The following is a 54,701-nucleotide window of genomic DNA, read 5'->3' on the forward strand; positions in this document are numbered from 1 at the left end:
AAGAGATTGTTCGATGTCTCAAGGTGGAGAAATTAAGCGAGGTACATTGTCTCAAGCATTTCGTCACTCAGTCTGAACTTGGTACGTACCTTAAAAGATAATAACATTATAACAGTATCATATTATCACTAAATAGATTCAGCTGGTTTCTTTTGAACAAAAAACATATATTTTACTCACTCTTGACGGTTTCGCCTATAATGGTCGATAGGCATCAGAATGATGTTGGTTGATCCTTACTTCCGGTAGGACGTATCCCAATTATAGAGGGTGTATTTATAGTCAGGAGAGGATAATAATAATAATAAATATTTCGGATTTATGGGGAGCGAGTCGCCTTGCACCACCGAGGTCCCGGGTTCAAGCCCCGGCGCGGCCGTGCTCAGGGACTGTGCATTTGGTTTATTCCGATTCCATGCTCGCTCTCGCAGGTTTTCCCCGGGATCTCCGGTTTCCACCTGCTTTCAAAAAATCTGTGATTAGTTGTTTGGTTATCAAAAACTTTCTTCGCCCAATGAAATTTGGGGAGCTGTACGATAACTGGACATTGGTAGATGTTACAATCTAAGTGTGGATAGGTTTGCGCTAGGTTCGGCTGCAACTGGCCTAGTTGATGCGATCTGATTGTGATGATTCACCATGGCAGCGAAATTACAGCGCTTTGAATTCTTCAAGGTCTGGAAATAGGTGCTATATAAATCCGAAATTTATTACAGTCAAGAGATGATCATACACGTGATTTAGGTAGTGGGCCCCCTCGTCTCTGTTCATGACACTGGGTCTTCGTTTCTTTATCCATGTGGATTCTTTGACATATCTGGCATTTGCATCACATGGATTTTGAGGTGTATCCTCTCCTGATCAGTCCCAGAACAACGCCAAATATGGATTAAAAGACCTTTGACCTTGGATGTACAACAGCATGTTATGATCTAATGGGAAACTGTGCACATCCACAAACACCATTTCTATCAAAAAGGCAACGTCTGATATAATTTGAAACCACATAAATTACTAGAGTTGGTTCTTCTCTTGGATTTGGACCAAGCTTTAGAATATCGAATGTTGCGTTTTGAAATAAAACAAACCAGAAATTTATCACCCATTGTAAAAGATATGGTACATGTACCGAATACATGTACATACATTGGCTGACCTTGTGGATTTCCTGGACCAGCCATGCTAACCACATAAGGAGATTATACGATTAACCTAGTGTAGCTATTGTCATAGCAGGGTATTATTATGTAATACTCCTGATCCATATTTGGCGTTCTCTTGGACTGCTGATTGTAAATACACCCTCTACAATCGGTATACGTCCTACCGGAAGTAAAGATCAACCAACATCATTCTCATGAAGCTTCATGATGCCTATCGACCATGATAGTTGATACCGTCAATAGTGAGTAAAATATTTGGTTTTTGTTCAAAAGAAATTTATCTTACAGTATCATATTATATTTAATATGTTTTCAATTATTTGACTTCTATTTCATTCAGCTGAAGCAATCCCCGATGTGAAACCTCCATCCGATGGTGATATTAGTGAATTTGGTGTTCAGGAGCTAGCTGGCCTGTTGAAACACTTGAAGGTCACTGAACAAACACTCTCAGCTTGTCTCGTCAAACAGATAAATGGGATGATATTATGTAACATGGATGCTGATACGATGAGTAAGGAGCTTGGGTTGGGCAAATCAGGCGCAACTTTCCTGGCGCTTCAGTATTTCAAGTCACAATCACAGCCACAATAAGGAACCATTGTGTATATTTACACGTGATTTAAAGATGTATTCGGAGCTGAGCCATAGACGTTATCAAGATAACGTTAATCCGGATCAATGGTGGCACCACGGGGGACCATTGTCAAAATATCAGATGTTGCAAATGGCGTGTCCCAAGGATCAATCTTTGGCCCTCATCTATTCACATTGTATATAAACATATAATTGGGATGTCTTGAATTGTCCCTCACTTCAAGATCAACCTTCATTTCTATGCTGGAAATACAGTCGATGAAATTAGTTCTTCGAAACTGAATGCAGTATTGGGTAAACTTGCAACGCGTGGATGGAAGAGATTAAATTATTCCTGAATGCTTCAAAAACAAAAGCAATGATTTTTGGATAACATTTGAAATTAAGTAGAGCTGGTCTGAATAATGTATCAATATTAATAAGGGCATGGTTAGTTTTTTAGTTAAATGTTTAAAAATTGAAAAAATATGACTAACGCCATCACACGCGCCTTAAATGAATAGATTTAATCTCATCTTTCAGCAAGCACGATAACCATGCATGACCGCTACCCCTCCTATATGAGATATGCATCCCGACCCTCCCTACCATCCTGACCATCCCTAGCACGATAACCAATCGCACGCGCCGCATTTCATAAAAGTGCCCCAAACCAACAGAACTGCTCCACGAAGTAATTTGCAATATCTGGAGAGCGGATGACATTCCTTTGAGCTGGTAAGTGGGAGAAACCATTCTTATTTCCAAAGATGAAATCACGATAAAGAATACAAGTGGTAACCTTAGAATAGGACTCTTAGCTCAAAAGTTTCCTGACTGAGAACGAATATATTGAAAAATCCATCCAGAAAGGGTTCATGGAGAAAATATCGGGATGTGTAGAACACCAAAAAGAATGGAAAACCGATTGTGACAACGTGGCTTGACCTACAAAATGCATAATGGTACCGTGCTACACAACCTCATCCAGTTTGAATTAGAATGGTACCATGTTCCCGACCACATTAGGAAGATGATCTTTAAACTACTATGACGAAAGCTACATTCATGTAAAGACAAAGGAATGGACAACAGATTGGATAGACTGCAGCATAGGAGTATTCCAGGAATGCACACTATCTTGCATTCTATTCTGGGCAGTATTCGATCTTTGCCTTGATCTTCTTGGCCAACACAGCCATATGGGTACTGCATGAAGAATTCATCCGTCAAATCATGAGTCAAAGCTCATGTCGATGACCTTACTTTAATTGCAAGAAACCATGAAGACTGTTAGTATCAGAAACTGGTCCTGAAGTGGACTCGATCAATGAAGGCAAGGCTAAGCAAATGTCGATCCCATGACATGAAGATATTTGTCCCAAATAAGAAACAAAAGCAAGAGGGACATAAATCCAATATGTGGCATATACGACCCAAAGTTGACAATAGATGGATAAGAGAGATTGTGTATATCCACAACTAGCCTGTGCGATTCCTCGGCAAGCTTATCTTCAAAGATATGAAGGATAATGAAATCAGAGAGTCTGTAAAGCAGAAACTAACTGTCATGCTGAAAAAGACAGACAGACAAAAGCCTACTCAATGGAATCATGAAGATGTGGATATATAATAACGCAATCCTACCCAAAATGACATGGGAGTTTACCATCTACAACTTCCCAATTGCGTACATCGAGAGCAACCTGCTGCACCAAATACTTGAAAATATGGGCAGGAATAAGCAGATGTACCACCAACAGTGCTCTATACAGAAGTAGGAAGAAGTACGGGCTTCACTTTAAAGGGGTCTCCGGCAATCACAACATTATGCCTTATGTAAGAAAAATAATTATTAAGCATGAATCACGTGATTTTATTTAAAACAAACTCATAGTGACCATAAAAAAACGAATAAAAACATCCGTCTCTCAACACGCGATGTTCAAAATTCCCGGGCGCCGAAATTGTCGAGTGCAATGACGTCCCAGTAATACAATGAAGGCTGACGTCAATTGAGCACAAACAACTATTACGTCATTGCACTTAGACAATTTCGGCGCGGGAATTTTGAATATCGCGTGTTGAGAGGCGAATGTTTTTATTCGTTTTGTCTGGTCAATATTCGTTTTCGGGACATCATGCCCCTCAATGCCCCCCCGAAAACAATTCCTGGCGCCGCCACTGCGAAAGAAGCATCTTAGCTGGAGAAAGTGTCAACTGTGCAAGGATTTGAGCATTTTGAGAAAGCAGCATCATTTCTGTGCGATGATTTTACGCAAAGGATATATAAATGCAAGTATACAATGGACTTCGCTGAACAGTTATTTTCGTAGGATAGGCGAACAAGGACATATACATCAGCCAGCAAGAACATTGTACCAGAACACTATAATCAAGAAGACTGCTGCTAATTCAGTAACATGAAAATTGTGATTGTGTGATTATATTGTATGTGCATTTATTGTTCATGTGCAATCATATTTTACTTTTAATTAAAGACCAGTGTTACGAGTCGTACTTGACTCAAGGCCAAAATCACCTTTACCCGAACTCACACGAATGCACAACACAAATACACTGTTTGGTTAAGCTAACAAAATCTTTAATTGAAAACAAAGTATGATTGGTACATATAACAACAATTGCATATAATAAAATCACACAATCAGTTTTATTCTATCAGTACTTAACCAGCGGTCTTCTTGTTGGTGATCCTACAGTTCTTGCAATGTTCTGGACGACTGATGTAATATATCCTTATTTACTTGTCCTGCGAAAATCAGCAAAGTCCAGTGTATAAATATCCTTGCGTATGAAATCCTCACACGAAAATGATGCTGCTTTCTCCAATCACTTTTGCGTTGCTTTCTCCAAAAATATATCTCCTTGCGCTGCTTTCTCCAAAAATGGTGTTTCTTTCACCAATCATTCTTTCTCCAGGGAACAGGTTTCTTTAACACAGCTCCGCTGTATTTGACAGAAGTGTGGTTTTCATAAACCCAGCAAACTCCAGTAATTCAACAGAAGAACTTTAATCCTTTGATGAGGAAGAGCACATTTGAGTGGCCCAGTATAAAAACGGCCCATGGCACATTTTTGAAAAATAGAGGGCGCTGTTGACAAATGTCAAAGGTCACCAAAGGTCATCCATACAAACATATCACATCATGAATGTAACTCGGGAATGTCGTCAATTTAATCTTTTAAGCATCAAATTTCTTATGTATTTTATTGAACATTCGTACATTTACAGTGCCGATATCTCCCAATGACGAAAAATGTGCCATGGGCCGTTTTTATACTGGGCCACTCATTTGTATGCTCGCAATCTCCTAGGTTGCTGTATTAAAATAGCTCAATTATTGGCTACATAAACTGGTTAAAATGCACTTCTTTTTTGAAGCACGAAGAGCATCACACACATGTGGAGTTTACAATCTCCCATGACATTCTGTCTTAATAAACATTTTCCATTAAGTCCTTCACAATCCGCAGTGGACCCTATGTCTTACTTTGGTCCATTTTCGTAGCTTTGAAATAACCATACTTCCAGCTTGTCGGTGAAAATATCCATCCATCTCCACCGCTCAGAGGCTGTTTTAAATAGCACTGTAGGAAACTCATGATCTCCATGGCGACACTCAGTAATACTCTTTGAGTATCCTGATTTTAACTGGTTAACATTATTTACTCTCTTTTTGAGAGCTATAGCTACATCCATTCACATTACAATCATATCGATACAGGTCTGCCAAGAATTATTACAAACATGATGTTTTATAGCAAACCATCTGGGATTTTCCCCAATGTTCTAATAATAGACATTCACCTTTAACATTACATCACTTCCTGTGGATATTCCCGATGATTTCATCCTCTCTTTACACTCTCAGGGATTTTCCCCTGGACATAAATAGTCTTGATTAATGATGTTGTTATTTCATTCATAGGGGTTTCCAGAAAAGTCATAATAAACAAACTAGTATTGCATGATTATAAAGGTAACTTCCCCTATTTCATGACATAGGATTATACAGGGTACATCACACCAGATATTGTTAACTTAATCAAACAGTGTATTATTGTTGTGCATTCGTGTGAACTTGGGAAAATGTGATTTTGGCCTTGAGTCATTATGGCTCGTAACCCTATTTTGGCCATGTGTACGTTATTTTACTTGAATTGACTAGTCTAGTAGTTAAGTTATACAGTTATATCCTCTGTATGTGTTTGTGCTTGTGGTATACGTGTGAGAATAGGTGTAGTTAGTGGGGGTGAACCTGCATGCGTTAGCGCCCCAGATTCACGGCATGTAGGGTCTATACGCATAATGCTTATGTATTATTTTTAAGAAGGCATATATAATAACATTCTTATAAAAATTAGGTATTTATTGCAACCATTGGTTTCACGCACGTTTGCACGGCGATCATCAGGCATAAATGACCTGTTTATATTGCACGGAAAAGTGGAATTACTTTGCGCGGTCGCGACGCTCAATATTGCGAGCGTAACTGCGAGAGTCGCGACAACAGCGGAAAAATACGCGCGTAGTTCAGTTCAGCCGGTGTAGGACCGTGCGGAACTGGTGCTGCACGGAAAAAAACTATTTATTTTTCTTATTGTGGTCCGTCGATTTTGTTTTGCCTTTGTTATGCCGGCACTTTGAGATAAGTTCGGACCTACGATTGATTATATTGTCCTTGTTCATGTTTATGGCAAATTTATTAATAACATTTATTAATAACATTTATTAATAACATTCTTACACATGTTTTAGGCTGATGAAAGTTATCAAAATAATATCAAATAAAGTTATGAATAATTATGGTGGTTTATTTTTATCACCTTGGTTTTTTTTTGTGGTTTTTTTTAAACAATATGGGCTATTCCAGTTCAAATCCATTTACACGCTATGGATTCAGTTAACCCATTTTACACTCACATGCTCTGTGTGAAAGATTAAGGTAATGTCACATGCATGGGTTTTAAATGGAGCAGCCCAACATATGATAGCTATCCATGTGCCAAGAAGTGTGTAAGACAACTAATTTCTTGCACAGACCAAACTTCACTCAAAATGAATTCACTGACTCATCACATAATAATCTTTCTTAAACATTTATTAATCAACAGAATAAAAATCTACTTGATTATATCTCATCACTGATATAAACACAGAGTAACAGTATTCTATTATTATACTTTTAGATATTTGTAATACACATATGAAACTGAAAGTATTACTATTATCAGAGAAGTATACATCTCTGGCATTATGTAATATCAAGATACCCACTCTACGGGAGGGAAAATATTTTATTAATACAGGTATTCCAGTTGAAACATACATGGTCTTAATCTCCCACACAGGGGGTTTTCAAATGAGGTCGATATATACCTGAATGGGTGACTCCCATTTGAACATCTACATCCCTTGTGTGGGAGATCAAGACCATGTCTTTCATAGGGGGCATATGGACTTTAAATGAGGATTTCGTGATCCTAGTATCCTCATTTTATGACATTTTTCAGTAGATATACATGAAAGAAGCTTATTCCCAAAATTTCAGTTAATTCCAATTTTGCATTTGCGAGTTATGCATGATTTAGTGTATTACTTTGCTCCATAGGCCACTGTTGTAATTTCGTTCTGGTATACCTGAACGAAATTCAAATTTGGCAATATTTTTGCTAAACGAATTAATCTGCAAGAAATTTTTGGTACATAAACATTATGTAGCCAGAGATATCCAGTGGTATATTAAAATCTCAACTTTTTTTGAGAAAAGTGGGAGGATGAGGCTGTGGATCACGAAATGCCCTTTTAATAGCCGGAATGGACTTGGAATAGATGGTAGCCCAATACCTCAAAGCATAAGAACATATTGGCTTCTGGACAGACAAACACACACACACACACACCCCCTACACACAGAGTCTAGAAATAGTATGGAAGATAGAAGCATTGTGATTCAGTCTGAGGGATTTTGTGAGTTTTTGGGCAAAATCGTAACATGTACATACAAGGTGTCCCAGAATGATTTATACCGTGTTTGAACAAAATATCAAAAATATATAGTCAACAGTGTATATAATCTTAATAAGTGCAATACAATGCCACACATGTCTCCTACTTATTCTGCGACTTTCATGGAAACAGCTTGATTCGTTTTGGCGTGACATTGCTATTACTGAAAATGGACGAAAACTACATGTGTGTATTAATTTACAGTGCAAAGGCATCATAACACATGGATCCTTTATCACCATCGTCCAGCAGCACTGTACAATATATTGGAGAAATCCTACATTCTTTTATAGGAAATACAACAAATTTGTCAGAGATGTAGAGCTTACAATGCTAAATAATTCTTGATATGGGATTAAGTGAAACATTTCAGTATGACATCAGATATTTTGGTTGAAAAACTTACTTTTTATGTGATTTTTACCTCAATTTTTACCCAAAAATGCCATTATTACAGAGGATATAACTTCCTGAAGGATCCTCCGCAGTAAATTTTAATCTTCTTCATTACGCAGCTGTGGCTTGGCCCATATACTGTGGACATAAATGCATGCTGTGACAATAAGGACAAACCTTTTCAATACTTTGATGAAAAATCCATCTCTGCTGGCATTTCAAATGATGAAACTCACACACCGCAATAATTGTCTTCAAAACTGCCGCCAAAGAAAGAATAGTTTATGGTCACTCGCATTAAATCATTTATTCCATACAAGGATTGCTTCGTAACATCATAAATAAACGATAGATATCGACTATTTAGTAGAGGTAACAACGGGACACAGCAAATATACTGCACAACATTTTCCAAATAACTTTGTGCTGAACAGTTAGCAATTTCAAAACTTGGAATCTATTTGTACGCAAACCTCTCTAACTTCTACTAGAAACGTCCAATTTCTAAAATCGAAAAAATCTGAGAAAGCTAAATATAATGTAAAACTTAAAATGTAAAACAATATGACCAATAAAAATGTCCTTCATACCTAAAAAATCCCATCTTTTCCGGTATAAATCATTCTGGGACACCCTGTACATGTACTTGAGTTTTCTGTGTCACACATGTAACTGGTAAGACATACTGTAATTAAACGCATGATTCTCATCATCCCATTGCATCATACTGTGCATATGTATTTCGCCTTAGAATCACTGTTTTGGAACAATTTTTTTTAAATGCCATAAATGCAAAAAATCTTAAGTTCTCATCTTCTCAATAATCATGACAAATAAACCCCCAATAATTAAGTCATATTATTAAGAAATGTTCAGATTTTGTAGTTGCATACCATTGTGGTCTCAGAGGATAAGTCATGATATAATTTTTCAGACATCCTTTTTCATCATTTTTATGTGTTAAAATCTCATACAACCAGACACCTCTAAAACTATCATGTGTCCCAATAAATTCATTCTGGGAGTCCCCCTTGGAAAGTTTGCTGGTATACCACTGCAAGCTCACAATCTTGAGCTCATAGATAGTATACTACTGAATGCTTAATTCTTGAAAATTTGAGAATGATTATAGATAGACAAAACACAATATTGTATGCATGCAATTTAAAAAAATCTAGTTTTATACAAAAGTGGAGGTATAAATTTACACATGCAATAAGCATACAGCATAATGAATCTCAGTTCTATTGCATTATCACGTCCACATTGCATTTTGCAGCACACAATTCACACACACTATGTTGCACGATAACTTGTAGTCTACTATATTGATGCTAGAATTATTTTCTAGGTCTACACAATGATTTTTAATCAAATTCAGCGAAATCATCAGTGCTTTCTGAACCAAATCACCCAAAAATTCCTCACAAGTCAGATTTTGCATTTTTGGAATTACCATGAAGTGGACAAAAATTTACAAAAGTGAATCTCCGAGATTCAAAATCATTGTGAAGAAAGAGGCCTACATATACATACATCTGTCTGTAACACTATTTTATATAAAGTTTTATAAAACTTATCACATAATAACATCAGATTGCTAGTATATTTTAATACTTTATATATATATATATAATATATTACAAATTCGCACATGAGAAGAAGACACTGAATTCAAGACGAATAGATAGTGAATAATTTTGTTGAATTTTGGCAACTAAGTTAATATGAAAGAAGGTAAAATTGTAATTCATTGAGGCATTTCATTGATGGTACTGTTCTAGAATCAATCATGTGATCTTCAATTCTGTAAACAGATGCTGTATATGATCTATATTTCTCAACCAATTAAAATTCTATCATCCCCATTGCATAATTGAGACAGAAAAGTGGTATAATCATTGCATTCTCCCATACAGCAATAAATTAGTACAATTAAATTATGCAAACATGATTGTTACTGAAAACAAATTTGATAGCATATTATACAGCAATTAAAGCCATATTATAACATAAAATAGATTAGCATTTCTTGCCATAAAATTTTAGTTTTTACTGTCAGATATATCCCCTTTTATTTTTGAGCCGAACAACTACGGCAAAGCAAAGAAAATTGGAATTTACTACCAGCGCGTATGTCTCCAATACGTACCACTCCTTCGGTCATGTTATGGTACGACCCGTTTGTTGTGTAGATCACCGTCCCGCACGCCGTGTACGTACTGTGTGTTATGAACATCGTGTATGTGTTCGACTATAATAATTCCATCGTAATAATAAGACGCCGGTTCCGGCGCTTTATTCAAAATCTCGGATTTTGACAAAACTACAGCACCTAGAGTCTTGATTTTTGCAGGGCATATTGGTTTAATAAAGTACAACTTAATCGTGTAAAAAAAGGAATTTTAAAAAATCAGTGAGGGCGTCCTCAACAGCAAATGTTATAATATGGCTTTAAATACATTGCGACTTGTGCTATGAGTACATGCAGTCCGTAAGATTCTTAATAGTAATGGCAATAATACTTAACATACGCTCTGAAAGATTTTAAATATTGGGGGTGCCCATCCATATACATATGTTCGGAATTATTGGGGCAGACCTATATAGCTATTGTACTTGGTGCACACACCAAAGTTATTGGAGTGGAGGGCACCACCAGGTTAACAGCAGTATCATTACCTGTCATCTCTGCATAAGCAAATACTATTGGCATTATTTTGTCAAAAAGGTAGAACATTATTTTTCATATGTTACTATTATATTAGATACATAATAGCTGTTCCAATTGAAATCCATACAACCCCTATGGAAGATATGTAGGAGCTGGGGCTATTTAGCCCCATAAAATATAAAAAGTCCCTGGTTCCCATGTAAATTTAGCCACCAAGGGCTATATTTTCAAATGAGGTTACTTGAATGGATGATTCCATTTGTAATATACACCCCCTGTGTGGGAGATTAAGGTCATGTCTTCCATATGGGGTGTATAGATTTCACCTGGAATAGCCCTATGACACACTACCTGACATCAAGTACATTTTATGTGAATTGATACTTCTGTATTAACATGATTGAAGAACCCAGTGTCTTGAAATATTATAATCAATTAATCAATCAACTAAATCAATTGGCTACTCAGTACCCATCATTGTTATTGTAAATTTGTTGGTTATTACTTTAACGGTCTTTTGTTGCTATATAGAGGTTGTGCATATGACGTATCATACCGTAAATATGGCGGACTACTCAAATGCATTCAACAAAAGCATGATTACAATCTACTGTGACAGTGATCATCTCACACACATAACAAAATTAATGCACTACCATCAAATAGGTTGATGACAACATTTGATTGAATGGACTGCACTGCGCCATGATTGCGGTAGTCTACTGTAGTAGACCAGTTTAATTTATCATTCCCTAAATTAATCTCTCTGACCTGACCATGGAAAACTCATCATTCCTGTTCTGATTCAACAGCTCAGATATCCATGAGAAAACTGGTCTACTGTATTTCGAATACATAATGAACTATGCACTCTATAGTGGGTATGATGTTACCTCATTAAAAATGCAGTCTTGGCTGTTTATGCACATATCCTGTGGTTTTTACAAATTAAGCCGTTTGAATAGCCGTCCAGCGAGTATTATTTGCACAAGGTCCAATGTATACGCTTGACGCCGCGCACGTATACGCGATATGGTTAAGCTGTCAAATGAAATCTGAATAAAACTTTACCCGACCCAGATAGAGCTACCCCACGTGGGCTGGGTTCAGTGAACACAGTGGGTTGGGCTAATGCATAAACATGTATGCTTGCCTATATCTGTTATTGGTTAAGATTTACCACCCACATTGATTTTTACTTCATTAACATTCATCTCAGATTCGAGATGAAAGAGGTTGAGTCTATGTGTTAAGATATGGTGGGTCACACAGGTCATATCCAACTACCGCAGTCCTTTTTTCTCTGGGCAGGGCAGTCACTGGAGATGTGATGTGTTTCAGTCATAGATTTTAAATGGTTTCATGCATGGAAACGTATGAATTGTTTATCAAAAAAAAAGGAATGCAGCGCAGTCTATGATTACGGTGAAGGACACCGGTTCAAATCTTTTGTTTGGAGCCAATCAATAATTTCATGCACAACCTCTATTAGTGATGATATTGAGATACCTCTGATGACGTCACAGGTGTTGATGACGTCCTACAAGAAGATAGTGTGCTATACTTGGTTCAAGGGTTTTAAGAGTTTCTGAAAGCCATTCACATCTGAACCAAAGATCAAGACTGAACTGGATAGAAATAGATCAAGTCTCAAAAAACATCACCAGCAACAAAAGACCTTCAGAGCACTAACATCCTCTAAAGACCCCAGCTGAGCCGGTGAAAGCGTTGCATGAGTAGACAAAAATATGAATCAAATACTGGACTCACCAACGATTTTTTCAGTAACGCTATGCGACCCGCTCACCGGTCTTCATCAGACGTACTCATGCAGAGACTTGACTGATGGTTTGAAACCATCGTTGCATGAGTGTTACCAATTTTGTAGCATATAAGTTTTAAAATAACTTTCTATTTAGTTATTCCTCGTTATGTATGAATATACATCATTATAACATGCATCTCTTCTGTATTCTGAACCCTTCAAAATAACTGCATATAAATGTTATCACTTTCAACATGAGCTTACTGAATATTTTCTTCCTAAATATATACATTCTTCTTTCTTTATATACAAGCACCATTCAAATAAAAATAGAAAAAATGGAAATGTTAAGAATAAGGTGACAAATAAAATTTTTTTTAAAAATTGGTTCTACTGGCCTAACCGACCCAGATTTTGCATATTTTGGGATTTTTGTTAATTTTGGCCAAAGTGGATTAATTTTGACTAAATTTTTTTGAAAAAAATTCAGAAAATTTTCAAAATGTTTGCAAAAAAAATTTACTTGAGATTTTTTTTAACTTTCTGAGATTTTTTATGGTCATTTAGTCTCTTCCTGAAAAAAACCCATCCTGACTGATCAACCCTACTTGGCAAATCCATCAGCCCATAAAACAAGTTTTTTGTCACCTAATGGTACACTGAACACAATACAAATTCCACTAGAGCTACATGTATTATTAACATACTTTTTTCTTTCAAGTTTATCTCTATTCTTAAATGTGTGTCAGTTTCTTAAAAGCCACCCTTGCTTTGGCTATATATTTTGTATAAATGCCATGATTAGGGACCGTTCACAAACACTTGTAAGGGGGGCCTGATGCAAAAAGGGGGGCCCTGAAAATTTTTGACCCTCCTAAGGGGGGCCCTGAAAAAAAATTTGAGTTTATATGCTTTTCTATGGGGTTGACCCATAATTTTCATGTCAAAAAAGGGGGCCCTGAAAATTTTTTTGAGTTTATATGCTTTTCTATGGGGTTGACCCATAATTTTCATGTCAAAAAAGGGGGCCCCTGAAATTTTTGAGGTCTGTTAAGGGGGGCCCGAAAAATTTTCGCAATAAAAATTTTTTGCATCAGGCCCCCCTTACAAGTGTTTGTGAACGGTCCCTTATGCTAGGAAAGTTGATTATTATAGTTTCCTCTTTCCAGTCTGCACATGGTATTCAATTTTGCTAAAAATTTATTTCAAAATAAGATCCATTTTTCTGACCACAATTGAAGAGTAGTTTCCCAAACCTCACTTTGATGAATCCAAGTGTGTGAAAATATTGGATCCAAAACATAATAATGATAAAATTGGATGCTTTACGCCCAATATTTATTGGTCTCGCTATGAGTTTTAAAATATTGAACTCGAGTTCACTCGACTGCGTCTCGTCCAATATTTTAAAACTCATAGCTCGACCAATAAATATGGGCTCAATCGATCCAATTTTATATCATAATCAAAATCAAAATGTTTCCAAAACTCATATTGCCAGCGAAGTGAATCTTTAATTTCCCAAAAATTCACTCAGTCCTAATGTCCTGGATCGAGTTGGACTGGTATTGCAAAACTCACTCAGTCTAAAAGGTGATTTTTAATGGGTCAAAAATGGACTGAGTAAGTTTTGGAAAACCACTCTTCGATTGAAGCAGAAATAAATGCAGGAAAACCAAAATGAATAACATCTTGCTAATGATGTTGCACAAGTTCTTAGCACTAGGGGTATTATACATGGAAAACCAAATTGAGTTTTGAGAAACAGATCACCCATTGATTCTTAAAAAAATATTTACACAAATCAATTCTTGTTATAAAGTCTCTTGACACTTTGCAAAAGTCACATGATTCCAACAAAATTCCTTTGCAAGAATCAAGATGGATTAATTCCCATTACAATATCACAAGGATTTCAAACATGATCATCTTCTGAGGCACAGTTCATTAACCCCAAAACGCCAGTACAGTCATAGAATGACCTTTGAATGTGTTGCGTACAAAAACTCATAACCTACAACTTGAGGTCAAATGTTTAGCTATGATTGTTGAATAGAGGTTATTGAACTATGCCATAGGAAGTCAGACTATTTTGGCTCATTCTAACGTTAGCAATGTCAACAATTAATATCAATTACTTTGCAAGTCATATTTTTAAATTTTAACTTGTCCTAATCATGTTAATTGCATTTACGGCAACTTGGTCCATTTTCACACGCCACAATTTCTTTTCCCCACAATCCATTAGTTTGTGTCACAACTTGGGACTCACTAACATTTATAGGAGTATAGTATGGTAAGAATTAAACTTGTGATAAGGTTACGTCATCGCTGTCAATTTTGCCCTCTCCTTGTGCCTTCAATGGGATCTTCCATCTGTGGCACTCTACTCTTCTCCCACCCTCTTCAAGAGCATCTTTGACAAAGATTACTTGAATCCCTCAAGTCATATTGCTTTTTCAGGTGTTTCTAGAATATTGACACTTTCATATGTGTTTCTACACATATAGGCAGCATTTTCACTGTTGAGGTGTAAATTGTCTGAGCTGAACGATTTCTTGGATCTCTCTGGTCATAATCCTCTTTCAGAAAAAGGTGTTTCTAGAAATATTCACATGGTGTAAGGTATTTCTAGACACCGTTTGCTAGAATGGTGTAGGGGGCACACCACCATTACGCTCCCCATTGAAATACGTGCAAAAGAGCCTTTCGGAAATCTCTTCTAATTATTTCCCTGCAATAGATAGAGCAATGAAACTGGGCATGGTTATGGGACGATCCTTAAGCTTTAATATATTTTCTTTTGCACATAGATTTCCAATGTCAGTTTTTGCAAATTGGACATTTTACCCCATCCCGTGATTTCAAAGCTGTTGAAAGCTCAATTCTTGGGATTTGACATCGATACATGATATGCACGATTAGTCCGCCAGAACACATTTAAAATCATTTTTTCTGCATGTGATTTCATCAAAACCGTTTCAGCTTTAGAATGTCATCAAACAAACGTATCTCAGACACATATTTGCTGAAAAAATGTAACAAAAAGCTCAATTTCTACGTTTTATGAGGACTATTTTGCGGGTTACACTTTTGACCGCGGAATCTTATGGTGGTGTGCTCCCTGTAGGGAACATTTCCATGAACTGTTGAGGTGTAATTGGTATGCTTGGAATTACCATGTCTGGGTCATACATACGCTTGGATCCTTCCGGAGCGGTCTCCAAGGAGCAAGGATGTCCACCATTCTGGAAAGGCAATTAAAGACCAACAGAAATACAAATTAGTCATGTACAAATAAAAAGATAAAGAATCTTTTGTATTTGGTCAAACAGATTGGGCATGCACTTAAACACACACAAGGCAAGATCTGTGCACTCCTGTGATCTGCATCAAAAATAGCAATGTCTACATGGCACACTGGGAAATGATTGAATAGTGAGAAGTGCATTACAGTGCATTACATGGGAGGGCGCTTGTGATGCAATGTCATCTGCGCACACAAGAGAAGTCCACATTGATCCACATCTCAGAAGTGTGCATTGATTCGGATATAGCTTCCCCTGTGTAGTGTCATCCACTGGATCTTGGATTTTCCTCATCTATAATCATTTTTGATAGTATTGGAAATAAGTTGAAATGTTCAAGGGCCAGTTGGACCTGCAGCTCTAAAATTCTATGGGACCCTCCTCAACTAAAATTGAACTAGAACTAAATTTTACACATAATACATGTTTGTTTAAACAGTACACTTTATAAGTCATCAGACTCAGAGATCAACAAATAGTAAGGGAAGATCAATGCTTTAGTTTTGGAAAAAGATTACTCTCCAGGTGGAGTCTTCTGACTTTGGTTAACAAATTTTTTGGGCCATTACAGTTGGTGTATCGGGGCTCACAGTGATTTCCACAGGCAGTTGGCCTTATTTCCAACCCTGTCAATATCACTTACCTTCCAGAATAGGCAATTGCAATGGCAACAAATGTGTAGCATCTCAGCATAGAGTTCCCTTCTACCATTCCTCTTATACAGCTTCTGGTAGCACGCTTTCCACCTGACCGCATTCTCATCGGCACCAACTCCAATTTCTCTCAAAATCTGTGGAAATAAGACCATAAAATTGTTTCAAATTGTCTGCAAGTTTATCTTCTTATGTTGTGTTCATCCCCATCATGCATGTTCTAGTAAAATAAAGGATATTATGATATGTGAGAACCTGTTTCTTTCAGCAATTTTTTCCCTATAACAAAAGGGGCGTATCCAGGATACAATCATATGGGCCATCTGCTTCAGGTGGCCGCCTTTAGGCCCTTTATACAGTCTCATATTGATCGAAACATAATGCATAGATCTCAGATTTAAACATACTAGTTCAATCAAACTCCCCATGACCTGTTATTGGTTTAGTAGCAGATGAAAGGAGGCCAATTTATCTGGTGCCTTTATCAGAGAAAAGGAATCACAGAATGTTGGTCCTTACAAGGCAAAAACCAACCTTTTTAGGTATTGTTTACATGGTGCCTTCGGAAAAAACTTTCCCATTACATGTACAAAAGCCTCATTTTTGAGACAGTTTGTATGTTTAAAGGTGAAAAAGTAACCATAGGGCATGCTGTGTTCCCACTATCCATCACAAAAAAATGTGTAAACCATTTGATTGACAGATGATGTCAGACGTCACATGTAAACTAGTATCTTTAATTCTGACCTCCTATTATATTGGAGTGCAGACTCTTATGCATGGTACAATTTTTTTGGTAGCTTACTATGGCTGAAACTCTTTGAAAGACATACCTGTTCTTTTGTAAAATGAAAGAAGCAGAAATGTTTCCACAGCAGAGGCTCATTACTGAACTTGTACAGCTTCTTATCTGTTGCACCCGTATTGATAATATCTTCATGGTCGGCAAAACGACGAAATATGAGCCGAATGCAATCGTCCGGTAACTCTATCATGGCCAAGGTATTGTCATCTTCATGTGGCTGTGTGGGGAAAGAGATATACAACTTTAAGTCATTTGGTGCCAAGAAAGTTTCAAAGTTTGAAATAACACCTTTAATTTTTTTCAGAGAGAACCATCTCAAAATTCCAGCATTGATGCTAGGGCTAGATAATAATTATACAACACATTCCAAGAATGTTAGCTCAGTTTAATAATCTTGTGTCCCCTACCCTCTTTTTGGTATATGTTGTTGGCCCGGGTTGTTGGTATGAATTGTCAGAAAAATTTTTTTTTCAAATTATGACAATGTATGGTGCATTTGTACTTTTGTCCAACATACTACCACATGCATTTAAAGGGTTCAAAAAGTGTTGCAATTTGTAGTGTACAATGCATTTTTAGTGCACAATAAGATGTTGAGATATACACCTGTCAAAGGGAAATTATAATTGGACAAGATTTGAAGCATGTCTTTTTCAGTAATTTTAACCAAATAATAAGCTATAGTCTATATATCTACCTTGAGTCACCGGCACTAGCTTTGAAGTTCAGCGTGTGCTGCGTTGGCTTAGTGTTGTTTTTTGCGTGTACAAATGCGGCATGTTGATCACGCACGTAAAAGTATGTACACCCACCAAGTAAGCTAAGCTAACACAGACAAGCTGAACTTCAAAGCTAGTGCCGATGGCTCACCTTAGTTATAGTAATTTTGTTCAGGTTGGAAAAACAGTGGCATGATCAACAGGAATTATATAAATAAACAGGAATCGAATACAGGTTACAAGACCTGTGCCTCAACCACTTCAGTACAGTCCAATATCGTATTGCATAGGCCCCTTTACTGCCCCTTCTCCCTCAAATGTTTCCTACTTACCTCAATAATCTCTATCTTGTTGAGTTTGTTATTCATATCTTCCAGCATGGCCAACCTTGCTCTCCACGTAGCTGCAGATCCTACATGGGTGTATTGTTGTTTGGTTAACTCCTGGATGGCTGTTCTGATGATACGGCGCACATGACGCAGATTTTTCTGTGATTCAATGGCTGGAAATGCAAAAGACAGTAATGTTTAATTGTATCATGATGAAGCTGTACCAGAGGTTGATGCAATCCCACAATGCATTGCAACATGACTGCGATGTGATAAAACAAAATTAAAGGAGCAACGATTTCAACAACCTATTACATTCAACTTGCACAGGATGAAAATGGTCATCCTGGTATTTTCATCATGACTTTCCTCATCTGAAATAATAAATGGATCTGCTGGATATATGTTTCTGAATATATGTGATACCAAAAAACTTTAAAAATCATACCATTTTACTAATTTTTGAATATTTTCAGACATGAAATGTTGAGAAAAATGAGAGATGATACCAAGTTTCTAGCGTGTGTATGCATGCATGCAGAATATCTTGGTTATTCCTTCATGTAATTTTACACAAAATTAGGGTTAGGGTTAGTTTAGGGTTAGGATTAGGGTTAGGATTAGGATTAGGGTTAAGGTTAGGATTAGGGTTAGGATTAGCTTACACGAAATAATTACATGAAGGATCGACCAATATCTTCCTGTGTAACTTTTTTGATTTGTTCGGGTTTTGACAACCCTGAATAACCCAAGAAAGCCTCTATTGAAGCTTATTTCCATTGGGGTCCATTTGAACACCGGGACGGCTTGGGAACAGTCAGGGGTTAACACCCTACTCTTTTCGAAACTGGCTGCGAGATACATGTACAGGTATGGCTCTCTGTACACGGGACCGACAGCTTAACGTCCCATCCGAAGGACGGAGTACTTTCATGATTCATTTACCCAATTCTAAATGAACCATGGAGAGAGCGGAAGTCTGAATTTAATCTACAGAAGTTGCCAATTAATTTCAGACTTTTTTTTTTCCAAGTCAATATCCCAGCAAATCGCCACCACCGGAAGCGAGCCGGGACCTCATGCACTAAAGGCAAGTACCCTAACCATTGCGCCACGCTCTCCCCTTAACCATCTTTTTTACTCATAACTCATGGTATCGCCTCATGAAGTATCAGTGTCAAACCCATTATATTTTATTATATTACTATTTTATTACATCTTATGTTTCTTACCAACATCCACTGTTTCCTCTAGAGCATATAGGAGATTCTTCTGTGCTGTGCCGCTGAAACATACGAAGTGAGAACACACCATCAACTCAAGCATCTGTGTACATAAAGAAAGAATATTTCATTAAAATGGAATATCTGCACACAGATGTGTGTATGGGGCAGGGACAGACTTAGGTTTCAGTTTTCTACTGGCCCTCCGGGCCAGTAAAATGGGAGATCTAGTGGCCCTGCAATAAATTTACTGGCCCAGCTTTTTCAATATGTTCTACTGCAAAAAAAACACCCTAATTTTTTTTATTGGTGTTTTAGGGGAAAAATCAATTTTAATCATTTGCCATAAAAATGTGTATTATATCACGAATTTCAAAAAATCAAAAAATATTTGTTTCTGGTGTGCATCATCATATCAGTGGCGTAGCTTAGGGGCTAAGGATACATAATGCTCCCCCATTCTTGAAACAATTGCGCGAAAATTTGGACAAATAAGGCCTTTACACTAATTAATTTTGGTTACTAGATGTTGAATATCGGTCTTAAAATGTTCTTTCAATTGATTTTATGCTGAAAAGCGTATGACGCTGCATGAAATTTGGACTTTTATCGCTTGGAGGCGCGAGAATCAATGCTGAATTGGTCAATTTGGCGCCCTCCTAAGGTTGGCGGCCCGCGGGCATGTTTTCCCCCTCTGTCCCCCCACCCCCGTAGTTACGCCACTTGTCCTGCCTTTTTTAGTTCCAAAAGTTCACAAAGGTTCAAATAATTATGCGGTATTTGCGGTATCGCTATCATCATCATAGATAGAGCACGAAAGAGCTTGGAAGTAGTAGGCTACGTACATGACGTAGGCCTACTATCGCCGTAAAAAGCGGCCGTATATTTGAACTTGCTATAATGTAGCAATGCAAGAATAAGAATATAAATATAATACGAAAAATCATTGAATAAAGATATAAATTACAGGTGCAGGTGACAGGCGGAGCAGAAACTGTGTAAATAATGTCCATGACTGATTATAATCTTGTCTCATATGTGTTGGCTCAAAAATCTAGTGGCCCGCCGCCGGGCCAGCGTTGTTGGAAGTTTACTGGCCCGATGCAAAATCCACTGGCCCCGGGCCACTGCTTAAATCTGTCCCTGGTATGGGGGGGGTGCATTTGTACACACTGGCAAACGAGGATGTGTACAGGAGAAATCTCTGTGTAACTGTAGATGCAGAAGAACTGTGGATGTCCATGGTTCCTGGATGGTACCTGTTCCTAGTATAGATCCAAATCAGCATAAAACATATTAGCTTTTGATGCATTAGCGAACTCTAACCTAATCATGCAGAGCATTCTACACACACATATAAATGGACGGTTTGTTGGCATGGCTAAATCATTTGTCTTCGACTGCATAAAGACTGCCTATTATGCAGTTTTGTATTTATAAATAGGGATGACATCACTATCAAACTTGAGATGAAGAGATGAAACAAAGTTTAGGGTTAGATCTGCCATGGTGACCATGGTAAAACCCAAAAATGTGTGTTCCCATTGGATAGTCAAACTCATTATCTGTGGTTGTTACGAGGGGGGTTTATCCGTGGATTACTCACCCGGCACACATAGATAAACCTCCTTGGATCACAAGCACAGCCAGCAATGTCTAACCTTAACAGCACTTCACCAAGAGTAAAATACACACCCTTCTGCAAATTAAAGTCATTTGAAAGACAAAAATTGTATTATAAATACAAATGAAACTTGCAATTTAACCCAGTTTGTCTAAAACATCTTCATTGATTGCATGGACATGTCAAAGGCCTATACATAGGACTTTGACAAAAATTAGGGTACCAATATGCTCAGTCCCTGTCCTTCTTCCCCACACATACACCATAATGTTAGCCATTCAATTTGAAACTGTAAATCTACCCAGAAAATCAAAAACCCCGGGGGGGGGGGGTACTCAAGATTGGTTTTGGTAGGGACGTGCCGCTGAGATTTTGGAAGTGGACCCATAAATATACCAATTTTTTAAGAAATTTGGACCCATTAATACACCAAAAGTCAAAATTTTCGGCCGAATTGAACCAAAATTGTCTTAGTTTTTACAAATTTTCCCAAAATTTTGGGAAAATGTTGAAAATTTTGGCTAGATTAAGGAAAAATTGGGCTGTTTTCCGAAAAAATTGAGAAAATTTTGAAAAAAGGACCCATTCATATACCACTGGCTTTGAAAAAGGGGTCATTGATATACCAGAAGGCCGAAAATGCTAACCATGTTTGCGGCACGTCCCGTATGGTCATTTGTACTGAGTACCCCGGATCAAAACACTGTCAACTCAAAAGATTGATTTCACAACTTGAATTTGTACATATCATTCATCAGTTCAAGAATACTGTTCCAGGTCAGTAAAATTTCTTGGAATTCTTATAAGAGGAAGTGCTATTTATAGACACTAAGTTCTATAAATCTATGGATTTTGATATAAGTGTAACTTTTTCCAATAAAAAAATGTCCAACTTTTACCAACTTGGCAGCAGTTTAAATCTTGCCACCTTGACTGAAACCTTGCCCGGCCCTCCCTGGCTCTACCACATGTTGTATTTCCCTGCATAGCTTACCCCTCTTGGCAGTAATAAGTAGCGAGCCAATGCACCACCTGCAAAAGACAAATATCTTCAGTTAACTTAAAAACACATATTCAGGGGCATGGCTTGGGGGTGTGGTGTATACATCCTTATAAATACCATAAATTTCATTTTTATGCTTTAGTCTATTTTGTGTAGGGGTGTGTGTGTGGGGGGGGGGTGTTTTGATTTTATTTGGTATTTTGAACCCGGATTTTGAAATGCACACAAATTCTTTTTTGGGGATTTTTTTGTCATTTTCTTCAAGCCAGTTTACATTAATTTGGGGGTAAAAAAAAAAAAAAATTGTTGTTGATGGTTTTTGGACAATTGATAAATATGAGGTTGGTGTGTTCCAAAATCATGCAGCACTCCGAAAGTAAGTGCTGGTTTTGTCCCAGCCTGTTTTATTATAATTACATGCATGTAAGGTTTTTTCCAGGCCCTTATAAATTCATTTTATTCTTTTAGAAATTTTGTAAGCTTATGTTTTTCTTACCCAAGAAAGCTGGTGAGTTGTCTTGATGACATGATTGTGATGGCTGGATTAGTGCCTCTTGGAATGTATCAGACTTATGATTCAACTCATTCTGTAAACTGAAGAAATAAACAAAACATATCATTGGTTAATGATATAATCATCTAAGTAACCAATCAAAAATGAGCTTTTAGATCACTAAAATTGGGAAATTATAAAGTGTTGTTTTGCATTGTATCTTTAAAAGTAATGATGGTAAGTCATAAGGCCAAAAACAAATTGTTGTGTTGCCCTCAATCGCCCGACCCTAAATCCTGACAAATCAGGATCGGCATTTTTTTTTTTTTTTTTTGAATGATGATTTTTACAGATTTGTTCAAAAAATCAATGTTTTTCACTTAAAATTAATATTTTATTGAAAGACTAGTCTTTAATTGATATCTAACAGGTATCCAGAAGTCAAAATTGACAAATGTCCCCAAAATGATGATAATATTTGAGGGGATTTTTAAAAACTGAAGGTTTGAGAAAGAAAAAGAAAGAAAAAAAGAAATCCGCCCGACCGACCAAAATTTCCCATTTCCCCACTTGAGGGCAACACAACAATATTTTTTTTGGCCTAATAATATACATTTTTAGAAACTAAATGATGCAAGGAATCCAACCAGCATGGCAGATTTCTGCAAAAATGAGCAGTTTTTGAGAAAAGTGCCAAATTTTATTTTCCATGCCAAATATTTTTTTGGGGCTGGCATTTAATTTCTTCGGAAGGGGGGTCCCAAAAATACAGAGGGGGTCATAGAATTTTCAGACCAAAAATAGGGGGGTTATAATTTTTTAACACCCAATAGAATTATTAAGGGCTGGTGACTCAAAATTTTCGCGTGCTGTGCGCGCATTCTTTAACTTCACAATCAAAATGTGCGTACAATCTATGCAAAAATTTTACGCCCTCCGCGCGTCTTCTTTACACTTATAATAAAAATTATAACATGCTCAGTGCACTTTCTTCACTCGTAAGTTTTGGCAAACTCTGTGCCTTAGTTCTGGCAATGAATAATTTGTCTCTTGTGTAGATGGAAGGGGGTCATAAAATTTTCGACCCAAGATAGGGGGGGTCAAAAAAATTTGCCCATGCGATAAGGGGGTCACACAAAATTGACTCCGGTCACTGACATATTTGGGACCCCCCCTTCCGAAGAAAATGCCAGCCCCCTTAGGTCCATCATAACAAGTATCCAAATTGACAAAAATGGCATATTTGTATTCTAAAGACACAAAACTAGTAGGCCTAACAGTTTTCTCAAATTTTTGAATTTGTTTTTTAAAGGGGGGTAACCCTATTGGTTTTGGATATGGATTGTCTTTAAAATTACATAATAATATCAAATATTGCCTCCTTTATGCTGCTTTGTGAAAAACGAGAGCATTTTCAGCGTAAATGTGAATAAATAGCCAAATTTGCAATCCAATACCTTGGTATACGTGAATTGCATTCTGGGCAGGCAATGACGAATGCTGACATGCTGTACAATGCCCGCCCGTATTGAACGGAAAATGTTTTTTTTTTCGTACCGTTTCAGAAAAAAAGGAAACAAAATATATTTCCCCTTGCAATATGTACATTTCAAATGAATATAAAAAAGTTTGGGTAAAATGGAGAGGAAAAAAACCTTCCGAGACCGGGTTTTGAACCGGGTACCTCTCGGGTAAAAAACAAACGCGCTAGTCAATTGAGCTATTTAGCACATCACGCTTATTGATGTCTTTTTCATAACTATATACGGCGCACCGTCTCCTCAGCAGTTAGTGTGGTTCGCTTTTTTCACAGAATGTGTATGACGCGAAACCAAAGTAGCTGTTGCGGTGACTGATATTTCATTCATAATTCCCTCCCAGAATTCCAGAGTATTTACCATTGTTTACAAACTGGTATACCTGTAAAAACCGCTGTGATTCATGATTTCTCCGAAATACATCGACTTGGAGCGTCAAATTTCAGGATAGTAATGAGAAAAATAGTATCTATTATGTGATACCAAAACCTCATCAACAATGAAAAAAATCGGGGATGATGCTGTCGATCGGGTTACGGACCTTTAAATATGGGTAAAAAAAGGATCAAAACTGAAAAAAAAATTCTAAAATTTGAGAAAACCATTACTAGTTTACCAGAGGTTCCGGAGCCACTGTGTGCAGTGCGCAATTAACCCTGTAAAACTGCCACAAAATATATATATATTCGTCCACCCCTTAAAATTTTAATGTTTCTGGCAGTGCCACTACTGCCTTAAAATTTTAATGTTTCTGGCAGTGCCACTACTGCCTGGTGAGTGTTTGATTTCATATTGAAGTTCCACTATACGGATTACCCCCCCCCCCATATTATTTTATTTCTTTTTTCTTATTTAAACCAATTGATGACTAACACAGAAAACAAAGTAGATATCTAAATTTAGAAACTGATATCGATCCATTGTATTCAATATTCCACCATTTTGACATGCCCATATATGGGAATCTCAACCAGAACTTACATAGCCCAGGAAAGCACACCTGGGATAACAATTACACTGATAGTCCTTTGTCTACTCTAGCTTATAAACAGAAAAGCAAACAGACATCAGGGTGCTAGCCACCCATCCACCTGTCATTTCAGACAGGCAAAATATGCTTTATTCTAAAAATTAATCAGTTTTGGTGAAAATGATGGCCAAAAAGCCACAAGCACATGTCAAATCCTATTAAGACCCTACAGACAGACAGGCAAAACAAGCAGTGAATAATAAATAAATAAATAAATAAATAAATAAATAAATAAATAAATAAATATATAAATAAATGAATAAATAAATAAATAAATAAATATATAAATAAATGAATAAATAAATAAATAAATAAATAAATAAATAAATAAACAAAATATGGGCAAATATTTTTTACAAAAATTTAAATAATTCTGTTTTCCATATTTTGTCTAATGGAAATGAACAAGAACTGCTATAAAATTTGCATCAAGTGTGAATTTTAAATTAATAAAATAAAACAAGCAATGAATAATAAATAAATAAACAAATAAATACAAAATAAATAAACAAATAAACAAAAAAATCAACAAAATATGGGCAAATATTTTGTCAAAAATTTAAATAATTCTGTTTTCCATATTTTGTACAATGAAAATGAACAAGATCATAAAATAAATAGGCCTAAGGTCTGTTGTTACCAGTATTAAAGCATTCAATTATTAAAGTTACTTTTATTACCCTTTCCTTTGATAATTTCATTGATCAAATCATAGACTCTCGTATTCAGAGTCTATGATCAAATCATCATAATACCCTTTTGACGCAACCATATAAGGTAAAACTCTATTATTGCAGCATGATTGCAGTAAACAACTGATCAAACACAATACACTGAACAACCTGTCAGCAGCACAACACCTTATATGGGCAAGTAATATCTTAATATGGGCAATGGCCACCTACATTATAGACAGAGGTAATTACCTTACCATTACCACCACCTGAGCACAGGAATCTGATTCCAATCTGATAATTGCAAACATGCATCATGCATCAAAATCTTTCCTTTCTCTCTGTATAATAAATTTGGTGACAATATTGGTGACAATCAAGCCTATGAGTGTGAACATGTGGACAACTGTCAGGCACCTGGGACTGAAGACTTGTTATCAAGTCTAGCCATAATGATTACCAAATATGGAGTTGCTATATCTTTATTTGGACATGTTGGCCTTGAGAAGGCACACTAGGAATAGGATACCATCATGTCTAATTATAGATCTTGACCTTTGTCATTTAGTATTGAAAAATAATAAAATATTCATGCTTGTGAAAAGGCAAATCTGATCAATACCTGTATCGGTATCAAATACATTTGTACGTTCAATGTGCATTCAATTAGCTGCATTTTTAAAAGAATTGGTTTCTTAATATAGAAATGTTCTATTAAACCAAAAACGTCTTCATGCTGTCTGATAAACTATGAGTCCTAAAATTTAGGGGGGGGAGGCAATATTTGACAAGCCAAAACTTTGGCAAAAGGGGTTGGGCAAGCAATTTTTGGCACACATACATGGAGCACCTTTAAATAAATAATACTGTATGGAATAAAACAAAATGAGTAAAAATTATTAAAAATAAATATGCAAATTTTCCTGCTTGCTGCGCTCGCACTATAACTAGAATTCTAGACCATTTAGGGGCTGTGCAATAATTATGAGCCATGGTGGGAAGGTAAAATGGGGGGGCAAGAAATTTATGGCAAGTCAAAAGGGGTGGAGCAAGCAATTTATTACATCATACTACTGAAATATAGGCCAACGCTTTTTAACATCACAGGTTTTATTTTTGCAAGCAAATACATAGAGTTTTCTGCCCATTCACCTTTAAGACTGTAGTATGTGTCAACATGCTTCAAAGAACTTTATTGCAAAGGTTCTTTGAAGAACCATAGGGTGCCAATACTCTACAAATTTCATGCAACTTTCAAAGATGGAATTCTTGATATCAATTACATAAACAACATCAAAATCAACATAATCAGACATAGAATAAGGGGCTGTGCAATAATTATGAGGCCCCCGGGTAAAATATCCAAACGGCTTTCCAAAAATCGCTTGCCCCACCTCTCGGCCTGCAAAAAATCGCTTGCCCCCTTCTCAGCATGCCAAAAATCATTTGACTCCCCTCTCAGCCTGCCAAAAATTACCCCCCCCCCCTTGCACATGCCAAATTGCAAACCTTAAATGGTCTAGATACATGTTGTGAGCGCAGCGAGCAGGAAAATTTGCATATTTGTAAAGCGTTTCTGTACTGTTTTCCTTAGCCTTTTTAGAGCATATTATTTAAAAGGTGTCCCATGAATGTGTGCCAAAAATTGTTTCCCCCCCTCAGCTTACCAAAATTGCTTCCCCCTCCCTTTCGCTCGCCAAAAATTCTTGCCCCCGGCCCCAATTTTACCCTCCCCAGGGCTCATAATTATTGCACAGCCCCTAATGATTTTTGAGGAAAATAATGATTTTCAGACCAAGTTACTTGTTTTGGTCAGCACCAACACGATTTGAATGAAAATAAGCTGGAAATTTGAAACATCAACACTCTTTAACCAACCACTAATATAAATAGTGGAAAAGAAAACATCAATAATTTATTGTAGACATGCAGTAAATTGCTTCCCCCACCCTCATCCTGCGAAATATAGCTCAGAAGACATTATAATATGAACTTAATAAAAATGAATACCATAAATAAATTTAAAAATAAATACGGTAAATAATTAAAGGAGTATTTCGTGATCCTAGCATCCTCTATTTATGTCATTTTTCATTAGATATCCACGAAAAAACCTATTCCCAAAATTTCAGTTGATTCCGATTTTATGTTCATGAGTTATGCATGATTATGTGTATTACACTGCTCCATAGACAATGCGTTGTAATTTCGTTCTGGTGCACCAGAACGAAATTCAAATTTCACGATATCTTTGCTAAAGGAATTATTATTAATCTGCAAGAAATATTTTGTACATAAACATTATGTAGCCAGAGGTTTCCAGTGATGTAAAAATCTCAACTTTTTTTGAGAAAAGTGGCGGGATGAGGCTGTGGATCATGAAATGCCCTTTTAAATCAATCAATTAATACTATATTGAGTACATCTCATTTACATATGGGTCAAATAGAGCACAGCAGTGTAAAGGATGCGATATGAAATACTGGAATGAAGAAAAAAAGAAAAGAAAAAGTACATTCTCTGACAAAATAATATTCCATCAGACAAAATAAAAGACATGTTCTCACTTGCACTTGCTTCAAAATGTATCATACCACAGTGGTATCATACCCCTTCTGTTGAGACGAGTTGCGGTTCCCCTTCAAATATTGTATTAAAAGGATTTGAAGATATGTCTAACAATGAATTACAGAACAGCTCCTCACAACAGCATTATCACGACTGTGATAGATCGTCAATTAAAAAAAACCAATCATTTAAGCTTACCTTTTTTCTTTTTTATTCATTGCAATACGTTTGATGTGCCTGTTCACGTTCGCTCGAAGAGCGTCCAATTTTTGCCATCCCGATCCCGTTTTTACCCAAAAATCACCCGGTGATCTCCAGTCATCTCCCGTGTACGGCATGGTGATATCAAAACTTGTTGTCTATGGCTTGTTTCGCGGGGAAAATACACAGAATATCTGTCTGAATTTGACCTTATGTGGCTATTTATTGTTCGCAAATTTCTGATTCGCAATCAGCTGGCACAACCTGTAATGTTTATGTTTTGCTGGGATTGCCATCTAATATACACGTCAATGCGCGGTCTGTAGAACTAAAATTAGCGCCCAATTTGCAGATTGTTTATGAAATCCAACTGCGCCACTTCCACCAACATAACGAAATTCAGCTGTTTTTATCACCTAAATGGGCGTAAACTTGATGAGATGTGAGCATGTGAGATTAGTTTGTGTCGCAGATGCGGTTTGTTATGGTCATATGATTAGCCTCACTCTTCAGCAAAAGTTCAGCCTTTATAACCACGTAGTGTTGCTGTAGACAATGGCATGATGCTAATATAAATTGGTTTATTCCATTTTCTGGAGGGATGAGAAAGACAGAGATGTGGCGTATCAAGAACAGGAGATGATAGAGAGGTATTACAGCCGAGTTCTGGGACCGAGTTGTGCCAAGATATTTCACGAAGCTACGGTCTCTGGCTTGGATTAAATTACTCATGAAATATTTTGGCTAAGTGACAAAATGATAATTGAAATCACATGTTTTTTACTTGTCTATAGATCAGTCTCGTGAGATGCGTGATCAGACATTTTAGGCGCTGTCATTTTTTTGGAAGGGGGGTCATAGAATTTTAATACTAAAAATAGGGGGTCCCAATTTTTGTTCCCAATAATGTGTGCGCTTTACAGGCGCATTCTTTTAACTTACAATAAAAAATAAATAAAAATACAGGGTGGTCCAAAAACAAGTTTACAAAGGTTTTCAAAGGTTAACCTCTCAAAATTGAAAAGTTTGTTTCAAATTGCTATTGTATATTCTGAAAGACCGTCTTTCTATGAGTATTTGGTGAAAATATGAATGACAAAGAAATTGAATCAAAAATGTGGCGCAAGTTTTAAGTCAAATGGTAAAAATTAAGTTTGTCCACGTTGGCTGCTGCGGCGCGTCACATTACTTATACATTAAAACCCTGTGGAGACTACTGATTTTCAGTACCCCTGATTGGTTAATTACATGATATAGTCATCTGAGTAACCAATCAAAATAGAGCTTAAAGATCTCTTACACTTTTCAGTTTAATCCCCTTCAGCCCTAGGCCTACTGACTATTCTTATCATATCAATGATTGGCTAAATACATGGCACCGGCATTATAGCCCTCGTTGTAACCAATCAAAATAGTTCTTGTGGTTAATGTTTTTGCCCCACGGACGTGTTGGTACGCAAGCATGCCAACATTTTCAATGGCATTCAGGGGCGGGAAATGCGTAAATTTATGCGGCTTGTTACTGTTAGAAGTGCTACTAACAACTTAAAATAGCTTAAAAGAAATTCAGCTATAAAATATATAAATGAACTTAAATGCATATATTCTAAAAGATTGCAGAAGATCGTAGGCCTACAAAAATGTTGTTGTTCCCAAAATATAATATTGTTCAGAAAAATAGGTTAGAAAAATACATCACTCAGGTACAAGGTGCATAATTCACCCTTCAATTCTAACCACAATATGTATTAAAATTCTAAGAAGCCAGCATTAGGCCTACTGGGAAGATAGTGTATTCTTAAACACTTGAGAACCGCAACTGTAATCTTATTGGTTCTTACCCGTGTGATATGACACGATATCACACGGGTCAGCGCGCGTGCTCGCTATTTGAACCAATCGGAGGCGAATATAGCGGGACTGATCGATTTTAAGCCCTGGGTAGTTCCTTGTAAAATGTATAGGATTTAGTTTGATTAAAATTTGTAATAGGCCTATACTTATGATATTTCTATTTGAATTGAAGTGTTTAAGAAGTTGTTTTTAGCCGCTGTCGTGCATCTATCGTCTCATATAACACGGGCGACATCATTAATATTTTTGACGTAAAGCAACTCGGCTTCGCCTCGTTGTCGGATCTGTTTTGAGAACATTTGCTTACCAGTGGTTTATGAACGATCCTGATAAATCAGGCTGTTCAGTGTATATAACTACAGAAACGTTCAAAATGTGCAAACATTCCTGCCTGCCTCAGTTACCGTACCGTCGCATTATCGACCATATCAAGTTCGGTTAAAGCCTCTCTGAGGCTCAGTGGGCACTATTAGGCCTAACATCATGCAGTTATTGTTAACTACATGTATGCACACATGCACAACACAGGGGCACTCACATAGGTAATTGACCCGTAGGCCTACTTGTAGCGCTGTGCTGTGGGTATAGCAGATGAACTAGTTAGCGTCATATATCAAAAAGTATAAAAGCTCTGATTTTAGTACTTCTCTATGTTTCAATTACTTATTCTTTTCAAAATATCTGAATTTTTAATCCGGTACAAGCTTTAATAACGGGGGAGCATGCATTTGTATGAGAAAGGAAATCTACCATATCCAAACTCCCGTGTTAATCTAATGCACATTTTGCTTCACCGGGCCGCCCTGACTTGGTCGCGTTTGGAAGAGGAGTGCCACCAAACCGTAATAGGTACAAATTTAGTACTTTCTGTCAATCAAGTATGGTTTATTTTCTACATGTCAATCTTTAAATTATTAGAATAGTCCTTATATAATAACGGTGCATGGAGCGCCTTGATGAGTAAATGATAGCAAACCAGTGAAAAATCCCCAAAACTCAGTCAGTGGAGCTCCACCCGTACATGTCAATAGCGTCATTATCGATTGGATTACGGTCGACCGTAGCGGTCAATTCGATCGCTTATTGAATTAATATTATCATGTGGTAAGAAATGTGCATTGGACAATCGATTTACTGCATATTCTGTTTAATCTTTACAAAGCGGGTTTAGGCCTATGGCTGAAGGCCCGGTGAATTTGCCGTGGACAAAACTGCACTGTGAATTGGGCCTGGCTTCGGCCGACTTGAGTGTTATAAATAAATATCGACTAGCCTATCGAGAACGTTGTACTGTTGAAAAGGGTGACTTTTTCTGAAAGCATCGGAAGCATTTTGGAGTTTTTGGAAAGAAAAATGATTTTTGGTGAGAATCATGAAGAACTTTGGGAGGCCTACTAGCAAAATGATTCCTCTGTTCACAGATTTTTTAATTTTTCAACTCAACGAAATGGATGTCAAGTTATGCAAAGTAATGTTTTATATTTTTTCTTCAACCCTTGTTCTTGTTCTTGTTCGAATACTGGCCAACACTCCTGAAGGAGTCAAACGGTCAGGGTGTGTGCGCATGTATTCTTCTACTTAGTCTTGACTTTGCTTTGCTGATTCTCTGATGTTGTTGGTTACTGCTTCCTTAAATTGTGGAATTGAAGATATATTGGTTAGGTGTTCTGGTAAGGCGTTCCAATCAATAATGGTCCGTGGGAAATAAGAATATTTCATACAGTCCTTGTTTGTAGCTATGGTGGCGTATGCGTTTGAATGAAGATGCCGCGATTGACGTTGGATATAGGCTGTAGGAGTTTTCCGGTTGGCAGAGATAAGTGACCTAGGCGTGCTTGCTGTAGGATGGTGAGTCGGTGAGCCTTGCGTCTTTCTACCAGTGAGGTCCAGTTCAGTGTGTTTAACATGTTGGTGACAGTTCCTGGTGATTGAGATTTATAGTCATTGTAAACACACTTGTGATTAATGTGATCTACTGAGAGCTACTGAGCCATGCTAGCTGTGATACAAGGCGTGATCCAACAGTGGCCCAGGCAGTGGCCAGCCCTACCTGACAGTGGCCGTGATAAAAAAAATGCTGCCCTCAGTGTTCAAATTAGGTAAACATTACGTCATAAATTGTGTGTTTCCACAACAAGTATGGCGTCGATTCCTGAAGCAGATTATTATTTCATTTCCAAAAATAGTTTATTTTGACACCCAAAAATGACTTCCTAGAGTCTACTGGAAAGCAGGTTTCAAGGTAAGGTGTTTCTTCAGTACAAATTGTACTCAATATATAAGAGTATTTATGAAAATGGTTGATAAAACTTCAGAAGTATGGGCGGCATTTGGCGAATTTGCGATGAGTAAGCTTATCTTGGACGATTTTTTGCTCGAACTTTCCGAGGTTACTTACGTACGTGCAAGCGTGTAATGCATGAATCAGAATGTGTATTAGCTTACTCATAGCTCATTAGTTTGTTGTTGTTGTGATTCTATGGTATGTACATCTTGTTGTACATTATACATTAATAATGTTCATGAATAATGTCCCGGCGGGGCACTCCATCTTAGTTCTTACTTTGGAGTAGCCGACAAGGCGGTAAACGTAGCGTACGTCCTCTTGTTATCCAAGACAGATTATAAGAGATTATATTGACCGACAAACTCCTGGAGCAGCTTATAATATCAAGTGCACCGATCAACCGATCGTGGTGACCCCTATCTATACGCAGAAACATGGTACATACTAGATTGCGAACTCAGTCCTCAATGATAGTCAGTCATTTATCTTTTGGTCGTTATATGACTATCATTTGAGGACTGAGTTGTTATAATATATCTTCCGAGGTGCAATTTCAGACAATAGCTGGGGATTAGTGGGGCAGAGGTTATCTATTGAATCCTTTCATGACCACTGAAGCATAGTCAAGTATGCCAAGGACACTCGCACAAATTGAAAGACCATCACAAAAGAATGCATGCATGTCAGGTCATCGACACCAATTTGGTGTTTGTTATGACACAAATTTTGTGTCTGTTATGCACCTCGAAATATGTACCTTAAAGTCTGTATCTAGGTACATACTTACAATCCACATACAAACTAGGAAAGCATACTTTCAATGTACAGCTGGTTTTTTTCACAACAAATGACTTACTCACCAATGTCTTCTGTGGCCAAACTTGATTTTTTAAAGTCCTACTGCATTATAGTCCACTTAAAATATCAATTTGGTTGAAATTTGTTGCCAAAAACTGTGTTTAAATGTGTTTATTCCAGCACATAAATTCTTGTGATCAAAATTCCCACCATTAGAATGTGCTATCTCCAGCATGTAGCCCTTTACACATAGCATGTAACCTCATCTCTGCTTATAGAAGCTGTTACAGGCATGTGTATACAGCATGGTTACAGATAGGAGCACATTCAGGCTTGGTTAAAGTCTATCTTGTTATGATATGTTTGGTAAATTGGCCAATTAGATCAAGACATGTCATCAATTTAACCTTGGCATGAGAAAGAGTTGCCACTCATGCTTAAGGTGGCTGTGTACTCTCAGACATGCATGTAGTAAAAGTGCAATAACTTTGTAATTATTCACAAGAAAACATATAAAAGTATACATTTTTATGAAGGCAAGACATCAATAAATCTTAATATAAATACAGATTAGGGGTAAAAACAACAATTTTGAAGAAAATCACAAAAAAGTGAGTTTTTGGCAATATTTGTTAGGTACATCATAACAAAAAAACACTCTTTCCAAAATATTTTATTTTGTTTTTAGCTCAATCTTGAGGCCTTATTCCAAAAACGGTTTTTTATTTTTTTGATATTGGCCTTATTTTTTGAGATATTGACCATATAAGGCATCAAAATGAACTTTTTAAAATTCAAAAACGCCTATTTGCACAAAATTATGCCCAAAATCGGAAATAGACCAAATTATAAAAAAAGAGAAAAACCGCTTTCTTGAGTCGATCATGCTTTTTACGATGATCATATTTGCTTACCTATAGATGCTGTATTTATTGAGTTATCGTACCTAAATCGTCATTTTACCGAGAAAATGAACATTGAAATAATGGCCGTTGAAGTTTAAAGTGGTCACATTTTGCACTTTCATCGAATCTCACAGGAGAATACAACAGTTATCGTTTTTGTAACTTATATTACGTGAACATCGGGTAAATCCACAACCCCTTGAGAAGTTTGAGCGAAATCCATTCATAACTTGATATTTAAATCGGGGAAAGAACTTGAAAAAACCCACATTTTATCAGCTAAAACGGAGCCATTTGACCACTAGGTTTTTGTGAAATCAGTGCTTCCGTGGTGTTTCCATAAGATGCGCCACGATGCAGATAAGCGTCGCGTGTCGTCGCGTATTTGTGCGTTAACAAATTGCACTATACGCAACGCGATGAGTTGTTGCGCTGCAGTGTACCTTGCTGGTACAACAAAGATTTTCTTTCCTTTTCAATTTCAAACACGAGTGGAATAGTGAAATAAAATCCTTAAAATATTGCAGTTGGAGTTTACAAATCTGGATTTTCATTCCTTGTATTTATAAAAACATAACAAGGTACAAACATATCATAAAAACTCAATTTTGAGAAAGAAACAATGGCTAGAGTACACAGTCAGCGTTAACATCCACCACATTATGGTGGATTTAAAGAATAGCTTAATCTATTATGTACAGCTGTGTGTGGTCAAAAGAGTATACTTCATGACTTCTAATATTATTTGCCCCAACACATGTGTCTGGCACTTAACACTTTGGGTGGAATATTTGGAAACAGGTATTTATATTTTTTAGTCCACAAAATGTAAACATGGAGACATGTACAATTACAGAATTTGACTTACTGGAAATGGGTTTTTGCTGAACAAAAGTAAGTAAACATTAGGGATCATATTTTTCAAAAATGGATTACAGGGTTTCAGTGTATTTTGAAAATGATGGGTTTGTGTGAATTTTTATAACTGGTGCAGTTATCATGTTTTGAAATATACACTCTTTGACAGCTCTCTCCGTGCCTGTTTGAATGCCTGGTCATACCATGTACCCATACACTAGGTATGGGTACATGAGACCAGGTATAACCCCTATCTATCAATTAGGCCTACTATTGATCATGTTGAGCATGTGATATACCGTTTATTATGCTACCATTTAGTCCGAATAATCAGACCCAGAACAAAATATTAATTTCTGACATGATCGTGTACTGGGTCTGAACTAGTGCCGTACTATTAAGCTGACTTTCGTATTCGGCGAGGAGGACGATTTCGACCTCCTGGTTTGTTTACAAACAGAGAGGTAGACAAAAACCATTCCGCTTGTCCAAGCACTCAAGTATCAGAAGGATGGTCCACAATAGCGTGATTCACGTAACCTGAATAGGGATTAAAAAGCTGTCACGTAGAACCATGTGCTTCTATAGGTGACCCCGGAATGACGTCACAAGCCGTTGACCTCAGTTGACAACAAATCCGATTCAGAAGTCAAATTTGTAGTTTTCTGAGGTTTGTCCCTTTTCAAATCGGCCAAAATACTACCATTTCTATAACTTCTCGACATGGGGCCTCCAGCCAACAACAAAAATAAAGACTCTCCTCTACATGTTCATGTGTTCAGCTTCACTTAAAATACAATTTTCCCTAAGTATTTAACCTTCATTTTGCCGAAATTGGCCCAGAAATTAGCTTGATTCGAGGTCAAACAAAATGTAAACATACCAAATCAGCCTCTGCTACAAGGCTTCAACTAGTCACACTGCTCCACGGTCTATTGTGGGTTGAAAAGTGTAAGTGTAGGCACAGTAGCGTCATGTAAAATAAGTACCCGGATGACCGGGGTCACCTATTGTCCAATTTGCCATCAAGATTTCATATGGAAACAGTTCAGACCCAGTACACGATCATGTCAGAAATTAATATTTTGTTCTGGGTCTGAACTGTTTCCATATGAAATCTTGATGGCAAATTGGACAATAGAAGCACATGGTTCTATGTGACACCTTTTTAATCCCTATTCATGTTACGTGAATCACGCTATTGTGGACCATCCTTCTGATACTTGAGTGTTTGGACAAGCGGAACAGTCTTTTTGTCTACCTCTCTGTTTGTAAACAAACCAGGAGGTCGAAATCGCCTCCTCATGGAATAGTACGGCACTAGCTACCGCTATGCTGGTACTTGTCCGTATTGATGTGCGTTATTTGATAATCCATTTGTTTATTTGTTTTAGTATATGTCACCCCGGTCATCCGGGTACTTATTTTACATGACGCCACAGTCGGCTACACTTACGCTTTTCAACCTACAATAGATCGTGCATCTGAGCGACTACTTGAAGACTTGTAGCAGAGCTCATTTAGTTGTTTACGTTCTGTTTTGACCTCGAATCAAGCAAATTTCTCGGCCGATTTCGGTAAAATAAAGGTTAAATACTTAGCGAAAATTGCATTTTATGTGAAGCTGAACACATGAACATGTAGAGGAGAGTCTTAATTTTTGTTGTTGGCTGGAGGCCCCATGTCGAGAAGTTATAGAAATGGTAGTATTTTGGCCGATTTGAAAAGGGACAAACCACAGAAAACTACAAATTTGACTTCTGAATCGGATTTGTTGTCAACGGAGGTCAACGGCTTGTGACGTCACTCCGGGGTCACCTATACATATTAACCTTGTTTATTAATTTATTTTTATTTTATTATAATTCATTTATATTTATTCATTTTAGACTTTATTTATTTATTTATTTATTTATTTAGGCCTATTTATTTATTTATTTAGGCCTATTTATTTGTGCAAGTGGATGTTATTTTTCAATATTTATTTATTATAATTAATTAATTTATATTAGCCTGGTTTATTTATTTATTTATTTATTTAACTAGGCCTATTTATTTATTTTTGTTTGTTTAATGTGTATGTTATTCTTTCTCTCTCTCTCTCTCTCTCTCTCTCTCTCTCTTACCCTGAGTAAAGATAAACACTTGTGCTGAGCATCAAATTAGTAACTTATCGCTCACTGTTCAAAATGTGACATCTACACCAATTACAGTCCCCGAAACTGTCTACTTTTTAGCCGACCTCAATTCCGAAACAAAGTGATAGTTAAAAATGCGATCCCCAACCCTTTGGTTACCTTTGGACGAATTTGCAGAAATCTCTGCGGAGACTCTGTGTCTGAAATTCCCGCTACAAACATCGAAAATGTCGCATTTCTCAGTCTCGGTGATGATACTATATCCGCATCGCTGTTTTCATACATGAATATGCATATCTCTGACCCCTGTAAGGTCAAAAACATGGCGTTGATTTCAACCAATCCGATCCACCGATTGTGACCTTTGAATGAATATTTAATAAGCAGCTTGATACTGACGTCATATCTGAGGTGACAGGAGGCAGCAGATACCATTTTGGTCAACTGAACTCGACTCGCATGCGTTCTTTTGGTTGACATAAATCGAACAAAATTTTCAATAACGGGTAATAGTAGGATTTCAATTTTTATTAATGAAGTTACTTGTAGTTTTGAGGAATGACAAAGTTGTTTTTGGAAACTTAGATGTTTGTTTCAACTGATGATATAGGATCGCAAGGTGAGTGAATTCGTGAAGAGATTTGCTTGTTTGAGTGATAGTAGGATACGGGATGTAGGCTAGGTCTCTGTGTTTGACCGGCTCCGACGCCTCAATTCACGCTGAATTATTCGCACTCTGTTAACCAGACAGCAATACTGCGATATTGCTGTATGGAACCAGACATATCTCTCTCTCTCTCTCACTCTTATTTTAATATTTATTTATATATTTATTACAATTCATTTATTTATTTAGCCTTAATTTTTTACTACATATTAATGAACTTTCTAGTTGTGGTTGAATAAAATATGTAGCGCATCATCTCCCAGCCTCATCTGTTAAGGCAAGGTTCATAATCAATATACTTTCGAACTGTGTAACTGTGGGCGTGATCAATCGATTCATGATGCACGGGTATGTCGTTAGCCCGGGGTCGTTAGTCAAGAGGGGCTCAGAGTTCGATTGTCAAGCATGCACGGGTCTAATCTCTTATAATCTGTCTTGGATAACAAGAGGATGTACGCTACGTTTACCGCCTTGTCTGTTCCTTCCTCACTCATTGCACTAGGGCCATGAGTTCCATACGTCACGTAAAACGGGCACCGCACGTGAAGTCACGCCGCGGTGATGACGCCACACTGATGGCATCTATTTATAGGAAGAATTCAAAACACGGCGATTTATAACAGTCACAAGTCTGGTCTTTTACATCCTCAAATGTGCTCAAAATTTACTTAACATGCACCAAATATGTTTTGTTTAAGTCTCATCTTCACTTGAGGAATGGTAGGAAGTGGTATTTATGAGACGGGAGGTGTGAGTACCTCGGGCTATCTTTGGAGGTGACGCATGATGTAATAGTGGCAAATGCCGTACTACTTAGTACTAGTTCCAATAATTGCAACTATGATGTGTATGTGTCGATGCGATTTAGCGTGCATTCATCACCATATTCACTTGTACATAGTCGTGGAGTGGACTTTTCGCTGCTCATAAAAATCACTAAAAAATCATCTTTTTAAATATTTCTTTGGACAAAAGCTGATGCGTAGAATAAGTTGAGCAATCACAGCTCACAGATGACATACATCAGTGACACAGGTTTCTAAAGTGAGTATTTTACGAGATATACTAATGCAAACTTGCCAAAATAAAACCCTGGAGGCACCCTATTTGACGCAAAGAGCTGAATACAAAACCTGTGATGCAAACTCCAAAACTTTCGCGCAGCACAAGCACTTGATGTATGCTCCTTTTGACGGTGATTTACGCTTGTGTATCAAGCATTTTTAAACGCGTTTGACAGTATTTTACTGCATGGTGCAATTTTGCATTTATTCAAGATGGCGATTTTTGGTGAATTTCTCGAAAAACATGATGTATTTTTCTTTAAAAAAATCCCTCATTTCACAAATTCTTTGCCACTTTCCACTCTGATCATCGTTTTATGTGACAGAAGTGATGGTGATTTTACAAAGGTATGTTTTTTGCTATTCTGAGAATTTTTGAATTGTTTTTCGAGACAAGAATAGCCATTTTCACTTGTTTTCAAAAAGTTGTTTTTTTACCTTGTTTTTTACCCCATAATTTCCCTCATTTATTGAAGCCCTGCCCTCCTTCAAATACATTAAACCTTGACTTCAAAGTGTTTGGCAACTATTTTAACCTTAATGCAAAAGTAAACTTTGATGCAAGTAATAATTTAGTCCCTATATATCAATCAATCAATCAATCTTTATTTTATTCAAAATACAACAATACAATAACAGCAAAACATACACATACACATATAGTGAGGGCGGTCTAAAGGAAAAGATCGCCAATATAGGTTTACATTTATTTTCTTACAAATTACAATTTCTTGCTGTATTTCATCTAAGGCGACCTACATGAAAACTCATGTTTTTTTTACTTCAGTGACGAGACCTCGATATCGATGGCCATCAGTGCCCATCATTTCTTTTCACCATGAAGTGAGAATAGCTGCGTGTATGTCAGATATTAACACAATAGAAATTAGCATCTCATGAATGCGCAACCATTATTTGGAAATAAGACTGACCTGCTTTTAGAAGTTGAAGTTGGTTGATGAAGCCCGAAGGTGTTAAATCTGAATTTTGATGATTACGGTCGCCCGGAGGAGCAAATCACAGTATCACACTAAATAGGCTTTCAGTGCAAAAAGTGAGTGAACTTGGCATCTGATGTAGTATTCCGTCCTTTGGCATGACATCACTTGCGATAGATTGCTTCTTCCCATTGGCTGCTTTTCCCCCGAGTTGTTTGGGTGTTTGTATACGGCATGACAGGCTCTGTCAGTTTCCATCCAAATGTCGCCAAATTCATATTCATACGGGAGGTCGAGGAATATACGGAAAGGGCAATAAACTTTATTTGCTTGAAAACTTTTATGTAACAAAGTTTTTCTTTTATCTCCATCACTATATTAATACAGGGTATTTTTGTGTGGCAACTGGCAAGCAGGTAAACGAAGCCATATGAGAGAGGGAGAGAGCACAACTTCACGGGTCAGCCGGTATCAAACTTGACCAATGTGCACTTGAGCTGTCAGTCTGTCACTATGCCCCCTGTCAAGTGTCCTAGGCCTATTTATGGTGCACTAGTATAACATGCATTTAAAACAATAACATCAACGTCTCTTAATTCTCATCATCATCATACATGTTTTAAGGTAACCAGGCATAACCATCAATGGTTGCTAGGGTTGTGGCGCCCAGGACCAAGGATACATATTGGTGCCCCTCACCTTTTTTGAAACATTTTTCACAAATACGACTAAGTAAATTTTGGTTATAATGAATTTCAGTGAATTTTGGTTTTAAATTGATCGGTCAAATGAGTATTTGTGCTGAAATGTGTGCGAAAATTTTGACTTCCATCACTTGCAAGGTGGTGGGATGCAGAATTGGCCAATTTGGCACCCCCCGGTGGTGCCCAGGGCACATGCCCCCCTGTTGCTAAGCCACTGTAAACCAGATCAAATAAATGGAAACCAATTTTTACTTCAAAGCCCTATGCTTATGATCAACCATCCATATATATGTAGCAATAACTTTTAATAAGGTTAACTTCCTTTCATTTCCATCATCATACAGGTTATTTATTCTGTGACAACCAAGTTAACCAGACCAAATAGATAGAGAGCACAACTAGGCTAGTGTCGTGACCATCTAGGCCTTTCTCATTTAATCACCCGTCCACATTATTAAAACAACATGGCAGAGAAAGGCTCGGAAGAAGAGGACAGCCTGCAGATCATGTTCAAAAAGCTCAGAGTCGATCCAGAATGGTAAGTTGTACAGATTTATTTTGAAATGTGTTAAGGGGAAGGGGGGTTTAAATGAATTATGCATACAGTGCCACCTGCCAATAGGTTGTTCATCATACAAATTTATAAGCTAGATAAAGTACTGGTTTATATATAATGGTTTCAAACTGATGGAGTGCTGTTAGGGCTCATATTGAAATACCCTACCACGTTTTCACACAGAAAGAAGGCAGGATTCCCCTCGCTAAGCGCGCCTCAGGAAAGCTCGGTCATAAAACGGATGGATTATATGCATCAGTGATACACCCTGCCCAGGATTTTAACAAAAGAAGGCTAGCACAGGAAAGCTGCAGGATGGCGCACACCTTCCTGTGTAAGGGAATTTCAATATGAGCCCTTAGGTAGTCCAATTAGGGCCTTTGTATTAGTGTAGTCAAATGAAATTCTGTGAATTACTTAGTGCATAGCAATGAGTATCTTCCACAAATTCAAGTCTAGGAAGCATTGTTCTAAACCAAATTTATTTCTCCTTACAGGCCTGCCAATGGCAACATCTGCATTAAAGTACCTCATACAGAGTATCCAGTAGACTGCAAGAAGAGCAGAAAAACAGGTGGACTCAAGTCTCTCACCACCCGACAACTCGCAAAACACCGCATGGAGCCGTACTCCACTGCCACACCTTGCCAAGATGACATTGCAACAGTATGTCAGCCTCGTGCAGTAATACCACCGGGATGTAAGCAAGGTGTCAAAAGAACTTCCACATGCCCTGCATCATCTCAAGATGCCACATTGGACAAACCAAGTAGAGTTGGTAAAACTGAGTGTGTTAGTGAGACAAGTGTGAAATGTCAGGCGTCACTGTTGCCAGATGCTAAGCAATCTTCCTCCTCATCCACATCAAGTATTATAGGTAAAATAGTGTTGCCAGTCACAAAAGGTGAGTGTGCGGTATTTGGGGCGACAAGTAAATCAAAAGGTGCTACTTTTAAAACTCTGGCAACAATCCATGAAGAAAGTAATGAAACTGAACCGTCAGAATCAAAGAAAGGTGAGAAACAGACTGTAAGACCGAAGAAAAACATACACTCACACCACTCAAAAAGTACGCGCAAGCAGAGCTGGCGAAGTGCTCGTCACAGGCTAGGTAGAACTGATAAGCGGCATATTACCGACGACACGCCGGATGCCTTCAGCAGCTACCAGCTTCACAGTAGATATACAGCAAAACCAGCGCAACAAGCTGGAGACTCTAATTATTTCAAGTCAAGATCTGACACACCTTCAAGTGGGAATCCATCGCTTCCTCCTACAATGACCGCTGCAGCATCCATGCCGCCAAGACGTGTGGAATACAACAGCTGCTCCAAACAGGCTCGTTTCTCGCAGGACTTTAACTTTGATGATACCACTGTGGATGAACTGGCTGGTTATTTTGAGAATCTGGTGTATATCCCTAAAAAGATGTCAATGATGGCAGAGATGATGTACACATAATAGATTTATTCGTATAGTGTGTCTTGAAAAAATCAAAACAACAAAAATTTATGGAAAAATGATGGATGTAGTGTATACCATTGTTTTTAGAATCAAATCATAAAAATGCATAATTTAACATTTGAATAAAAAAGATATCAGTAAATTAGTCTTTCAGGAAGCACTTTTGGTAATGATAATTTAAACAATTGTGGAAGCACTGTGCCGTGAGCAAATGGAATGTCATCAAAATCAATACGATTGACAATGAACAAAATAACAAATATAGCCTCTTACACTGTGAACCAAACAACGGCAGAGTTTGTTAACCCCTATTCAACAATCATATCTTAAAATCTTTATCATACCTCAGTAGTGGAGTACTAAGTGTAAGTGTAAAATGAATTAAGGTTAAAGAATGCAGCAATGACAGATAAGCATGCCTGAGATCCTAGTGTATTAAACATCAGCACAGTGCTGTCACATTCAACTCTTAATAATATATGTGACATGATCAAGGGAAATGAGTCTCACATGTCGACCCTGGTCAAAAATAAGGTTTACATATATATGTTTCTAAAGAGGACATTTAGTGCTTTCAAAAACTGAAAACCCCGTGTTGATACGATTTTTCTTTGCAAAGTTACATCAGTTTATCAATCACTGAAAACAATATAAAACAAAAGAATTTTAACACTTTCTTTGTTGATATCTCAAAATCAATATTAGCAACATCCGACTCATTTCCCTTGATTGTGTCACATATTCAAAGGAAGTAGGAGTAGAGAGCTGTATGTTGACTCAAGTGCAAGAAAGTTGTACATGTGCAATGGCTACTTTGTGTTGGATTTTGAAACTGCATTTTTGACTTGATACATACTACTCCCTATACTATACTTTGGTTTGCCTCAAGTTCGGTAATTGATAGTGACGTAGTTATATATTTCACAGTTTGCAGTATTGAATTGTGTGTAAAGTTAATTGAATATACGGTACACGCATGCATACTAGGCCTAGTCAGGATGCTGTGGCGCAACCACAAAAAAGCATTGTCATCCCTACCCCGATCCCTACCAAACTTCAGCCTTCAGATGAGCTAAAGTATACCCTGTACAAGGCTTACAATACCTAAGCTTAAGTGAAAAACAAATTAAAAATTAAAACCATCTCTCAACACACAATATTAAAAATTCCTGGGTGCCGAAATTGTCGAGTGCAATGACGTCCCAGTTATACAATGAAGGTTGATGACAGTTGAGCACAAATAACCATTATGTCATTGCGCGTAGACAATTTCGGCGCAGGAATTTTGAATATCGTGTGTTGAGAGCCGGCTGTTTTTATTCATTTTTATGGTCAATGAATATGAGGTTGTTTTAAGTAAAACCATGTTATTTGAGCTTCATAATTATTTTTCTAACATAATATAAGGAATAATGTTGTGATTTAAGGTAAATTGCCCCCACATTTCACAAAGACCTGTGAAACTAGTTATCAGTGGCAAAAAGTACATAAAAGAGCTACATTTTGTAGAATATGCTCAAAATAAAGCTCCATGAAACTGCTCAAAAATAAACACAGCCCCAGACATGCCATCATATAATGCTCAGACTTGATTGCATTATAATTATTATGATGGGATGTTTAGCATGTGGCACCATCTCCATTCAACATATGATTGAAGATGCTGTGTGATGGTGTCTCATGCTCTAAAAAGATTCTTAAGACCCATAGAGAACCAACTAAGAATTGCCCCATGTGTAACACTAGGTCTGCTAAGAATATTTTGTGTTATTTGTGGCACAATTTCCATATTTTGCCTCTGAATGCATTTTTTGACATTTTGAGGGGAAATCTAAAAAAAATACATTTTTTGCAATTTTTTTTCAAGGATTCGGAGAGTCCCTTGACCTTGAGCGAGTATTGCAATCATTCGTGGTTGATTTAAAAATTAAAAAGATTTGTAACCTGAGTCCACTTTAAAATCCATTAAAGATATAGACTTGTGTACAAAACCAATGCATTTTTAGATCTTCAATAGATCATGCAGTGAACATGAACACAAGTTACAAATCTGGACTCAAAATTGTATTTTTTTTTCAAATTATTTTTAATCAATCATGAATGATTGCAGCACTTGGTATTCGGTCCAGGTACTCTCCAAATCTGTGGGATAAAAATAAATGTCACATTTTTTTTTCTTTTTAGATTTTGCATTTTTGGAAAATACATGTAAATGCAAATGGCAGAGTCGGTTCCCTTTGGGCTTTCCTATCAATTTTATTAGAGTCCATAGTCCTATATTATATATGCTGCTTAAATTGTGTATTTTATACATTGTTTATTTGATGTTTTAAATGAAATATTGAGTCAATTCTAATTCTAATGTTTTTACATTTGTAGTATCATAGATCCAATTAATACGGTATCATCAATGCTGCAGCTCACACTTTATTTTTACAAAGTTGAGATTGGTGTAATAAATTTCTTTCAAAACATAAACTTTAAAAGCAGCCAGCAGGGACTTCTTTTTGAAATGATATGAAGATGAGTGCTGTAAAATGCTCCTCAGTTATACTCAGTAGTGATCAATAAAGAACTTTTCATTTGTTATAGAGATTAATATTTAAAAAAATTGCACAAAATGTCCACTTTACTGTAGATGTGACTACGTGATAGGCAAACAACCTGTTATGATGCAGCCAAATTGGAATGGTGTTGGAATGTGCTTGATTCTGCACTTGTACAAGAGTGTGTATTGTATTTGTTTATGTATGCATGTATGAAATTTTGTATAAATACAGAATATTATTTATTGTATCAAACAGTATGAATTTGAAAGTTGTGAAAATAATGCGTATCATGTTAATGTGAAAGAGAGGAAACAACAGTGACCACAGTTATACATATGTATAATTGAAAATGAGAATCCAGATAGCAGGCGGTGTCAGGCATGGAGGAAAATTTAGTCAAGGCCTGTGGATGGATATGGAAATGAAAATCATGCCACCAGTGTAGAGCACATGTCTGAAAGGTGTTTCATGTACTGTAATTTTATTTAAGGGGTACTACACTTTGTGGTAAATTTGTGATATTTTTGCATTTTTCTCAAAAACTAATAACACATTGGTAACAAAAGTTACGTATATTATTGGGGCAAGGAATCCAATTACTATACTGAAATTTCAGTGACTCAAGACAAGCGGTTCAGTATATATGATTGGAAATGAGGTACATCCTAGCGGTACCTTGTTCTTATCATAAATAACGAACCGCTTGTCATGGGTCACTGAAATTCCAGTGTAGTAATTGGATTACTTTGTCCCTATAATATACGTGAATTTTTGTTACCACTGTGTTATTAGTTTTTGAGAAAATGCAAAATAGACACAAATTTATCGAGGGGTGTAGTACCCCTTAAAGCATTTTTTTTCAGAGCAAATTTCAGTTTTGACATTTTGCTACATGGATGTAATTGCTTGTAGACTGATTTGTAGTAACATAGATCCAATTAATACAGTCTCATCAATGCAGCAGCTCAATACTTTGTTTTTACAAAGTTGAGATTTCTTTCAAAACATAAACTTAAGCAGCCAACAGGGATTTCTTTTTGATATGAGGTGATGAAGAGCGCTGTAGAATGCTCCTTAGTTATGCTCAGTTGTGATCAAGAACAACTTTTGATTTATTATATAGAGATTAATAAAAAAAAATGCACAAGAATTTCCATGTTACAGTAGATGTGACTACAAATAGGCAAACAACCTGTAGTCATGCAGCCAAATTGGAATGGTGTTGGAATGTGCTTGATTCTGCTCTTGTACAAGAGTGTGTATTGTATTTGTTTATGTATGCATGTATGAAATTTTGTATAAATACAGAATATTATTTATTGTATCAAACAGTATATATGAATTAGAAAGTTGTGAAAATAATGCGTAAATCATGTCAATGTGAAAGAAAGGAAACAGCAGTGTCCACAGCTGTATAATTGAAAATGATAATCTGGATAGCGCCCTGTATAAGAATGCCGGCGTCAGGCATGAGGACAATTTAGTCAAGGGTTGAGTATGGAAATGGAAATCATGCCCCAAATGTAGAGCACATGTCTGAAAGGTGTTTTGTGTAATTTTTTTTTAAAGCATTTTTTCAGAGCAAATTTCAGTGCTACATGAATGTAATTGCTTGTAGACTACAGCTCAACTTACCGTACTTTGCCTAACCAGACAGTCCATGCCAAAATTGTTACTACACCTTTACATTTCATCGAATCTCTTTTTGATGTCTGTCATTTTGAACATCATACTTGCAAGATGTATGCTATGTAGAAACTTTATTTTGCAATTTCATAATTTGCATATTATTAGCATATTTGCAAGAAAAAACATGAAAATCAATAAATACCTATATTTTTCACAATTTCAATATTTTATTAGAAATTAAGCATGTAGGCCGTTTGTTATGACTTGATGAATGAAACTGTTAGACAGATTTTGATATTTTTGCCTATTTTTCCTCTTTTGCCCCAAAATGTAAAAATCACAATTTTTGGATGACCTATATTTTCTTTGAATATTTATCAAATTTCTTAATTTAGGTATAATACAGTGCAGAAAAGATGTCAAAAAATCTGTTAAAACAGATTTCCAATAAATTGTTCCATTTTCATTTTTGGGTTAAATACTAAATTTTCATGCGCAGTATGATCAGTTGAGCTGTACTGAATTCTGTGCACATTATGAATATCACTTCAGCTTAATATGAATTACTTCTTGCAACAATTCTACTATGTTTGCCCAAGATTATGGTGTACTCCTGGACTTCAGCCAAGTGATCTAGCAATTATCCCTATCAGAATTTTTCCCTTCCATTTAAATATGCCTTCATATCCATTTTTTCTCAAGCATCATGTTTTTGCTTGAGTGTGTTTTGTTCATTATTTTAAATTTTTATTTTACTTTGATAGACAAATTAAGTATTAATTAAAATGTAATCTTTGTAATTAATAGTTAATATATTAAAACTAGAACTTCATATTGTTGTGATCACATAGTGGCGAATATAATCCAAATAATAAACTCACTATTTTAATGTGTGAACAGAGGGCAGCATTACCCAACAGTGAAATGGATTTTGGCTATTGGTGCTTGGAAAATCACCTCACATGTTGGTTAGAGATGGTTTATAGCCAACTCTTATTCGTCATTATGCAATAATTGTAACAATATGTTACTAACTATGGATTGTTTTCCTCTATGTTTGTTCTTGGCTATTATTTGTATGAATATTTTGATCTTTTATTTTCCATATTTATTTCAGTTGTGAGACCTTTTGGAAATAACCAAAATGGTCGGTATAATAAATATATATTATAATGGGGTATAACTGAACAACAATCATGTACCTAAACAAAACCCAATTTTGTGTGTGCTTCTTATTTTGTCCTTCTATTGTTATTATTTTAGGGATGAAAATTGTATGATTTTACAGGGAATTTACAACCAATCCTAACTATTTTTTATGAAAATGAGGAACAAAAAAGATAATAATTATAATAAATGATTATACGTGTATTTCCAAGTGCTCTGTCCTTAATTAGAGGTAAACAAAAGTTCTCCCATCTCTAACCATGCATTCTACATGTAGCTGTGATGTTGCTGAAAATACACTGACTGTACGGTCGTGTGTCTTGAGCTCGCCACCAAAAAAAGGTGGCGACGTTACATTTTGCCAAAGTCGACTCAAAACAAATGATGATATCTCTGTCAAGCAAGAAGGTATTGTCATGCTTGTGGTCTCATTTTATTGTTAAATAAAATGCACTTTCAACCCTGTAAAAAAGAAATACTTGAGCTTTTTTAATACTGACACTGTGCTTCATAGAATTCAGAATGGGCAGGGTGGCGGTGGTGGGGGATGCGGTGGTGGGGGATGTGGTACACACAAACTCTATGGGATTGGTATGTTAAGTGCGTAATCTGCTTCTGTAAAGGCTGTAAATTGGATTTGGACTCTATTTAGCATCTAAAACACTCATGGCCTTACAGCTAAACAATTCTACTAATTGTTTTTAATAATGTATGATTGGTTTAGTCTAGAAAATACAAACTTTTCCATACAAAACTACCCGTTGTCATATTAAACACTGTAGTAAGTAATGCAGATGTCTTCAAAATCTAAAAGTTACTGTAAAATTTTAATTACTTATCCTATCATAGTCAAAGTATAGATTTTCTGAAGGGAAATTTGACGAGGAATCTAAATATGGACACATTTTTTCTGTATGGGTTAGAGGGAAAATGTTTAGGTTTAAAATATGTTGAATTGTAAAAAAATCTAACATACTTTGGGACACCCTATATTCCGAGATTACCAAACAGCTGTGATTTTGGTTTCTTCCAAATTCAGTTGGCTCTCCATATCCTCTAACCAAATGAATGTTGTTTACTTCCAGTTTATTACTGTAAGTTGGTAATAAGCAATGTATTGAGTGACCCATTTTTTATCAAAATCTTTTATATTCCACCCTATATAACTTGTAGGCCACCCTGTATAATGAGTTGAATTGTATATATTTGAATTGCTTATGCCTTCAGCTTTCCAAAAATGTATACTTTTGCTAATTTAGGGTTGATGATTGTCGAGATAATCTAATTAGAAACCCGGTTGGTGTAAAAATTCATAATATTTGTCATGTAACGCTAAGGGTGGCGAGTTCAGGACACACGGCCGTACACTTGGCAAAAATGTCTTTCCACCGGCCCCCCAATTTTACCCTCCCCCAGGGCTCATAATTATTGCACAACCTCTCAATAAAAGGGGAATTAGGCCTATTACCGGGAATTATTGATATGCGTAGTGTGGCACCTCAACTTTATTTTCCCAACTGATACCAATATTTGAATGAACTTGTGAGAATGGTTATGATCCTGTGCCATATACTGGGGTACCCAAAAAGGTGGCTTTGTTACATTTTGATGTGCAGTTTGGATTTCAAAACATTGTCTCTTGAGTATTTCTTCACTTAGAAGATTCAATTAGGTCTTAAATTGAGGCTAATTTATTCTATATTACTCATGTTTTTATCCTGTTTTAAAATATTTTTCAATTATTTTCTTATGACGTTTGGCATGAAATGTGCCAAGGGTGGCTGAGGATTAGGGGGCGGATGATTAGGGGAGGGATTCATATTGTAAATTTGATTTAAAACCCCCTTTATAAATTTGAATCTAGTAAAAAAATGTCTAAATGAACTCCCAGACATCTAAACCAAGTAAATAAATACAGAAGTTCATTTAAAAGACCAATACTTGCTCAGAATGATTGTAAATGTGGAAAAAGAGGTGGGGTTACATCCTCCCTACTTTGTGATTGTTTTTGCCCGCATTCTCTCATTTTTTAACCGATTTCCATAAAAAAGGTGTCAAAATGCTCAGAAGAATGAACCACTTCAAATGAGATGTGTAGGTAAAATGTTTGAACCGTTTCGTTTTTTTACTATGTAACACAAAGGTACCCCAGGTTGTGACACAGGACCTTATAGACTTTTCACTCACCCTAAGCCATCGTCGACCCACTGCAGGATGAAGGCCTTTCCAAGGTGACGCCACTCTGATTTAACCCACGTCTTTCTCATCCAGGTTACCAAATTGTGTAATTTGACTAATTTCATCCCTCCCCCGGATCCCTCCATCTAAATTTCTGTCTCCTGGGTGCCTAGTACCATTTGTAGGTATCCATTTTGTAACCAGTTTGGTCCAGCGTCCATCTGATGATTCCAAGCATGCTCCTTTAATAATACCGTGTTGAGCCACTCTCAACTTCTCAAGTTTCTGAGCCAATCGGTTGCAGACTTTCTTTTAAAGAATGGCATATTGCATATGGCATCAAAAGCACCCCATTCTGCTCTTACTCTTTTTCTAACTACGTCAAAGTGGTTGTGGCTCATTTTGACAACTTCACCCAAGTACACATAACTCTTCTACTTCTTCTAGTGCTGTTTGGTGAATGTAGATTTGGGAATGTAGATTTCACCGAATTGATAAATGAATTTGCTTCTTGATGACAAATCTGTTGAACACACTTTTGGCCTTGCTCATGTTGATCTTCAGCTCACTTGATTGCTTCTATTGTTGAGGGCTTGCAGCATAGACTCCAGATCAGCAGGGTTTTGCAAAGATTATAATATCATCTGCAAATCTCAGGTGGCTTATCCTCCCCCCCTTTGTTGTTGATCCCTTTCTTTTCCCAGTCAAGCCCCCCCTGTGAATGTTGATTTTGATGTTTTCAGAGTGTAATAATAATAATAATAATAAATAAGCATTTATAATGCGCCATTTATCTAGAAAATTAAATCTAATCCAAGGCGCAAAAACAAGAAACACATACAAGTAAACATGAAAACAGAGTTAACAAAAAAGTATAGTTGATTAAAACAAATCAGCTATCCAAATTGTTAGCTCAATACAATTTCATACAAAATACAATCAACATGACACCGAAGAATCCAAATACAGAGCAGTATAAAAGCGTATAAAAGCATGATAAATCAAACGCAGCATTGAATAAGAAAGTCTTCGAGTCCAGATTTGAACTGATCAACAGAAATTGATTGTCTCAGATTATAGGGAAGCGAGTTCCAAAGTTTTGGTGCAACAGTAGAAAAAGTACGGTCTCCCAGAGAATAATTAGATCGTGGAATTTTTAATAGACATTTGTCTGACGATCTAAGAGTGCGTGGGGGTGTGTATGGAACAAGAAGGTCCGTGATGTAAGAAGGTGCAATGGTGGATGGTAGCTGTTCCTTTACTGTCAATGTCCTTGATTGTGTTGACATATGTGCTCTCGATTACCTGGTCAACCAGTGCCTGTAGTACAGCTGGGGTTTCAATGCTGTCGAAAGCCTTCTCATAGGAAAGCCACACACAATGGTTGTCTTCCCTATGATCTGGTTTACTACATGTAGGTGATCTGTGGAAGAAAATCCGCTTCTAAATCCGGCTTGTTCTCGGGGCTGGTTGAAGTCCAAGGTAGCAGACAAGTGATGATTTTGGTGAAAAGCTTATAAACGTTGGATAAAAGACTGATTGGACGTTAGTTTCCTAGATCGGCAATGTTACCTTTCTTAAGAAGAATGATGATAAAGACATTACTCCAATATTGTCTGGTATTTTGCCTTCTCGGATACACTGTGTAAAGAGATCAGCTAGCCTACTAACTACAACTTCCCTCCGTCAACACATCAGTCAGTATCACTCATACTCTCCTGGTCCCTTTCCTTTCTTCATATCTTTAAGGGCAGATCTTACTTCATTTGAGTTGATGGGTGGTATATTGGCATCACTGGTTGAGACTAAATGTGGACCTTACTGGGATCTTGCTGTTGCAGAGGGCCTGGTAAAAATGTTCAACTCTGGATAAAATTCGATCCCGGTCTGTTATTACTTCCCCATCCTTATCTTGCAGGGCAACCATCTGTGATCTCCCAAGTGTTAATGATTGTTTTGTCTTTGTGTAGCTTCTGCCTGCTTCCAAGGTTTGCTGTATCTTTTTGACATTGTGTAATATGTGTTCTCTTAGTTCTGCCTTCCTTCCTTCGTTTCCTGGTGGTTTTACATACTTCCGAGTACCCTATTTTCTGAATGTTGATTTGCTGTTTCATTTCCCTTTTGCTGTTTCATTTCACTCCTCTTCCAGCTTCCTTTCGACATGCGCAGCTATGCGCTGCATTTCCCAGCTAGCTCCAGCTAAAAGATGGTTATTCTTCTAAGTTTGTCAGGATGCTTTGGTATCAAAACTGGCTGGAGAAGAATCATTTTCCTGTAAATTTTCCATAATTCATTACAGTCAGAACTTGTACAACGAAGCTGTAAAGCTCTGGAAAATAATCCAACCCATGGCAATCCAGCGGCCACAAAGAAAGGTATTGTTGGCAAGGAAAAGTATTGCTGGTTCTAGGCCTGTTTCCAACTCAATCACTCAGAACACAATTATAGTTTTACCTGGAAACATATGCCTACATAATGTATGAGCTTCCATGTGGTGTCTTAAAATTTGCTCTCAACACACAGGCATGACAGGCACAGATTCCTCCTACACTGACCAACTTGGGGGAGATGGCGCCTAAGATCAGCTAATGATATCAAATGCCCGTTATTTCAAAACAGCCAAACCCTCCATCATGTATTGAACTTTGGCAAGACAAATCTTGATCAAGGATTAAGGTACACATGACGCCATGATTCGGTTTGAACTATTTGGTGTCTCTTTTTAAGAACTCTAACAATAGTAATCATGGTAATGACAATCATGTTTATGCTGGTCTCGAAAGTGAAAAAAGTGAAACAGTCACACTAGTTCCACCTGATGTTCTCCCTACCCAGGGGCGTAGTCAGCTTTCTGGGTCAGGGGGGGCAAAATAAAATTTCGGGGGCACAGAAAAAAAAATCGCAGTTGCATCATACAATACATAGAGACTGTATATCTACGAGCTTCCCTAAAAAGGCCTTAATTGGATGATGTGCGCGCGTAGCGCGAAAAAAAAGGTATTTTACACTATTTTCGCCCATTATCCGGCTAAAAGGGGCTTTATTGTTACAATGTGCGCGCGTAGCGCGGGAAATTTATCTTTTATACTATTTTGCTAGAAAAGGGGCTCCGTGCCCTTTTTCTTTTCCTTTGCCCTCCTGATTTTCCCTTTCATTTGTTGTCAGCGGGGCACTTTTTCTTTCATTTTTTTGTCAGGGGGCACTCTGCCCCCTGCCCCCCCGGCTACGCTACTGTCCCTACCTCCGGCCCAGTGCCCTGATCTTGTCATTCATTGGCCTCATCTCAGCAAGAGGTGCATTATTGAGTTCACCATTCCCTTTGAAACAAAAATGAATTGATGCCCATCAGAGGAAACGTGTATGCTTGTCTTGTTAACAATCTTACAAAAAGGCTCAAAACCCGGGCTCAAAGTCGATATATTCATGCTTTTGAAATTGGCAGTAGCGGTAACCGATCACCTGAAAACATCTTTACTCTTAAAAGGGCATTTCGTGATCCACAGCCTCATCCTACAACTTTTCTCAAAAAAAGTTGAGATTTTTATATCACTGGAATACTCTGGCTACATAATGTTTATGTACAAAATATTTCTTGCAGATTAATTCGTTTAGCAAAGATATCGCGAAATTTGAATTTCGTTCTGGTGCACCAGAACGAAATTACAACGTATTGTCTATGGAGCAGTGTAATACACATAATCATGCATAACTCGCAAACGCAAAATCGGAATCAACTGACATTTTGGGAATATGCTTTTTTCGTGGATATGTACTGAAAAATGTCATAAAAAGTGGATGCTAGGATCACGAAATACTCCTTTAAGTCACTCATATATCTCTCTAGTACAGCTCAAACTTTAAAGAGCGTTAGGAATAATCTCATAAAAAGGTTCCTATCCACATCTTTTAGTTCGCCTAAATTGTTCCAAATCCGAACCATCATGGATATACATTTTAATTTCATCGCGCGATGCTGCGAGGTTTTAAAGCATCGCATCGCGCTGCGATGTGGAGTAAGAATCGGACTATACGTGCGTCTTGACACAGAGGATGATTTTTAAAAGCACTTCCCAGCAAGTCTTGCGGTTAGCACAGCTGTGTGAGTGAACATGACACCACTGTCCGCCCACTGCATACACACGTGCATGGTTAAATTTGAATTTGGACAG

The 54,701-nt window shown here is 37.0% G+C and overlaps 3 protein-coding genes across 3 annotated transcripts in view; 2 read left to right on the top strand and 1 right to left on the bottom strand.

Moving 5' to 3' along the window:
• The window catches only part of LOC140139261 (uncharacterized), a 6,849-nt gene extending 4,994 nt beyond the window's left edge, over window positions 1–1,855 (top strand). The window contains exons 5-6 of the mRNA XM_072161042.1: window positions 1–81; window positions 1,504–1,855. The exon at window positions 1–81 is cut by the window's left edge and continues 180 nt beyond it. Coding sequence (XP_072017143.1) covers window positions 1–81; window positions 1,504–1,757 — 335 coding nt within the window. The 3' untranslated portion in view covers window positions 1,758–1,855. The remainder of the gene's footprint in view (window positions 82–1,503) is intronic.
• A 10,823-nt stretch (window positions 1,856–12,678) lies between these two features.
• LOC140138864 (F-box only protein 32-like) lies at window positions 12,679–29,075 on the bottom strand. Its single transcript, XM_072160643.1, has 9 exons — window positions 28,774–29,075; window positions 22,769–22,866; window positions 22,264–22,301; window positions 21,252–21,344; window positions 19,655–19,748; window positions 18,426–18,595; window positions 17,403–17,591; window positions 16,560–16,706; window positions 12,679–15,856 (listed from the first exon to the last, which is right to left on the bottom strand). The coding sequence occupies exons 1-9, from the start codon at window positions 28,911–28,913 to the stop codon at window positions 15,716–15,718; spliced, it is 1,110 nt and encodes a 369-aa protein (XP_072016744.1). The 5' UTR covers window positions 28,914–29,075; the 3' UTR covers window positions 12,679–15,715.
• Window positions 29,076–32,762: 3,687 nt separating this feature from the next.
• Window positions 32,763–43,368, top strand: LOC140138869 (uncharacterized). Its single transcript, XM_072160648.1, has 3 exons — window positions 32,763–32,872; window positions 41,334–41,527; window positions 42,043–43,368. The coding sequence occupies exons 2-3, from the start codon at window positions 41,454–41,456 to the stop codon at window positions 43,004–43,006; spliced, it is 1,038 nt and encodes a 345-aa protein (XP_072016749.1). The 5' UTR covers window positions 32,763–32,872; window positions 41,334–41,453; the 3' UTR covers window positions 43,007–43,368.
• The last annotated feature ends 11,333 nt before the right edge of the window (window positions 43,369–54,701 follow it).

This window comes from Amphiura filiformis, chromosome 18 (assembly GCF_039555335.1).
Source record: "Amphiura filiformis chromosome 18, Afil_fr2py, whole genome shotgun sequence".
Lineage (NCBI taxonomy): Eukaryota > Metazoa > Echinodermata > Ophiuroidea > Amphilepidida > Amphiuridae > Amphiura > Amphiura filiformis.

Coding starts and splice junctions, on each gene's coding strand:
- LOC140138869 (XM_072160648.1), top strand. CDS start 41,454: ATGGCAGAGAAAGGCTCGGAAGAAGAGGACAGCCTGCAGATCATGTTC. Junction 41,528..42,042: donor CTCAGAGTCGATCCAGAATG/GTAAGTTGTACA, acceptor TTCTCCTTACAG/GCCTGCCAATGGCAACATCT.
- LOC140138864 (XM_072160643.1), bottom strand. CDS start 28,913: ATGCCGTACACGGGAGATGACTGGAGATCACCGGGTGATTTTTGGGTA. Junction 22,867..28,773: donor ATGAATAAAAAAGAAAAAAG/GTAAGCTTAAAT, acceptor TTATTTCTTCAG/TTTACAGAATGAGTTGAATC. Junction 16,707..17,402: donor TTCATTTTACAAAAGAACAG/GTATGTCTTTCA, acceptor TTATTTCCACAG/ATTTTGAGAGAAATTGGAGT.